The sequence below is a fragment of the Pelophylax lessonae genome (assembly GCF_965119305.1).
Source record: "Pelophylax lessonae genome assembly, chromosome: 4".
Taxonomy (NCBI): Eukaryota; Metazoa; Chordata; class Amphibia; order Anura; family Ranidae; genus Pelophylax; species Pelophylax lessonae.
In genome coordinates this window covers 639,965,308-640,037,396 of record NC_138771.1, presented here as the reverse complement: position 1 = coordinate 640,037,396, position 72,089 = coordinate 639,965,308, and the positions used below count along the sequence as shown (strand labels likewise).

The 72,089-nt window shown below is 42.3% G+C and overlaps 3 protein-coding genes across 3 annotated transcripts; 1 reads left to right on the top strand and 2 right to left on the bottom strand.

Moving 5' to 3' along the window:
* Nucleotides 1–14,453: 14,453 nt before the first annotated feature.
* LOC309552896 (olfactory receptor 10A3-like) lies at nucleotides 14,454–31,361 on the bottom strand (the record flags this gene model as incomplete). The annotated part of the gene is made up of 5 exons (XM_082253804.1): nucleotides 14,454–15,353; nucleotides 18,679–18,864; nucleotides 19,075–19,200; nucleotides 25,296–25,390; nucleotides 31,154–31,361. 5 exons carry the CDS (start codon nucleotides 31,359–31,361, stop codon nucleotides 14,454–14,456), a joined length of 1,515 nt encoding a protein of 504 aa, XP_082109930.1.
* A 6,121-nt stretch (nucleotides 31,362–37,482) lies between these two features.
* On the top strand, nucleotides 37,483–38,409 carry LOC309553208 (olfactory receptor 11A1-like; the record flags this gene model as incomplete). Its single annotated transcript, XM_082254160.1, has 1 exon — nucleotides 37,483–38,409. One exon carries the CDS (start codon nucleotides 37,483–37,485, stop codon nucleotides 38,407–38,409), a length of 927 nt encoding a protein of 308 aa, XP_082110286.1.
* Nucleotides 38,410–60,505: 22,096 nt separating this feature from the next.
* Nucleotides 60,506–61,129, bottom strand: LOC309552895 (olfactory receptor 5P76-like; the record flags this gene model as incomplete). The annotated part of the gene is made up of 1 exon (XM_082253803.1): nucleotides 60,506–61,129. The coding sequence occupies one exon, from the start codon at nucleotides 61,127–61,129 to the stop codon at nucleotides 60,506–60,508; it is 624 nt and encodes a 207-aa protein (XP_082109929.1).
* Between the last annotated feature and the right edge of the window lie 10,960 nt (nucleotides 61,130–72,089).

Below are 72,089 nucleotides of genomic sequence, written 5' to 3'. Positions count from 1 at the left end.
TCATCCCATCCGTAATGTCACTCCTTTCTAGCACCTTTATATTGTTCTTGACATAGAGACATACCCCTCCCCCTCTTTTACCAACCCTGTCCTTCCGGTACACCGAATACCCTTGGATATTGGCCAGCCAGTCATGTGAGGGGTCGAACCAAGTCTCCGTTATTCCCACAAGGTCTATGTCTTCCTCATGTACTAACATTTCCAACTCATCCATCTTATTAGCTAGGCTAATACATGGAAAATTGGATGTATTTTGAGGTCTATTGGCAATGTAAGCTGTACTGCAGCTTTTCCAATAAGTTTCTTGATTGGGAAAGGTCCCAAGAACAGAGGTCCAAGCTTTTTGCTAGGGATTTTCAGTCTTAAATTTTTTTGTTGAGAGCCAAACGAGGTCCCCGATAGCGTACTGAGGAGAAGGTCTTCTGCAAAGATCATAGTACTTCTTTTGTTGACTATGAGCGTGTGCAATGGTAGTATTAAGCAAACCCAGAGAGTCCTTTATTTGGGTAAGATAGTCTGAAGCTACTGGGTTATTTGAAGGAAGGATGCGTGGGACCCATAGTTCAAGTAGAATGGACTCTGCTTGGTCGTACTGTGGGTTGCATTGTTGTAGGCAAATTCTGCCAGAGGGAGAAGATCCACCCCATCATCCTGTTGGTAAGAAGTGTAACAACGTAAATATTGCTTGATGCATTGGTTGACTCTTTCAGTCTGTCCGTTGGTCTGCGGATGGTAAGGAGAAGTGAGCTTCCGCTCGATCCGTAATATGTGACATAGTTCTTGCCAGAACTTGGAAATAAATTGTGATCCACGGTCAGACAGAAGAGTTTTTGGGATACCATGTAACTTAAAGACATGTTTCATCAGGAGTTCTGCCGTTTGTTTGGACGAAGGTAGTCTGCGAATAGCAATGAAATGTGCCATTTTTGTCAGATGGTCCACTGACACTAAGATGGTATTAAATCCTTTGGAAGGAGGCAATTCCACTATAAAGTCCAAGGACACAACTTCCCATGGAGTTTGGGGTATTGGTAGACTGCATAGTAGACCGGATGGTCTCGTAGTGTCAATTTTGGACCTGGCACAGACATTGCATGAAGAGACAAATTTTTGTATAGATGTTTTCATGTCAGGCCACCAGAATTGCCTGGTAATCAGATTAAGAGTCTTTGTCATACCCATATGTCCTGCCATAGGCACATCATGCGATAATTCCAAGATCTTGGTGCGTATGGTAGGTGGTATGTAAAGTTTGTCGTTGTAGTAGAGGAAGCCTTCTGCATCAGTATTTAGTTGTGGTGGGGGTGAATCCAAACTTATACCATGCAAAACCTCTTCCTTCAAGGAACGGACAACTCCAATAATGCGTTTGTGAGGTATTATAGGAACAGAAGGGATTTCAAAGTAGTTTTCTTCAGTTAGTCGTGATAGTGCATCCGCCTTTTTGTTCTTATCTGCAGGTGTGTAGGTCACTAGGAAGTTAAACCTTAGAAAGAATAGTGACCATCGTACCTGTCGGTGCGAGAGAGTTTTGTTAGTCTGAAGATATTGGAGATTTTTATGGTCCGTGTATATAAGTATTGGTAATTGGGTGCCTTCGAGTAGATGTCGCCAATTCTCCAGAGCCAATTTTATAGCAAGCAGTTCCTTTTCACCCACGGGGTAATTTATCTCTGGACTGCTTAGGGATTTAGAAAAAAAGGCGACTGGATGAAGTGGTGAAGTGTGAGTTGGTCGTTGGGAGAGTATTGCTCCTACTGCCATGTTTGACGCATCTACTTCCAGAATGTATTGGAGGGATGGGTCTGGATGGCGTAATATGGGAGCAGAAGTAAACCTTGTCTTTAACAGGTGAAAAGCTTTATTTGCTTCATCTGACCATTTGAATGGTTTTTTAATGCTAGTGAGCTGTGTGAGGGGTCTCACAATGGCAGAGAAGTTTCTAATGAACTTCCTGTAGAAATTCGAAAATCCAAGGAATCGCTGTAGCGCCTTGCGTGTGGTTGGTGTAGGCCAATCCTGAATGCAGGATATCTTACTCATGTCCATCTCGATTCCTGTTTTGGATATGATGTAGCCTAGAAACAGTACCTCTTCTTTATGAAACAAGCATTTTTTCAGTTTCACATAAAGGTTGTGTGCAAGCAATCTCGATAATACTAGTCTTACATGTCTTATGTGTTCAGACAGGGATCGTGAATATATAAGTATATCGTCCAGATATACCACAACACAGACATCTAGTAAGTCTCTGAAAATATCGTTTATAAATCATTGAAAAACTGCAGGGGCGTTGCATAACCCGAATGGCATTACAAGATATTCGAACAATCCGTATCTGGTTCTGAATGCAGTCTTCCACTCGTGTCCATCACGGATTCGAATGAGATTGTATGCTCCTTTCAGGTCCAATTTTGAAAAATAGGTAGCTCCACGCACCTGCTCAATGAGCTCAGGGATAAGCGGTAGAGGATAGCGATCTTTTATTGTAATAGCATTCAATTGCCTATAGTCGATGATAGGCCTGAGACTTGAGTCCTTATTGCGGACAAAAAAGAGTCCTGCTGCTGTGGAAGAAGTGGAAGGTCTAATAAAACCTTTTTCCAAATTCTCATCCAAATAGTCTTTGAGATGGGAAAGTTCATCCTGTGAAAGAGGATAAACATGACCGAACGGCAATTTGCTATTTGGGAGTAGATCAATGCTACAATCATAGTCTCGATGGGGAGGTAGTGCTTGAGCATTTTTCTCAAGAAAAACCTCAGAGAGATCCTGATAACATAGTGGTGCAATCTCATCTGTCACCACAGACAGGGTCTTCCTGAAAGACGGGAGGTTACACGTACCCTCGCAATAGCAAGAGAGGAAGGTCAGGGTCCGTTCCTTCCAATCTATGGTTGGTTGATGTGTGTGCAACCAGGGAAGTCCCAAAACAATGGGAAAGTGGGGTGAAGGTATTAGATAGAAGGTAGTGGTCTCCATATGAGACCCGTTAGTAGTGACTAGGAGTGCCTGTGTCTGATCAGTGATCGGACCAGAGGATAAAGGAACACCGTTAATAAGACTCACTGAGACAGGTTTAAGTTTAGAAATAATAGGAACTTTATTTAAAGCAGCAAAACGTATGTCAATATAATTTCCACAAGATCCTGTGTCAATCATGGCCTTAGTAGTAATCCTGCTCTGGTCCCACTGTAATGTTAAGCAAACAGAAAGGTAAGGGTTAGTGATTGAAGTTGTCAATCCCCCTAGGAGGACATGTGAACACTCACCCTTCTTTTTGTAGACTGGGGGACAGACGTTTATCTTGTGATCCGGGGATGCACAGTACAAGCAGAGATTACCAGATCGTCTTCTGGCTCTTTCCATAGTTGATAGAGGTGGGCGTATGGTTCCTACCTCCATAGGAACGGGGTCAACGGCCGAAATCCGAGAAGAACTGGATAATGGCATTCCCATTTTCTCAGCCTTTCTTTCTCGTAGTCTTCTATCTATGGTGATACTGAGTTGTATCAATGCATCCAGGGTTTTTGGCAGATCCGCTCGGGTGAGCTCGTCTTTAACGGCCTCTGATAGGCCAAGCCTAAATTGGGATTTCAGAAATGCATCATTCCATTCTGAATCAAGGGTCCATCTCTTGAATTCTGCGACAAAGTCTTCTACAGGTCTCCCACCTTGTTTCAAGGATCTTAATTGAAGATCGGCAGTACTCTGTCTATTGGGATCATCATATAGGCTAGTGAGTTCTGCTAGGAACAAGGCATAGGAGTTGAGAAGCTGGTCGCTTTTCTCAAAAAGAGAGTCTGCCCAGGCCCGAGGATCGCCTGTTAGGTAAGAAATGATAGTACAAACCTTAATGTGATCAGTAAGGTAGGTACGGGGTTTTAGCAAGAAAAGTAACTCACATGCGTTTTTAAATTCGCGAAATTTTTTGCGATCGCCTTTAAATACCAAAGGAGGATTTATTTTGGGTTCAGGGGACTGAGCAGTGGTAAGTTGTGTCAGTCTAATTACCTGCTGCGACAGAGCCCGATTGTCTTCTTTTAATTCAGCAAGTGCGTGTATTAACGCAGGTACTTGCTGTTTTAATTGTGTCATCTGAGTGGTTATTTCTGCTGAATCCATTTGTGGTTCGTTCAATCTGTAACGCTCCTGCGTTTTACGTATGATGTGGATTTTCAGCTGCAGAAATATTCCACTTCAGTAGTCATGTAGAGAAACGCTGAGACACCATTCCCAACTCTCAATGACTCATCATGTGTGGATGATCTCAATTCAGCAAGTAAATACACACACTCAATAAGATGTTTCCTAGAGTGACTTATGTATATAGTAACACAGTGATGATAGGCTGAAGAGACAGGTTGGGTAGAGATGGTAGATGACAGACACTTAAAAGGAAATGTTCTTGAAAGTAAGATAGTAGCAGATGGGATGCAGATAGGTTTAGTAATCATGTATGGTAGTAGATGACAGAGTAGCAGGTGGACATACAAGAGAGATCAACCCAGTGCAAGAACAGGTGGTAGTAGGCTCAAGAGCTAGCAATCTTAGATAATGCAGATGTAGTAATAGTCCTTAGTATGCAGAGCTAGATAGTGTAAGCTTTAGTATAAAGGTTATAGAGGTTTCCCCTGTGGGGTACTTATCACTAATAGCAATGTAGCAGAGGAGAGGTTCGGCAAGAGCGGATGATCCGGTAGCGGGATACAGGGATCAGCGCAGCGTGGTTCCGACAGCGAGGTATGCTTGCAAGCATGTGAGCTTCAAGACAGGTTAGCATCAAGGCACAAAGCAGTTTGAACGAACACATGTGAGTGAGAGCCGGCGATCTAAATAGCCATCCAGTCCGGCGCTCAGTGATGACAGCATCAGTCTTAAAGGTGTATGCGCACCTTACCAAAAGAGAATGGTGGGGCGCATACACTTATGAAAGAGTAATTAGGGTACCCAAAGGTACCAGAACATTACAAGGATACACCTTCCACAGAGGACAGCTTTTCGTTGCCTCTGGGCAGCCTGGCACACATGAGCGATTACATGCTGCCGTGTCTCCGCAACGACAGCCGAGTTGCCCACATTGTAACTTGTGCTGATTACTGGGTGGCCACCCTGCTGGATACCCGTTACAAGGACAACGTACCGTCCTTAATTCCCTCACTGGAGCGTGATCAGAAGATGCACGAGTACAAGCGCACGCAGGTAGATGCGTAGCTGGTGGCATTCCCACCTGACAGTGGGGGCACAGTGGAAGCACAAGGCAAAGGCAGAGGAGGAGGAAGAGTTCGCCAATGCAGCCAGGGCACCGCCTGCACCTCAGAAGGCAGGGTTAGCATGGCCGAAATGTGCATAAACTTTGTCAACACGCCACAACAATCAGCAGCACCACCAGCTGATATGGAACTTCTTAGCAGGAGGCAGCATTTCACTAACATGGTGGAGCAGTATGTGTGCACACGCCTAGACATACTGAATGACGAGTCAGCCCCTTTCAACTTCTGGGTCTCCAAGTTGGGCACATGGCCTGAGCTTGCCCTTTACACCTTGGAGGTGCTGGCCTGCCCTGCAGCCAGTGTATTATCTGAATGTGTATTTAGCACGGCTGGGGGCGTTATCACAGACAAGCACAGCCGCCTGTCCAGAGCCAATGTGGACAAGCTCACGTTCATTAAAATGAACCAGGCATGGATCCCACAGGACTTGTCCGTACCTTGTGCAGAATAGACATGTATACCGGCCTTACCCAGCCATTGTTGGATTTGATCTTTCTTACTCTTTTGAGGTGTACCCTAATTTAAAAAAAATGTAATTAAAAACCAAATCCAGTGTTGGCTACCTTGTTCTCCTCCTCCACCGACGCTGCCGCTTCCACCTACACCGCCATATCCACCGCCACCTCAACCTCCTACTCCATATGGTCCTCGTCCTCCTCCTACATCATTCAAGATTATTATTTTTTATTTTTATGTTTTTTATATTATTTTAAGTTATTTCCCTATCCACATTTGTTTGAAGAGCACTTGCCTTGCTCTTATGATGATTTTGCTGCCATTTGCAGCCCTCTAGCCCTTTCCATGTTTGTTTTAGAGCCATTTTAGTGCTCAAAAGTTCGGGTCACCATTGACTTCAATGGGGTTCGGGATCGGGGTAAAGTTTGGATTAGGTCCGGGTCATGAACCCGGACTTTTTTTTCAAGTTCGGCCAGACCCACTGAACCCGGACATCCAGGTGTTCGATCAACTCTAGTCATAAAGGATACAGGCCAGTTGCAGGCAGTTTTGTTCTGCTGTAGTCTTTACACCAGTGGAAATTAAAGGGTTTAACATAATATTAGATTGTATAAAAATAATTAAGGCGAATGAGAGATCTCATATCAAGTATTAAACATGATGCTAGATTGCAATGCACAGTATCTCACAAAAGTGAGTACACCCCTCACATTTTTGTAAATATTTTAAATATTTTATTATATCTTTTCATGTGACAACACTGAAGGAATGACACTTTGCTACAATGTAAAGTATTGAGTGTAAAGCTTGTATAACAGTGTACATTTTCTGTTCCCTCAAAATAATTCAACACACAGCCATTAATGTCTAAACAGCTGGCAACAAAAGTGAGTACACCCCTAAGTGACAATGTCCAAATTGGGCCCAAAGTGTCAATATTTTGTGTGGCCACCATTTTTTCCAGCACTGCCTTAGCCCTCTTGAGCATGGAGTTCACCAGAGTTTCACAGGTTTCCACTGGAGTCCTCTTCCACTCCTCCATGATGACATCATGGAGCTGGTGGATGTTAGAGACCTTGCACTCCTTTACCTTCTATTTGAGGATGTCCCACAGATGCTCAATAGGGTTTAGGTCTGGAGACATGCTTGGCCTGTCCATCACCTTTACCCTCAGCTCCTTTAGCAAGGCAGTGGTCTTCTTGGAGGTGTGTTTGGGGTCATTATCATGTTGGAATACTGCCCTGCGGCCTAGTCTCCAAAGGGAGGGGATCATGCTCTGCTTCAGTATGTCGCAGTACATGTTGGAATTCATGGTTCCCTCAATGAACTGTAGCTCCCCATTGCCGGCAGCACTCATGCAGCCCCAGACCATGACACGCCCACCACCATGCCTGACTGTAGGCAAGACATGCTTGTCTTTGTACTCCTCACCTGGTTGCTGCCACACACATGTGACACCATCTGAACCAAATAAGTTTCTCTTGGTCTCATCAGACAACAGGACATGGCTCCAGTAATCCATGTCCTTAGTCTGCTTGTCTAAGCAAACTCTTTGCAGGATTTTTTGTGCATCATCTTTAGAAGAGGCTTCCTTCTGGGACAACAGCCACGCGGACCAATTTGATGCAGTGTGTGGTGTATAGTCTATGCACTGACAGGCTGACCCTCCACCACTTCAAACTCTGCAGCAATGCTGGCAGCACTCATACATCTATTTCCCAAAGACAACCTCTGGATATGACCCTGAGCACGTGCACTCAACTTCTTTGATCCACCATGGAGAGGCCTGTTCTGAGTGGAACCTATTGTGTTCAACCACTGTATGGTCCTGGCCACCGTGCTTCAGCTCAGTTTCAGGGTCTTGGAAATCTTCTTATAGCCTAGGCCATCTTTATGTAGAGCAACAATTCTTTTTTTCAGATCCCCAGAGAGTTCTTTGCCATGTAGTGCCTTGTTAAACTTATGAGAGAGTGAAAGCGATAACACCAACTTTAACACACTTGCTCCTATGACATTAATGGCTGTGTGTTGAGTTATTTTGAGGGGACAGCAAATTTACACTGTTATACAAGCTGTACACTCACTACTTTACATTGTAGCAAAGTGTAATTTATTCAGTGTTGTCACATAAAAAGATATAATAAAATATTTACAAAAATGTGAGGGGTGTACTCACTTTTGTGAGATACTGCATATATATATATATATATATATATATATATATATATATATATATATATATATGCTCACATTTTTGTAAATATTTTATTATATTTTTTCATGTGACAACACTAAGGGAATTACACTTTGCTACAATGTAAAGTAGTGAGTGTACAGCTTGTATAACAGTGTAAATTTGCTGTCCCCTCAAAATAACTCAACACACAGCCATTAATGTCTAAACTGTGGGCAACAAAAATGAGTACACCCCTAAGTGAAAATGTCCAAATTGGGCCCAACTAACCATTTTCCCTCCCCGGTGTCATGTGACTCAGTATTACAGGGTTTCAGGTGTGAATGGGAAGCAGGTGTGTTAAATTTGGTGTTATCTCTCTCACTCTCTCATACTGGTCTCTGGAAGTTCAACATGGCACCTTGTGGCAAAGAACTCTCTGAGGATCTGAAAAAAATAATTGTTGCTCTACATAAAGATGGCCTAGGCTATAAGAAGATTGTCAAGACCCTGAAACTGAGCTGCAGCACAGTGGCCAAGACCATACAGCAGTTTAACAGGACAGGTTGCACTCAGAACAGGCCTCGCCATGGTTGACCAAAGAAGTTGAGTGCACGTGCTCAGCGTCATAACCATTTGGAGAGGCTCCTTTACTTGAGGCAGTAATATTTATCAACAATATCCCTCAAGAAATCTATGAAGATAAATTATAAATTATTCCACCTTTTTTGGCTGCTGGAGTATTGTAGGAGTGTCTCATAGACTGTTGTAGACTTTTTGCTGGATAGTTTGAGGTGGGGTGGGGTTTTCTATGTGTTTTTATATGTTAAGTGTCTGTCTCCCATAAATAATTGGGCCACCTATCGTTTCTGTCTGTCTGTTAGTATTATGTCCACACCGCCTAGGTAGCAAAATATTGTGGGATGTTATATGTTTTTGTGGAATAGCCAGTGGTGGGATTCAGCCGGTTCGCACTGGTACCACAGAACCAGTTACTAACCATTTGGAAGTTCGCCGAACCCACCTAACTGTGACCATCTGTATCATCTGTTCTGACTCTCTCTGCCTCTGTCCCTGCCTGTGGCCATGGCGGCGGTGCTCTCTCTCTGCGGGGAGGCGGCCGGAGCCCACACACTGCACTGGTTGCTAGGCTAGAGCCACTTAGCGTCTAGCAACCAGTGACATCACCCCCTTTCTCCTCCAGGCCGCCGTGCCGCCGCCTCCCAGTCCCCGCCTATTACAATTTGGCAGAGCAGTGCGCCCCCCGAGCCCACCCATTGTGTGACAATAGCGAATGAAAATGTGCTTTTGTCACACGGATCCTGCTCCTGGCCAATCAGGAAGCGGGTCCGAGACCCACTTCCTGATTGGCCGAAAGGCAAACCCCATGCCATTGGCCAAGGAGGAGGTGGGAGGACTGAGGACTCGAGGAGACGCGGGGACTGAAGAGAAGCCGCCTCTACAGGTAAGTGCACTGGTCTCGGGGGGGGCTTGGCACGCTGTTCACTCTGCATTGAAAGGGGGCACGCTGGTCTCTTTGCATTGAAAGGGGGCATGCTGGTCTCTGCATTGAAAGGGGGCACGATGATCTCTGCATTGAAAGGGAGCACACTGGTCTCTGCATTGAAAGGGGGCACTCTGGTCTCTGCATTGAAGGGGGGCACGCTGGTCACTGCATTGAAGGGGGCACGCTGGTCACTGTTTTGAAGGGGGCACACTGGTCACTGTGCATTGAAAGGGGGCACGCTGGTCTCTGCATTGAAGGGGGCACGCTGGTCACTGCATTGAAGGGGGCACGCTGGTCACTGCATTGAAGGGGGCATGCTGGTCACTGTTTTGAAGGGGGCACGCTGGTCACTGTGCATTGAAAGGGGGCACGCTGGTCTCTGCATTGAAAGGGGGCACACTGGTCTCTGCATTGAAAGGAGGCATGCTGGTCTCTGCATTGAATGGGGCACACTGGTCACTGCTTTGAAGGGGGCACACTGGTCACTGTGCATTGAAAGGGGGCATGCTGGTCACTGTGCATTGAAAGGGGGCACACTGGTCACTGTGCATTGAAAGGGGGCACGCTGGTCATTCTGCATTGAAAGGGGGCACGCTGGTCATTCTGCATTGAAAGGGGGCACGCTGGTCACTGTGCGTTGAAAGTCGGAACTGGTTACTAAAATTTTTGAATCCCACCACTGGGAATAGCGTACGGGTAATGAAATCACTGTCAGCTATTAGTTGCCAGAGGGGGGGGGGGGGATTCCTCCAACGGTCCTTACTGCTGATAAGGCTGTCTACATGCCCAGTTACTGATTGAATTATTTGTTGAAAAGTTTGAATGTAGCTGAGTCTCATGTTACTAGATGTACAGTTTACCCCACCCTGTGTCATTATGCAAAGAAAGGGGGATTGTACAGAGTGTATATCTTTTACTCTCCCTTCCTACATTCAGGGATGCAGGAGGAAAATACAGCTGATTGTTTTATTAAATGTTGCCCCACTGCTCATCCTCTCCAGTTTCCACTTAATTATGCTGCCCGGGCACTACAAATCCTCTGTCCTGCTGACACCGTCCTCTGCTACGCTGACACTGTCCACTGCTCTGCGGACTGACACCATCCACTTCTCTGCTGACACCAACCTCTGCCCTGCTGACAAAGTCCACTGCCCTGCTGACTGACACCATCCACTGCCCTACTGACTGGCACCATCCTCTGCCCTACTGACACCGTTCACTGCTCTGCCGACTGACACCATCCACTGCCCTGCTGACAGCAACTTCTGCCTTACTGACACCGTCCATTGCTCTGCTGACTGACACCATCCACTGCCCTACTGACATCAACCTCTGCCCTACTGACACCGTCAACTGCTCTGCTGACTGACACCATCCATTGCTCTACTGACATCAACCTCTGCCCTACTGACACCGTCCACTGCTCTGCTGACTGATACCATCCACTGCCCTACTGACACCAACCTCTGCTGACTGACACCATCCACTGCCCTACTAACACCATCCACTGCTCTGCTGGCTGACACCATCCACTACCTTACTGACACCAACCTCTGCCCTACTGACACTGTCCACTGCTCTACTTTCTGACACCATCCTCTGTCCTCCTGACACTGCCCACTGCCCTACTGTCCTGACTGTCCATTTTTAAGGTAGGCTGAATTTATAGTTTTACAGTGTAATTTAATATGAGTACAAAAATACTTATGTTTTGTTTAAGCCCCTCCCACTTTTAAAGCATTTTGGCCATTACTACTCTTCTTGGGGCAACCACAGGTGTCCCAGATATTTTACAATTTTATGGTGTATATTACAAAAACAAAAAATTGTCTTGCACGCTAAAGTGTTTGGCTTGAAGAAAAGGTGGCAATCCTATCCACCATGCCAGATGAAAGCAGCTTTATGAGGTAATTTCAAGCCTCAACTTTGCGTCGGATTAGGAGGAGTGTCATCGGAATGAAAGAAGAGCCCATAGAAACAGGCCTTATTAAAAAACATGCCTCTTGGCTCACTTCTCCTTTTCAACGGCGTCCCTACTAATCCACTATGGAAGTGAGGCTTCCGTGGTAATTGTGTAGGCTTTCATGATACATGTGCAGTAAATCACTATTACCAAACTTTTGAAATGCTAAACTTAAATATTATTATTATTATCCTATGGCTTATATATGTGAGGGGATGGGGGTGTGAGGATGGAGAACTTCTCTTTTGGTTGGGGGGTTGGGGGCTGAACTGAGTCTTTGTCCTGGATGAAAGAATGTCTAGCTTCGGCACTGCCTGTATGCATGCTCACCACGCAAGACTCCATTGCTGAAAAAAAGCATGTTAAAGCTCGTATAAAGTTTAATGCACAACATTTAGACAAGCCTGTGAAATACTGGAAGAATATAGTCTGGCCAGATGAGACCACAATTGAACTCTTTGGATGCCATAATACACACCATGTTTGGAGGTCGAATGGCACATCACCCCAAAAACACCCCCAAACCAACAGTGAAGTTCGGAGGTGGGAACATCATGGTGTGGGGCTGTTTTGTAGCATACGGTACTGGCAAACTTCATGCCATTGAAGGAAGAATGAAAGGCAAAATATACCAAGACATTCTTGATAAAAATCTGCTGCTATCTACCAGGATGATGAAGATGAAACAAGGGTGGACATTTCAGCAAGACAATGATCCCAAACACAAAGCCAAGAAAACTCGCAATTGGTTTCAAAGAAGTAAATTAAAGGTGCTAGAATGGCCCAGCCAATCACCTGACTTGAATCCAAAAGAAAACCTATGGAAAGACCTAAAAATCAGAGTTCATAGAAGAGGCATACGAAACCTTCAAGATTCGAAGACTGTTTGTATGGAAGAATGGGCCAAAATCACACCTGAGCAATGCATGCAACTATTTTCTCCATACAGGAGGCGTCTCGAAGCTGTCATTACCAACAAAGAATTCTGTACCAATTATTAAATAAATTTCAGTTAGCGGGTTCAATACTTTTTCCCTGTGTCATTCCATTTTATTACACATAACTTTATTTCTGAACGCATTTGTTTAGGTTTCTTTGTATGTATGGATTGCATGGGTTGTGGTGACATTTTCATATCAATGGAACCTTTAGAAATATATTTTCCTAGAAAAATGGTGACGTGCTCAATACCTATTTTACCCACTGTATATATCTATATACATTTGCATGTTACTGTCTTACTGTGATTCACTACTCGCTACCTCTACTTAAAGTGGAGTTCCACCCATTTTCGAAACTTTAGATCTATGTAATCCCCTTTAAAACGACTTTTACCAATGGAAAATTTTTTTTTTTTTGCTAGTAAATACCTTCATTTCTGCTTTATTCCTCCTCTCCTCACTTCCGGGTCCGATCGGCGATGACGTCATTCGGCGATTCGCAGTGTGTGCTGGGATGTATTCCATTCCAGAAATCTCGCAGTATTACCCAGGAGCTGAGCTGTACTTCGTGTATTCAGGCCGTGACCTGCCCCGCCTCCACCCCGCCTCCGCCCCGCCTCCTCTCAGTGAGTTGTACTGTATGCAATGTATTCAGGACGTGCTCTACCCCGCCTCCGCCCCGCCTCCTCTCAGTGAGCTCAGTGAGGATATAATGCTTTCAGTCCTCGCTCACTGAGAGGAAGCGGGGCGGAGGCGGGGCAGAGAACGGCCTGAATACAATGCATACAGTACAACTCACTGAGAGGAGGCGGGGCAGGCACGGCTCAGTACAGCTCAGCTCCTGGGTAATACTGCAAGATTTCTGGAATGGAATACATCCCAGCACACACTGCGAATCGCCAAATGACGTCATCGCCGATCGGACCCGGAAGTGAGGAGAGGAGGAATAAAGCAGAAATTAAGGTATTTACTAGCAAAAAAAAAAAAAAAAAAGTTTCCATTGGTAAAAGCCATTTTAAAGGGGATTACAAACATCTATGTAATCCAACCTATTAAAAATGGGTGGAACTCCGCTTTAAAGTCTATTTCAAGTATCAGCTACTGTACTCTTTCAGCTTCCCATTCATATACCTACCTGACCTAGAAAAAAAAGTTTGAATTTTTTTCTTTTTTTTATCACCATCAGTTTGTCCACACAGCCAACAATTTTTTATAATCTTGATGCTGATGTTTAACAAGAATGAAAGAAAAAAGAATCCGCCAGAAAATGTTTAAGGCCCCTTTCACACTTGTGCGAACTCAAAGTCGCAGGACACTTTGAAGTGACTTTTATGCGACTTGGAGCAATTCCTGTGTAATCCTGAGGTCTATAGACCTCAAGTCGCATTAAAATCAAACTAAAGTAGTGCAGGGATTACTTTAAAGTCGCTGTGACTTGAAGTCGCACAGATATGAACTGTACTCATTGGAAAACATGGGTGTGACTTGTCATGGGTCTTTGCAGTCCTAAGTCCCAGGACAAGTCACACAAGTGGGAAAGGGGCCTAATTCAACTAACTTCCTGATATTTCCTATTAGCATTCCTTTCAGTACAAAAAAAAAAAAAGTGGCACATGTGAGGGGTAAGCCTATAAAATCCTATAACATGAAAATTAGTGATAAATGATAATGTGTCAATAAAGATGTGGATTACTAGGTTACATCGGGTAAATCTACATTGCCTCTGGCCAAATAACTTCCAAATTCTGACCAGCAATGCTTCCAAAGTTCTAAATAAACTGATTAGCTATTGCTACTAATACTGTTACTGAAAAATGAGATTTTACAGACTACATCTGTTACGTTTAGAATCACCTTAAATAATGATCTAGTCCAGGGATCCTCAAACTACGGCCCTCCAGCTGTTTTGGAACTACACATCCCATGAGGCATTGTAACACTCTGACATTCACAGACATGACTAGGCATGATGGGAACTGTAGTTCCTGAACAACTGGAGGGCCATGGTTTGAAGACCCCTGCTCTAGTCCATAAGGGATATACTTGCACAAAAGCTGAAGGGACCAACCTTCCCACATTCTTTATTTTGCTGTAAAGTACCAAAATGAATATATACAACTAAAATCACATAAGCAAAACATCAGCAAAAGGAATGCATATCGAATTGTGATACTCTTTTCAAAAATACATTCGCTGTTTTTCTGATTATCTGATTTCTCAAAGTGTATATAACTGGATTGAACAATGGCGTACCCAGCGTATATAAAAGAGATATGATCTTATTTGTATTGAGGGAGTTTCCTTTGGAAGGACTTAGATAAATGCTGATTAATGAACCATAAAACATACACACAACAGAAAGATGAGAGCTACAAGTAGAGAATGCTTTCTGCCTTCCGATGTTAGAGGTGATACCAAGAATGGTGGTGAAGATGTACACATAGGTCACAATGACAAACACGAAAGGAAAAATGACAATAATGGTGGTAAGAAGTGATGCCCCCATTTTAGCCAGAAATGTATCCGAACAGGAAAGTTCTAATATAGGACTGAGGTCACAATAAAAGTGATCTATAGTGTTGGGGCCACAAAAATTCAAACTGTAGATCATGAAGAGAGAAATTAAGGAAATAGAAAATGCAGCAAGCCAAGAGCTTGCAACAAGACAAAGGCAAGTATTGAAATTCATGATCAAGATATAACTCAGGGGTTGGCAGATGGCCACATAACGGTCATAGGACATTACCGTCAGGAGATAGCATTCTGTCGTGAGACAAGATCCAAAAATGTAAAATTGAATAAAACAGGCCAAGAAAGGTATACTGCTTCCCCCATGTATTATAACATTTAGGGTTTTGGGGATAATGCTTGAGCAGAGTATCAAATCACATAGAGACAAATGGCAAAGAAAGAAATACATGGGAGACTTGAGGAGATGACTGGTTGACACCAGCACAACAATGAGAAGATTCCCAACTATAGCCATGATGTACGTAATAAGAAGAAGAAGGAAGAGTGGGATTTTGAAGGAGTTAAGATTCTGAAACCCAACGAGGAAAAATTCAGTTAAAGAATAGTTGCTCTGTAACAATGACATTTTTGACAAGGTTAAGAATTAGAAGGTGGAGAATAATGGCATATCTATATATCAGTGATAGGTTCTCACTGATTTCTTTTATTAAAAATGTAAAATGTTGAAGTAGAAACTTTTATATGTACATGCAGTCTCTTCTTCATCAAACATACTTTATTCTATAATGCTGAATTAGATATTTTATACTTGTACTGAGGTCATATACAACCCTTGAGGAATTTAACTGCGCTAAAATCTTTAACAGCCCCTGTGGGAAATAACTGACTGCCTGAGGTTATTACTGTAATTAAAATTATTTATGATTTTATTATATAAAAAAATAATTATAATGAAAAAAAAAATTGTAGGCACATTCAATGTAAAACAAATAAAACATATTGATGTTGCTATAAAACTACAAACTCAGCAAAAACTTTAAATGCTTTAAAGTGGTTAATAAACCCAAAATCAAAAAATGTAATTTCCTGACAGGCTCCATAAATTTTGGCTCAGAGCCAGAGGCCACTTTTCTTTTCTTTTTTTTCCCCTCCTACTCCTCCTCCTCCTAGGACCCTGTGTGTTTTGAATCTTATTTTCGCTCAGGTGATAACGTCCGTGGCCAAGGCCCAGTGGCTCAGCGTGCAGGCCATATCCAGAAGATGGTGAGAAAATGCATTCCTTGTCAGTTCCGGCGATCCCCAGCTATCAGTTGGGTGGAAAAGGGCAGAAGAATGCGGTGCCGATGAAGAGCTAGGGCCCTGCCATTGGCGGGGAAGCAGAAGTTTGGCTAGATAGCTCTGCTATCACCGGGTGGCCATGTAATGCCCTGAATGCATGCAGCAGTCTCCTCACACCAGGCTGGTCCTGTAAGTGCCATCATCATTTTCCACTTTGCTCCATGGCAGCTGGTTTTGTCTGTATTCGTGTTCTTGCTTTTTTTTCTTCTCTTCCCTGGCTCTAGTGGTCTGTGGCCTCTCATGGCAGCTGGAGCACATCTATGTTCTAAGCCACCGCTCTCTGTCCCGGCCAGTGGCTCTGGCATACCACAAATGTGCAGACCTCGGGCGAGATCAAGGCTTAGTTTTGCACATGCACGTGGGCAGCTCCAGGGGCTTGGCGCATGCGCACTGCAGCACCAGTGGCGTCAGTACAGGTGGGGTTTAAACAGCTATCAAAGCCGTTTATATTGGGATTCCCTGTGGGCTATGTGCAGCAGCTTCCCCTGGCGCAGTGGTTCTCTGGCACAGGTATGTGCTTAGCATTAACCCCCTGTGTGCTGCCTGTTGTGTCCTGGTGCATCCTAATTGTGCTTCTGGCTCTCTTCCCCTGCAGCTTGGTTTGACTCTGTAATTGACTTCACTATGGAGGTATCACTGCCCCTCTGTGACCAGCCCTTCACGTAGCAGGTATGAAAGGGTGTTTTTAACCCTTTACTTTCCTTGATTGCCCATGCTCTTTTTCATAGGTCTTAACTCTTTCCTTTCTGCTCTGTTTGTTCCCACAAGTCCTTCCAGGTCTGATCAGCAACACGCAGCACAAGAATATCGAGATCTTACTACATCAGGCATCACATGGGAAGTTCCGAATCCTCCTCCAGGCACCACACTCACCGCCATGCCAGCCGCTCTGAACAAAGAGCCTGCTGAGGATGCGGGACTCAGAGTGCAAGTTGCTTTGTGAGCCATACTATGCCTGGGTGGTTAGGGAAAGAGAGAGCAACAACCAGAATTGGGTACTCGCCACATCCACAGCCCATCAGCCAGTTTGGCATGTTCCCCTCCAAAGGATGGCCATGTCCCAGCCAAGCCCCCCATCGGTGAGGATCTCAGATGGAACGGAAGAAGAGGATACCTATGTGGTCTTCAACTTTGCCCTGGTGCCACTTTTGGTCAAGGCGATTAAGGAGGCCTTGAATTGGGAGGAGCCAATAGAATCTCTCTAAACAGAGAAAATGATTTAAAAAAGAAAAAGAGGGTGACCTACTTTCCAGTTCCTGGAGGAACTAAGGGATATTATTACAGCTGAGTGGAGCAGGGTCTAGAGAAAGACCTTGTTACTCAGCAAGACGGCCAAGCTATATCCATTCAAGAATGAGGCGGTAAAGCATTTAGAGGCTGCCCCTCTAGTTGATGTAGTCTTACTGAGGCTATCAAAGCATGTCACTCTTCCTCTGGAAGATGCAGCATCCTTTAAGGATGGCCTTGACAGACAAAGTCCCAAGGCCCAAAGCTATGGAGATGTGGATGGATAATGTGGACGCAGTATTGAAGAGCGTCTCAGAAGAAGTGGCCAGAAGTTCGACCATTTAGGAGCTGAACCTGGCATTGGCTTTCCTGGGTGAGGCATCAGTTGATGTCATCGGCTTGGTGGTCGTGGGTTACGGCTAAGCGTGCACCATGGCTTCAGCCATGGCTTGCTGATCCCAACTCTAAGCAGGAATGGTGTAAGATCCCTTTTGAGGGACCTTCATTTTTTGGCAATAAACTGGACAGCACTATAGCCCAAGCAAAGAGTGGTTCCTGCCCCAGGACCAGCATCTGCTAGGCCAGAAGTCAAAGTTCAGAATGCACAAGAGACGCGCGCTTTTACAAACCAGGTCGGGAATTCAAGAGGAACTGGAGGAGAGGCCAGTCTTCTTTTCAGGAATCAACCTCAGGTAGCCAGGTGGCTATAAAGTTCTGTTGAGATTGGGCCCACTTAGGCAGGCCAGGTGGGGGCACATCTACTCCACTTTCAGCGGGTCTGGCGGCCTTAATCCCGGACTATTAGACCATCAAAATGGTCTTTTCAGGACACACTTAGTCCTTTAGAAGCCCTCCTCATTCCAGATTTGTTCCCACAGCTTTACCGCACCCTGTGGAAAAGAAGCAAATACTCCTATCTTTCCTAGAGTCGCTGGTAGCACAGGGTGTGGCTGTGCCAGTTCTGGTGTGCGAGAAATTTCAGAGCATGTATTCTCTCCTTTTCATGGTCCTGAAGGAAAAGGGCTCATAGAGGTCTGTCATGGACCTTACACACATGTTCATCAGAAAGGAAAAATTTGAGATAGATACACTGTTCCCAAACCAACAAGCAGTTCAGCCAGATGACTGCCTCGTGTCCATAGACTTGAAGGATGCCTGCTCCCATAGCGGAAGATTTTCAGAAGTTCCTTCAGTTTGCTATAGGTCAAGTTCATCTATAGTTCACCTGTCTCTCTTTTGGACTTTTGACATCGGCTTGCATGTTTTCAGAGGTCTTATTGGCTATAGTGGCCCTAATCAGAACAAGAGGCATTCCCCTGCACCATTACCTGGATGACCTTCGCCTTCTGTCCAAAGACAGAGAGCAGCTGCTGGAGCACAGAGCTCAGGTCATCTCGACGCTTCTCGAGTTCGGCTGGCTGTTGAATGTGTAAAAGAGCCACCTGGAGCACACTTAGTCTTTGGTGCACCTCGGGGCTCAATTCGACACAGTCAAGAGTACCATTTCCTTGTCCCTAGGGAAGATCCAGGTTATCCGAAGCAGGATACACCTGGCCCTGTCTTCCTCACACCTTCAAGCATCTCAGTGCTTGAAAAATCATAAGAACTTTGGTGGCCACAGCACTTAAGGTAAAATATAAAGTGGAGACTGCGACCCTTCCAGAAAGGTTTTCTCCAACAGTGGAGATTGGAAAACAGGGGCAAGGTCATCTACTGTACATAACCTCGACTATGACGGAGAGTCTTCTCTGTTGGCTACAACAGAAAATTTGCTCAATTGCCACTCCATTGCCCCCATTGTCTGGTACACAACCACGACTGATGCCAGTGATAGCTGGGGTGCTCATTGCCTGTCAGAAATAATTCAGGGCAGAAGATGTGAAAATATTGTCAGTAATTCCGTACTGGCCGAACAGGCCCTGGTTCCCTTTGCTGGTACAGCTAAGCTTTCAGTATCTGGTTCTTTTGCCTCTCAGGCTGGACCTTTTGTCCCAGGGTTCAGTTCTACATGCATACCCAGCTCAGCTACATCTGATGGTCTTGTTCCTGAGAGGGGGGAATTGGAGGCTCTCAGCTGTTCGGATTAGGTTGTCTGTACTACTAATGAATGCCAGGAGAATAAGCACAAATAAAGTTTGTGGGAGAATCTGGTCATAGTTCACGGAATACATGTCCACTACTGACGGCTCATTTAGTGACCCAAAAATTTCTGGATATCCTGGGTTTCCTTCAAACAGGCTTAGACCTTGCCCTATCAGTAAGCTCCCCCAGAGTGCATGTATCAGCCTTTATGTCCTTCACCAGTATATCCTAGGCCAGACATTGTGTTGTCTGTCAAATTTTTGGAGGAGCTGCTTGGCTTAGGCCTTAGACAGGGCCAAGTTTCCCCAGATGAGGCCTTCCTCTTCTCCTCAATTTCCTCTTGGAAGCTGTAACGGAGAATGCAAGGTCGATCTCTATTAAAGAGCCCTCCATCAAGTCTGCCTTTTTTGTGGTCATCACCTCAGCAAAAAGAGTCTCCAAAATTAGAGCCCTCGTTATAAAGAACCTTTCCCAACATTCTTCTCAGAACAAGTGATACTGATACCTATGGTATACTTGACTTAAATCCCAAGGTAACATCATTCTTTAATGAGAACCAAGAGATTGTTCTGCCAACTTTTAGAGGTCCTGAAAGTATCAATATACATCCCCTGGACATAGGAAAAGCTCTAAAGTTGTATCTGCAAGAAACAGCTCCCTTCCGACTTTAGGATTGTCTGTTTGTCTCTTTCAGAAGAACAAGGGAAATTGTGCCTTATCAAGAGCCACAGAGGTAAGGGCTTGGCTTCTCTGAAGGTGGTGACCGCACACTCAGCCAGGAGTGTGACTACATTGCGAGCATTTGGCCCCTGATGTGATCTGTAGAGCGGCTTTGTGGTCCTCTATCAATACTTCTATGGCTCATTATTGTGCAGAGTCTGCTTCTGTGTCTTCTTTTTTTTTTTTAGTTTGAGTCCTGATGGTTGCCAGTACAAATTAAAGAATTGTTCAGCATTTCTTGCCCACGGTGTGTATGGCAAGTTATTTCCCATATGTAGGCTGCCATGGAGTCTGTCAGGAAAACTGAGAATTTTATATCAAATACACACCATAATTTTCCTTTCCTGATGGACTCCTTCCATTGTCATAAGTAGGCTAGATACAGAACGTGGCCTCTGGCTCTGAGCCAAAATGTTGGGGGGTGTGGTCCTATAGGGTAGCAGAGGAGGCAGAGCTAAATTCATACGTATGCTGCCATGGAGTCCATCAGGAAAGGAAAATTACGTTCAGTATTTGATAGGATATTTTCAGTTGATTTGCTGCTTACTAACACAGGGTTAAAACTCCTGTAATTTTATTGTTTGGGTGTTGGTCCCAATGTAGGACTTTTACTCGTTTGGTGGGAGGCGAACATTATATATACGGTAGTAGCGATATTTCTACTGCCACTATACACGATTGCTTCTTTGCTGTCAATGGTTGGTAAGAAAGTGTAGATCCACACTTGAAAAAAGAGCGCGTGTGTCCTTACTGGCCTCGGTGACGTCACGCGGCGCACGTTGCGTTCCAGCCTGGTCCTCAGATACAGCCGAACCCGGAAGACGCCCAGCCAGCCTTACCGTCTCCCATTCCATCTCTTGGCTCCCACACCCCCGGACGCTGGATCAGTAAGCTTCTTCCCGCTGACCTGCAGACCCTCTTATCATTCAAGAGCCTATTTTTAATCAGCATATGTGAGTGTATTATCGCTGTGTGCAAATTGGATTATTAAACAATACTGCACTTAGAGGCGCTCTGCTTTTTCCTTTTTGTCAGTAGTAAATGGTTTGTCTCAAACCTGTAACTGCTACATTTTCAGAACAGCTTGTTGAAAAATAACAGGCTTACTGGCTGGATCACTAGGTGAAAATAAAAGAAAGAAAACCTAAAAAAGAAAACAAATGCAGCCCACCCATAAAAGCTAAGTCCACCTTTTGAAAAAAATAAATAATCAAAATAATAATAATAAATGCACCCACATTTGCAAAAAAAAAAAAAAAAAAGTGTACTTACGGTATTTATTTATTTTAAAATGAGCCTTTAAAGCAATGTCACCTCAAAAAGTGGATTGCCGATGCAATGCACAGGCTCCTACAGACTCCTCCAACTCCATGTCTGGATCTGCCACTTTCTTACCAACCATTGACAGCAAAGAAGAAATCGTGTATAGTGGCAGTAGAAATACCGCTACTATATAAAATGGTCGGCTCCCACCAAACGAGTAAAAGTCCTACATTGAGACCAACACCCAAACACCCAAATAATACAATTACAGGAGTATTAACCCTGCCTTACTTTGCCTTACTTTGCCTTACTTTGTCCAAAAACAAAAGTGTTTGCTTTACATACAGTAGATTTTGAATTTATATTTTCATTATTGGATCCCACAGCTCACAGAAATTAACAGAGATCCTAACTTTCAAGTCAAAAAATGCACCAAGTGCATAATAATAACAAAAGCTTGCCCTTTACAGGTCCTCAATCTACCCCAATTTTATGGAAGGACACAGTACTTAGGGGTCTATGTATTAAAGATTTCACCCAAGATTTACACATTTTTCTAATTGAATCTTGTGTAAAAAATGTGTGGATCTTGGGTTAAAATTGTGTGAATCTTGGCTGAAATTAACTTCGCATTAGAGGTCCCCCCCCCTACACTTCAGAGTCCCCTCTTCATAACAGGGGCCTCCCTCATCAAATCAGAGGTTCCCCTTCATATCAGAGTTCCCTCTTCACATCAAAAGTCCTCCATCTTGTCAAAGGACTGCCTTCCCTTCAGAGGTCCCCCCATCACACCAGAGTGCCCATCAGAGGTGCACAAAGCACATCAGAACCCCCTTTTCCTATCAGAGGCTTCCACTATATCAGAGGTCCTCCATCATGTCATAGGTCTCCCCATCACATCAGAGTACCACCTTTATGTCAGAGGCAACCAAGGGATGAGTTTCCCCATCACATGAGAGTTCCCCATCACAGAGCCCCCTAATTAAACAGTGCCCTCCTCACATCAGAGCCCTACCTTTTGGTTCCAGCAGCATGACAAAGGGCTGGAGGTGGAGGAGGTGAACCTCCATGTTTTAATGAATGGTGAATGCAACTGATGCCATGTGCCCTGGCCATAGAGCATCATTAGTTGTTATGGTGCTGGTAGATGGTCCGCCCACACCATGGCAAATCATGATGCCAAAGAATGAAAACTTTGTCCCGTGGCTCATGGTACCCTGGGAAACAAGATTCAAAAGGCCTTTTAGGCCAGGCTAAGAGTGCTCTAAAATGAGTATTAGTACATGTGGGAATGTGTATCATCTAGGAGCGTGTCCGGTTGGGCAGACCTATAGTATGGAACACTGGGAGAGACTAGTACACTAATGAGGGCACATTGTTTACACATTGGGTGATGGAAGTGGAATGCTCTGGACTTGGTATACATGAAGAAGTGGTCCTAACACTGTGGTGCTCCCAAGTAGATAGAAGATGCAAAAGGAAATATGGCCTACAAGTTATGTGCTGGGGTTCTGAGCCCAAATAACAGCTACAGACTGTTTGTTCCTGTGTATGGCATTCTAAGTCGAACAGTTCTCTCAGTATGTCTATTTATTGTCAGAAGTCAAGGTCATCTATGAAAGCTACAGAAAATTGTGTAAAAACATATTTCTTGTGTGGACATTCCTTTATTTTTAAATATTAAGACATATGGCAGGGATGTCGTGAGCTTGCCTAGGGTCAGGGGTTTGACATAAAAACGAATTGAAAAGGATTAAAAGAGGTGCATGGAAGCCAGCCAGCCCCCAGTCTGATGTACTCACCCTCCAGTCTGCCACCAACCAAGTAGACCTGTCTCATGATATAAATAAAGAACAGGGGTTTAGTTGACACGCATTTGCAAATGCATGTGTAAGCTGCAGAGCCACGACACGGCACCCTGTTTTATCTGCAGTCCTAACACTTTTAAATTTGAGTATCTCCACATGGCTGCTAATGGATGGATAGGAGGCAGGTGAGAGGGAGCAGCCCAAACTTCCCCCGACCCACCTCCATCCATGACTGGTCTAGTATCTCAAAACTCTAATAGGGGTTTGACATAATATGGCGAAGGGCTACAACTACTAGCAGGTGGGTAGCTGTCCTATCCAAGAAGAAGCAGGACGGGGACATGAGCAGTTGGCACCAACACACAGCCAATCTTAGTCCCCCTTACAAGCATGATTGAAATACTGTCATTGATCTATTTTAATGTATTCTCTTTTTTCACAAGATCTGCTTCCTGCTTTGCAGTGCTACATAACGGTACTACTACATTACTTCTCATTCTTGTGATACAAATTTACAAGTACAGAAATTAAAGACCTGCTGTATGCCAAAAATATCAGCATTTAATAAACACGTTACTGTTTCAGAGACATTGACATCAAACCCCTGTCTGACAGAAGGGAAAGAGACAGAATAGAAGGAAAAACAGAAGGAAAGAGGAAGAAAAAAGTACTTCTATTGGTGGCAAATTGTCTTCCATGTATGCCACTTTATATATAGGATGGTGAGAGAAGTGCCATATCTTTAGATATGGTAATCACCTTTAGTTCCTAAATAAAGTTATACACTGATGACTTTTTTGTCGATCGGCACATATCAAGAGTGGATTTTTTAGGATACTTTAACACTAATCAATGTCAATTTAAATTCACTTTTGAAAAAAAAAGAATGTGCATATTAAACATTTGGATGTGACATTAAGTGGCTCTTGTAGAGATAGCAGGACGCATGTACTGTTTTATTGCAATCCCATCTCTAATACTTTCATTGTGCACCTGGACTTTTTTTTTAGGGACTTACAGAGGGGAATGTGGATGAGGTCCATCCATGTCTAAACCCCATCAGTCTGAGATCAGAGCCATTGGAAAGGCTTGAGGGCTGTGACCTATTGCTTTACAATTTACAAGTTGGAAGACTCATTTAAAACTATGTGTGGCTAATTTCCTATCCTACACTGGTCAAGCAGAGAGGTAGAATGTCAGATCTTTACTGGAACATTCACATTTATACAGCAGTAAGTTACACCTGGTGAGCTGCTATCCATTTGAACATCACTTTAGCACATCTTGGTAGTGCACCACAATGCACAGACGTTAAAACTAATACATCTGTTTTTCTGTGCATTAAGGGGTGCCACCAGCCTGATCTATAGGGCCACATGGAAGAGCTTTGCATGCAGCAAACAAAAGATATTGTATTTTCTAGCACATTTAACAGCTAGTGGTTGCTGTTTTTATTTAGCTCACTGGATATAGTGTCCCTGCACCTTTAGGGAGAAATGGACTTCCTCCTGGCACACCTGCCTTTTAAATTATCCATATGCTCCAACATGGAGGCTCTCATAAACTACAGTTAGTACTGCACCATACATAGGGGCTTTAACGAGACAATGCAGCTTCCACATACATTATATCTGCAAATGTTGCCCCCTGCTGGTGCTCTTGGCTCCTCCTGTTTTCAGTGTGCCACTATAGGAAGTCCCTTCTACGGTGGCACACCTGCATGTTGGATCTTGAGCCGCACTGCCTGTGTCTATTGGCAAACACAGCATGGATCAGCCTGTCCTCGTTCCTCATCACAGCATCTGACTGACAGCAGCCGGAACCAATGGCTCCTACAGGTCTCAATAAAGCCAGAGAGAGCAGGGAGAAGAGTAGCAATGAGAAGAAGTACACAAAAGATGACCTCAACCTTGAGATTCACTCAACACTCCTCGCTAGCCCATGAAAATCTAGGTTGTCAATTTCAACTACAGCTTTTTGACATTCTTTCCATCGATAATAAAAGTATCATTTTGCTTTCCTTTGCAGTGGTATTTCACATTTAGGAAGCCACAATGTTGCTTTGTACTTACCAGATCTAGAAAAAATATTACGATTTTTCTTTCTTTATCATCATCGGTTTGCCCACCCAGTCCAAATGGTTTATGATCTTGATGATGATTTTTAACTGAAATGAAAAAGAGAATCAGCCAAAAAAAAAAATGAGTTCAACAAACTTTATGATATTTTCACTAGCATACCCTTCTAGATGTGTATTTAGTAGAAAAAAGTGACATAAGCCTATAAAATCCCAGACCATGAAAACCAGTGATGAATGATAGTGTTGTTTCAACTAAGAAGCAGATTTATAAGGAACAATGAGTGAAACATTACCTCTGACCATAAAACTTTCAAATTACCAAAAAATGCATACAAAATTCTAAATACCCTGACTGGCAATTCCTACAAACCAATGTCACAGAGAAAGGGAATTTTACATACTACCAGTAGTGAGTACAAGCAATGTGAAAATGCAGTGTGAATCCAATGATGAGATTTACATACGTATATTTAAATGTTATCTTAATCCAAGAAAAAATTGTAATATACAGCAGTATACTGGTCCTCAGATGTGGTGACTGCATTAGTTCTCTTTTTTCCAGGCTAAGGACATTTTCTGTGAAATACTAAACCTAAGGTTGCACCAAAAATTGATCCACTAACACCACATCCCAGAGAAGAACATACACAAACATAACAGCTATTCAATAGGGTAGCTGAGCAGGTTGAGTGGGACTTTAATTGGTGGGTTGTCTCTTAACCACTTCTGGACCGGAAGGATTTGCCCCCTTAATGAACAGGCCATATTTTGCGATTCGGCACTGCGTTACTTTAACGGACAATTGCGCGGTCGTGCGTTGCTGTACCTAAATAAAATTTATGTCCTTTTTTTCCCACAAACAGAGCTTTCTTTTGGTGGTAATTGATCACCTATGCAATTTTTATTTTTTGCGCTATATACAAAAAAAGCAACAATTCTGGAAAAAAAAAACAATATTTTTCACATTCTGCTATATAACATTCCCCAAAAAAAAAAAAAAAAAAGTAAAAATCTAAATTTTATTAACATTTTAGGCCAATTTGTTTTCTGCTACATATTTTTGGTAAAAAACAATCGCAATATGCGTATGATTGGTTTGCGCAAAAGATATCGCGTCTACTAACTACGGGAAAGATTTGTCATTTTTATTGTTTGTTTTTATTTTACTAGTAATGGCGGCAATCTGCGATTTTTAGCGGACAGATTGGACCCCTAACTGATATTTTTGACACTTTTGGGGGGACCAGTGACATTACTACAGTAATCAGTGCTAAAAATATGCACTGTTACTGTAATAATGACACTGGCAGGGAAGGGGTTAACACAGTAAGTGATCAAGGGGTTAAATGTGTACCTAGGGGCGTGTTTCTAACTGTGGGGGGCGTGGCTTGTGAAATGATCATAGAGACCTGTGATCCTATATAGTCGGCTGTGTTTACAAAAACTGCCCGTCCTTCTTTTTCAGCGGGGAAGGATCGCTGATGTCAAGTGGCAATCGGAGCCGCCTGCCCCGTGCATGGGGATCCCCGCTAACGAGCGGGAGAGGGAGCACGCTGCCGCCATCACGTGCTCGCCCCCTAGCTGCACGCGACCGGTTTGCGCAGGAGCGGCTGCCTGCCGCAGTATAACTGTGGGAGGTGGTCGTTAAGCGGTTAAAGAAAAAAGCCAAACAAAACTTATAAATGTAGGATAAAAAACATCTTTATTAGTATCACCCAACCTTACATAAATAGATTGGTGGTTAGATACCCATGTAAAAAAAAAAAAAAAAAACATTTATAAACTTGCATGCATCATGATAAATGGAAGATTTAACCCCATGATTTTTTGCTATCCCACCCACAGCCTGGATACAAGAAACAGGAAGCTGCTCTGAAATAAGGATAAAAACATTGGATGTATACCATTTACATACAGTTCATATACATATTACACTTTCAATCAAGAAGAGTTGTGGTGGGGTGGCGATGTCTAAGCATGTTTCGCAATATTGTTTCATCAGAAGGAGTATTCAATAACTATATCCCATTAGGCTCCAGGCCACCAAATGGCTCCCATCATAGTCCAGGGCAAAGAAAAAAAAAGGCCAAACAATGACATCAAATTCCTAAACTGACCCACTGGACCCAAGAAAAAGCCAAATTAGTTCCAAGCACCAGTATATGTAGGAACCTCGACCCTCCACGGGAAAGCAAGGTGCACAAAATAATCACCTATAAAACCAGTGGTGAGATGGATAGCGTGTAGTTTGTCAGAACCTTAGTTAAGGGATTTGATGTCATCCTTTGGTTTTACCAGTTCTGTTTTGTGAACTACAAAATCACTTCCTAATGTGTAATGTAGATAAGGAGAAAACATGGAGGTGTCTGTAGTCTGATTTAGGAGAGCAGCCTAGGGTTAAAAGCTAATACAGGAAGTGTGTTAACGGCAGGATTGCTGGCAAATTTGCACATAAATTTGCAAGTACCACAAATTTGAAACCCACAGGACTCTCCATAAATTCATGGTCACAGTGATTCAAAGCCGCAACCCATACTTTAAACTAACACTTACTAGACTAGAAAGTCCATTTTTTTTCCTTATTTTTCTTTTGCCTATATATTTGAGAAAACAAATTAAACTTTTCCAGCACAGTATTGGCAAAAGGAAGCCTTGTTTGTCTCAAAAAATAATACATGGATTAGTTCATGAATTAGAACATGGGGTTGTACATGGGGTTAAATGTATTAGTTAAATAATACATGTATTAGTTAAAGAGAACATTTCAAATAATCTTAATAGCCCCACGTGTCTCTGCAAAAGGTGACAATTAGGGATGATCGAACTTTTGAAAAGTTTGGTTCGACCAGAACACCCGAACTTCCCGAAAGTTCGGCCCGGATTTCAGAACCCCATTAAAAACAATGGGCCCCGAACTTCGGTAATCAAAAAACACCATTTTGAAGCCCTAAAACCCAATAAATGCCCATAAAAAGTGCCTAGGGTTATGGGTCATGCCACAGGGACTATTAATCACACAAAAAAAAGTTCTTAAAAATTGTAATTTTTGATAGAGAGCCAATTGTTGAAAAAATTATTGAAAAAAAAAATGAGATTTCTTTGGATTTAGTGTCTGGGGGGTCTAATAATTGTACCTGTGAAGTTTCAACTCTGTAGCATGTCCAGAACCAGAAAAAAAAAGTTTGTTTGTATTAGAATAGCAGTAGAGCAGGATAGTGGCTTCACACCAGGCTTTTTGTTGCAGGCGTTTATAGGGCTTTTTTGTGGATATGTTTGGAGGCAGGCATAACATCTGAACTTCTGTATAGGGGTATATATACACACACATATATGTATTTATACACATACACACATATAGGTGTGATAGGAGCAAAGTCCTATGCCTGTTAATTATTTCATTAGCGCAGGCATAGGGTTCTGCTACTTTCACACCTATATGTGTGTATGTGTATTTATACATACATGTGTGTGTGTGTATATACCCCTACACAGAAGTTCAGATGTCATGCCTGCCTCCAAAGACGTCCACAAAAAAGCCCAATAAAACGCTTGCTACAAAAACGGCCAGGTGTGAAAGTAGCGAAGCCACTATCCTGTTCTACTGCAATTCTAATAGAAATGATCTTTTTTCTATGGCGGTCACCCTGACATGGAAGGGTTTGGTCACCCTGCCATAGCAGTCAGAGTCAGTTAACCCTACACTACAATACAGTCACCCTGACACTTAATACTTTCACTACAGAAACTATATTTTTGAATCTAACTATAGTGGAAAATAGTACCCAAAATACACTAGATATCCCTTTCCTCACACTAATAATTGCTAAATGACACTTTTGAAGCAGGAGTAACAGAACTGCTTCCACTCTCTTCCACGTCCCTGTATTACAATGCTAGAGATTTGGCGGGGCTATGTTACATACTGGGGGGCGTATTCACTACTGATTGGCCTCTGGAACCCCCAGGTCACTCCAATTACATTCCTAGCATCCTCCTGCCCCCTCAATTGGCTTTTACTGATGGTTCTGGTCCAATCATGGACTTTTAAAGCCCAGTTCCTGTCCCATTGCATTTTGGTCGGTTCTGGTTGCCGAATTCCGAACTTTTTCAGCAAAAAGTTTGAAATTCGGCCGAATTTCGAACAGTCAATGTTCGGGTCGAACCGATGGTCGACCCGAAGCGTTCGATCATCCATAGTGACAATATAAAATATAAAATTGATAGAGTTCATCAGTCCATCCCATGCTGATATTCTCCAAATTAATGTGCCATCACCACACCATGTGTGCTCCACTTCCCAATAAAGATTGCACTCACCAGATAACTGGTTAATAAAGCCTCATATCAACCACTTCTCATTCTTAGGGAACACTCAGGACATCACAAACTAACTTTGCATTGGGGATATTGCCTTATGTTGACACTTCTTCAATTGGATATAGATAGGCGCAGAGCAATGTAGGACTCACGTTATAGGGAAAGAAAAAAGGTGCTACATAGGGTAATACTGTTAAATAATTTTAATACTATTAAACATTTTAATAATGAAACCTCCCCTCTTAGTTAGCACTCAGAATGGATAAAAGATTCACAGGATAACAGATAAAGCACAATAAGTCAAACAAATCTATCAACAGTAGTGAGTACCCTGCTCCTTCCGTTCAGTCTCTGTCACCTGTCCTCAAACAGCAAGAGCGGTGATCCCCGGTGAAGATAAAGCAGGGTGTCGCATGGTCACGCCCAGACGCGTGTCGTCATTATGACTTTTTCAGCAGGCATGGCCACACGACGCAAACACCCTTACTTGTAAGAAACTCAAACCAAGGACAACCAAACTATCTACGGTCAGACACATTAACCTCATGTCTACCCATATGGGTAGTTAACTTGTGGGACTGACACAGGATAAGAACGGTCGTCATACGGAACCCTATAGTTTCCAAATATGACCCATAAAACCTTTTAACAGGTCTAAAAGCATCTAACCCTCGTTCTATATAACGTTAAATCACATTACATGCATCATAGTTGGAATCACGGTATATATACATCATGTTGTTATCAAGTATTCTATACATGTTCCACAAGGCTCAATGAGCCAACACATTCACCAAACTTTAAAATGACAAAAATTGGTAAAAAAAATATATGTTAACAATATATATAAAAATTATGTGTAAAAACCAAAATAAAATCTAATAATCACTAATAAAACAATTTAGATCCAGCTCTACGTTCAACCCATTCGGACTTAAAGTATTGGTGAGATATATCCACTTAGTCTCACATTTTTATAGTACTCTCACCCTATTTATCCATCTTCACACTGAATGGGTTTTATTGATCCCCCAAAACTTAAGTCCTGATGAATCTCTCTTATGTTTTATACAAATATTGTATTTATGTTCCGTCACCCATTTACCAAGTGTCCTCTTTGTGCGGCCAATATACATCAGCCCACAAGGGCATTGTAAGGCATATACAACATGTGTGGAATTACATGAAAAAAAATTAATGTATCTCAAATTTTTTATTGTTAGCTGTTGACCTAAAATTAGTAAGTCCTCTAATGTGGGTCTTTACTTGCCGACAGGCTTTGCACTTTCTGCAGGAATAAAGGCCTGCTCTATCCCAGAACATCTGCGGTTTAACTGGTAAGTCCAATACTTTTTTCACTACCATATCTCCAAATAATGGGGCTTTCCTATAGATGAAAATTGGATCTCTAGGAAGAGACTTATGTAAACCCTTATCCATACTTATTACATTCTAGTGTTTTTTTTTTTTTTTGTTTTTTTTTTAAATAGCCTCCACTTCCCTGTATTGGGAGTAGAAATTACTAAAAAAAACCCCACTCATGTTTATCATCTTTAGATTTTTCCTTATCCACCAAAATCATCTTCTGAGATGATTGTCCTACTTCCTGAATTACCTCCTCTAAAGCAATTGCCTTATACCCCTTTTCTACAAATCTTTGTTTAATTATTTGGGACTGTATTCTATAATCCGCATCCAAGGTTTCATTTCTCCTAATCCTCGTAAACTGCCCTTTTGACATGTTCCTAAGCCATAGTGGATGATGTGCGCTATATATAGGGAGGTAACTATTTTGATCGGTTGATTTAAAAAACACTTTAGTGGTTAATAGATTATTCTGCTTCATAATGGTAACATTAACACTCTTATTCAGGTGGTCCACGACAGAGGGTAAGAGGCTTGGAATGACGTCATATTGGTGGAGGACATCTTCTTATCACCCTTTGTGCTATTAGTGCACTTGCGGTGCGTCTACAAAGTTCTCAATGTTATTATGGGACTTTGATGGACTTTTTGTTCATTGTGTGAAAGCGCTACCGTATTTTCCGGCGTATAAGACGACTGGGCGTATAAGATGACCCCCCCTAATTTTCATCTACCGGTAATACTTATACTTAGGTTACCTTGGAGATATTATACTCGGCGTATAAGACGACCCCCCATTTTTGGGGGATTTTTTTGAGGTTCAAAAGTAGTCTTATACGCCAGAAAATACAGTATATACATATATATATATATATATATATATATTTTATTTTTTTTTTTCTGGCGTATAAGACTACTTTTGAACCTCAAAAAAAATCGCCCAAAAATGGGGGGTCGTCTTATACGCCGAGTATAATATCTCCAAGGTAACCTAAGTATAAGTATTACTGGTAGATGAAAATTAGGGGGGTCGTCTTATACGCCCAGTCGTCTTATACGCTGGAAAATACGGTATATATATATATATATATATATATATATATATATATATATATATATATATTGTTCGCTTCTATTTTTTTTATCAGGCAATTGGGCTCATCTTATGATCTTTACTCACAGGCCCACTAATTTCATAAAACCCCCCTGTCTCCAACCAATGATAATGTTCACCATCATTATCCCATTTAATTCATTATAATAATAGTAAGAAATGACACATAGAAAAAAAGAAAACTGAGCAGATAATTAACCTATCTACCGAATGGCTATTAATAGTTTAATTGACTCTCGAGGGCTAATTAGAGAAAGGTTACACTGCAGAAAAGTATATAAATGAGGAATAAATAATGCACAACAAGCTATTCCCATCACAGTGTTTCTACATTTATGAACATCGAATCTATCATTTATTTTCATACCATCCTATATACAATTATTTTTTTAAGTATTCTATTTGAATAGATATTTTATAGGACATCTGGAAATGTCCTGGTATTGGGTGCATTTTAAATTCTTTACTGAGCATAAGACAAACAATGACCTATTATAATTTCCACTGGTACAAGAGTGGGTTTACACGTTGAAAAGTATTCTATAAAGAAACATCTATGGTTGCTTATTGTATATCAATCAGTCTTGTCTGCAATACATCGGTAATAACACAAGGATTTTGACTGATTACTATGGTCAACAGTTTTCATGCATAAGTTCCATACTATTCACTCAATTTTATACAAGCCATCTTCTGTGAAGGGGGTTTTTATATTATATGTTGAAGAAAAGCCTCCTTTCCCATTTTGTCACCGACAAAGAAACGGTAAATTGCATTAACAGTTTCCAGTTGTGAACACTTTGGTAAACACAAGGACAACTGCTAGGATTACCCTTTCAATAGCCTGCTGTTTATTTTGTACATTAATGATAGGCCAGGTGTATCTACCACTGGAACACTTTCTGATGCAAAAGGTGAACCCAGCTATGGGAAGAAAAAGTTAATAGCATTCTCTTCTATGAACAATTCTATATTGTATTCAGAAGCAAATTTACAATTAGGCACACTACAACTTGGCAGCAGCAAAGATGTAGCTTTTTCTTCTAATGGTCAAACATTTTTATTTTTCAAATGACAAATAGTAATTTCATATAACACATAATCACAAAATTCTAAGCCAGGTTTGAACAGCAGGACAAGGAAATTGGGGTGCCAAAAGTTACAGACTTAGGTGATGAAAATCATTAAAGCCTGCAGACTTAGGTGATGGGAATCTAGCCCCTAATTTTAATCAATAATAATCACCGAAATTTATTAAAAGTGGACCTCAACATAAAAAGTGAATTTTTGCTATGTTATAGGAGCCAATTCTGACACTTCTCTTCTACATGTAATAATCATCATTTTTTTCCTAGAAAATTGCTGAGGACCCCCAAACATTATATATATATAGATATATCTATATATATATATATAGATATATCGATTTATATATATATATATATCTATATATATATATATAGATATAGATATACAGTAGATATATATATATATATATATATATATATATATATATATATATATATATATATATATAGATATATATGTAGATATATATATCTATATATATGTAGATATATATATCTATATATAGATATATAGATATATATATATCTATATATATATATTTAGCAGAGACCCTAGGGAATAAAATGGTGGTTGTTGCAACTTTTTTTGTCACACGGTATTTGCACGTCAATTTTTTAACGTGATTTTCTTTTTGGAAAAAAAAACACTTTCATGAATTAATAGAAAACAAAACACAAAAGTTAACCCGATTTCTTTTTTTAATTCGAAAGATGATGCTACACTGAGTAAATAGATACCAAACATGTCACGCTTTAAAATTGCACCCAAACTTCAGTGCCTAAAAATCTCCATGGGCTACACTTTTACATTTCTTACAGGTAACCAGTTTAGAGTTACTGAGGAGTTCTTGTACAAAAAATATTACTCTCATTCTAACTTTCCTGGGGATACCTCACATGTGTGGTTTGAATGTCTTTTATATATGCGGTCATGACCTATGTATGCTTTTGCTTCTGTGTGCGAGCACGCAGTGACGGGGGCACTTTACATTTTTTTTTTAATTGTTTATTTTATTTTTATTTTTATGTTTACACTTTCTCTTGAATTTTTTACTTTTTGATCACTTTTATTGCTATTACAAGGGATGTAAACATCCATTGTAATAGGGATAGGGCATGGCAGTCCTCTTCATGGAGAGATGGGGGGTTTTTCAGACCCCAAATCTCTCTTCTAGGCTGGAAAGCCTGAGATAAAAAAAATAAATTGATCTCAGGTTTTCCAAAAACAAACAGCAGTGTTTACATCTGCCGGCACTGGAAGTGAGGTCATGACGTCGATTCCGGCTTCCGAGAGTCATAGAAATGACCAGGGACCATCTAGTTCTCGGTCAGCTCTATGGTAAACTTCCACCACCAACGAGTTCATTCTCCGGCTCGCCTATCGCACGGGCAGGACCGGAGAAGTACCAGAGGGCAACGGGAAGAGGGGGACATCCTCTCCAGCCACCTGCAAAAACAAACAGCCACTATGAATGTTTTTACTGTGCAGGAAATTGCTGGCTGAAAATAATGATATCTGGATGATGCCTTCAGTGGCAGGCATCTTTCAGATATTGCCACTTCAAGTCCCTGACGTCATATGACGTGAACCCGGGTGAAGTGGTTGAACAGTAGTCTGAAAAAGGTATCTTCTGTGTGGAATTCTTCCCGAAAAGTAAAAGTGCAAGTCCTGGTAAGTGAGCATGCCTACAGCTTCCTAGCTGTATATTTGCAGTGGGAGAGGTCATCACTGAGCTGCTTAGAGTAATGTGTACTGCATGTATCTCCCTTCATTCATTCTGTGGACCTGTGCTTCTAGCACATCTTTGGCTTCTTCTTGATCATTGCTTAACAAGTCATCAGATCACAAGTCATCAGTGGGGAAGCAAAACCCTGCCTCTACCAAGATGGCCACCTCCACACAGAGATATAGTGCAGAGAAGGATGCGGTAAGTGATTAATAAAAAAAGATCAGCTGCAGAGAGAGTCCTTTGCCCTACGCTTACCTTTTTTGGCCACAGGTTCCAGAGTTCAGGTCCATTTTAAGATCTGGGCCCATATACCATCCATATTCCCCAAAACTACCCCAAATTGTAATAGTGATTGGACTCTCCAACAGACCTTGCAAAGCTGTCATCTAAGTTACACTTGTGTAGCTAGGTTTTAAACCAAAAACTTTGGGTCGGTCCCCACAAATGGGACCAGTCACCCATGCTGTAAAGGTGAAACCACACAAGGAAATATCTGTTGACCTTGCACAGTGATTTCACAGATCACATGACTCATCGCTCAGAACATATAGGTCACAACAGCTTCCTTGAAAAGTCTTCTTTTTACAACATGTTGCCACCCAGCTTGCTTTGCTTAATAGTGATTGCTACTTAAAGAGGAACTTGAGGCCAGAATAAAAGATGGACGAGAAGGCAGGAATTTTAGTGCAGAAGAGACATGCTCTTCTTCAATAAAGTTACTTACCCACCACTCTACCCTTGCCAAATCTGACTCTCTACCTGGCCAATGACAGCAGCTGATGATTGAGACCCAGAAACCGGCCATCTGAAGATGTCAGCGGCTGGGCGGGAGCTCATAGATGGTGCATTGCTGAAGCCGAGGTGAGTATAGTTCCACCTAAAAGTAGATATAACCCCAATCATTTAGTCTACCTTTGTAAATTAAAGAGCCTTTATTCTCTGTTAGTGTGGTTGCCCCTTCATGATTGGGGTTATATCTACTTTTAGGTGGAACTATACTCACCTCGGCTTCAGGAATGCACCATCCATGAGCATCACGCCCAGCCGCTGACATCTTCGCATCTTCGGATGGCCGGTTTTCGGGTCTCAATCGTCAGCTGCTGTCATTGGCCAGGTAGAGATGAGGTGCATGCACAGGAGCTCAGTCAGATTTGGCAAGGGTAGAGTGGTGGGTAAGTAACTTTAATGAAGAAGAGCATGTCTCTTCTGCACTAAAATTCCTGCCTGCTCGTCCATCTTTTATTCTGGCCTCCAGTTCCTCTTTAAGTAGCAATCACTATTAAGCAAAGCAAACTGGGTGGCAAAATGTTGTAAAAAGAAGACCTTTCAAGGAAGCTGTTGTGACCTATATGTTCTGAGCGATGAGTCATGTGATCTGTGAAATCACTGTGCAAGGTCAACAGATATTTCCCTGTGTGGTTTCACCTTTACAACCTTCCTGTAAAAGTAGGCAACAGAAAACATGTGTTTGACCTGTGCTTCATGGGTTACTGCAGCAAGGATCACATCAATCTGGTAAAGGAGCTTGTAGATCATGAGGCACCTAAAGTAGACTTGGTTGGACAATGCTGTGCAGTGATAAAAGATAAAACAGGGCGCAGCAATCTCATGCATTAATTTTACCAACCATCTCCAGCAGCCCTCCATGAACCCTGAAAAGGTTACTTATGTGAGCTGGAAACTGGATGCAAGCAAAGAATGGACCAGTTGAGCAGTGGAAGGTATCTAGGCAACATTTCTAGGTTGGGTTCCTTCCTATGGCAATGCATTTCAGGTAATTCCTCCCCTTTTTGAAGCCTAGTGTGTGGACAAAGAAGGCATTCCTAAATATCAAAGGCAAACCACAAGAGCCTAGCAATGCTTTGGGTGCGGGCCCTGGATACTCAGAATTAGGGGTGGGCTCGAGTGTGTTCAAATGCTCATCCGAACCAACATGGCCAAGCCCAGCAAAGAGTTGTCATCTGTAAAGGTCCAATCTTCTGAAAAGGGGTGAAAGGGGAGAATGCATCTGCTACAGATCATTGTCCCATTACAAGTGAAAACTTTCTTCTGGACTGGGCCACATAGGTTTGAAAAAGTATCCAAACACATCTGAGCTCCTTACTCCGTAACATAAAATCAAAATGTGTAAAAACAATTTTATAAATTCATTTAAAAAAAAATAGCATAGTTAAATGATTTATTATTCATTTTATTATACTCTCCATCTCATTAACTATTGTATATGATACACAGGGGTTAATTTACAAAAAATATAGAGTGCAATATGTGGTGCAGCTTTGCATAGAAACCAATCAGCTTCAAGGTTTGCTGTCAAAGCTTACCTGAACAAGCTGAAGTTAGAAGCTGATTGGCTACCAAGTACTACTGCACCAGATTTTTCACTCTCCAGTTTTAGTAAATCAACTCCATAGTGTTAATGAGATGGAGAGTTTAATATGATACTATGTTGCAGTTTCTGATGTTTTTCCTTTTTACTTTTCTAGGCAAGTAATCTAATACTAAATCCAAAGTTCTGCATGGTCCATAAATAATTAGTCCTGTGTTATTTGACTTCTTCTTTAAATGAGTTGGAAAAACGAAACGGCGGTCAGAGAATTTTGGCTTCTTGGCTTTCAGAATTTTCATAACCTTAAAATTCCCCTTTTCACCCTTTTCCTAGCAACCTACGTTTCCATATTGTCCGGCAACCTGTTGATCATAGCCTTAGTGTTGGTGTCCAGAAACCTGAACTTTCCTATGTACTTTTTTTTATCTAACCTGTCATCGTCAGATATCATTCTCACTACTGTTGTCTTTCCAACCATTTTATCGGTCTTGTTGAAAAATGGGGAATCTATTACTCTTTCCGGCTGCCTCACTCAACTTTACCTGTTTGGTTCTTCTGCTATTACTGAGTGCTTTCTACTCACTGTGATGTCCTATGACCGATACCTTGCCATCTGTAATCCTCTTCGCTACCTTCTCATAATGGACCAGAGGCTCCAGGTTCTACTGGTAGCTTGGTCCTGGGTGTTTGCTTTTCTTCTGACCATGATAACAGTCAGCCAGATATGCCAACTCCAATTCTGTGGTCCCAATGTCATTGACCATTTCTTCTGTGATCCCACTCCACTGCTGGAACTTTCTTGCTCAGATACCTCAGTGATTAAACTTCTGAACCTAATCTTGGGTCTACCGGTTACACTTATTCCTCTTGGCTTCATAACTGTGACCTACGCCTATATACTTATTACCATCCTGAAAATCACATCTTCTGCAGGTAGAAAAAAGGCCTTCTCCACCTGTAGTTCCCATCTGGCAGTGGTTTGCATCTATTATGGAACTTTAATAATGCTTTATGTTATTCCATCTAAAGGTCTGTCAGTTAATCTGACCAAAGTACAGTCCCTTCTGTATACTGTGGTGACCCCACTTTTCAATCCCATAATATATAGTTTAAGAAATCATGAGATTAAAACAGTGATTAAACGGATGATATACAATACATAAGGTAATTATGTTAATTTTAGGTTCCTGTATTATGATTTTATTGTTTATACACTACAAATAAAGTTTCAATATAGTTTGATTTTTAAGGAAAAGCTGAACCCCTGGTCCCAGTAGCCAGTTGGATCATAAGATAATGGGACTTTATAGGATAGGCTATAGGGCAAAGTTCTACATATATTCATCTATGTATCATTTTATGTAATGTCCTTGTGCCAGACTATGCAAATTGGTGTTGGTTGTTATGGAATTTTGTAATAAACAATTTGATGTTTTTACATTATATGCTTACCTCCCTACTTTGTAACCTATCCTATAAAGTCCCATTATCTTATGATCCAACTGGCTACTGGGACCAGGGGTTCAGCTTTTCCTTATACTGTATGTTCTTTAAGGGATGTGGAACGGTTACATTGGACAGCACTAATCAATTATTCGTTCTCTATAGTTTGATTTTTATCAAAAAACTTTTGAATGGTCACTGATGGGTTTTCACAAGGGACGAGTAAAATTAAGATTATTCATTTCCCCAAAATTTATGCAAAAAATTTGGAAATATAGGCAACATTTTGGCATTTTAAGAAAAATGCATTGCTATCAGTACGGTAAATAAAATTAAAAGTGTATTGTCTGTGCCCAGCTACGAAGATTTCCTTTATCTCCCGGTCTAATAGATACGACAGGAATCCCCCTAATCTAAAGGGAATTTCTGTGTTAGACATTGGGCGATTAACCCTTTTCTTTTAGTAACAGCTGAAAATGTTAAAGTACCCTTTACTTATACTCTTGGTGACTTTCTAAGCAGCATAATCAGCAAGAAAAACTTGGCATTGGTTCTAAACCTTCCACCTTTTATTAAAAACTAAAAAAGTTCAGCTTTTTATTTGCTTTAAACTGCAAGGCCTGCTTAATACATCAGATCTCCTCCTCTGTCTCATATAGCAGCTGGACAGTTAAAACAAAACTGTAGGGAAAGAAAGATGAGTACATATTCATGCCTTTTTCCTGGCTTCCAAACTTCGGGGGTTGATGTCATGCTTCAACCAGCAAGAATGCTAAATACCCAAAATCTCATGATACGATGCTGCACAATAGTGCAGAATAATGATCTTGTGAGATCTTGGATACTCAGCATACCCCAGGATCTCGTCAGAAGGAGGATGATGTCACCCTTACCCAAGCACCGTGTGTTGAAACCAGGGATAAGGTAAGTATATTGATTATCTAATTTTCACGACAGTTCCTTTTTTACTGAAAGCTGTATTTTCTGGTAAGAGAGGGGGTCCTAATACTTTGAGTGGGACTTGCATTTTTACTGCAAGGTCCACTTTAAGACAGTTTTTAAATTTCAACTTCATGATGGAACTAATTTTGCCTAAATTATTTTTAATATTCTGAAAAAAAACATGAACACACATGTTTACTTTGAGCATGTACACTATATTACCAAAAGTATTGGGACACCTGCCTTTACACACACATGAACTTTAAGGGCATCCCAGTCTTAGTCCATAGTGTTCAATAGTAAGTTGCCCCCCCCCCCCCTTTGCAGCTATAACAGCTTCAACTCTGGGAAGGCTGTCCACAAGGTTTAATAGTGAGTCTATGGGAATGTTTAACTATTCTTCCAGAAGCACATTTGTGAGGTCAGGCACTGATGTTGGAATAGACGGCCTTGCTCGCAGTCTCCGCTCTAATTTATCCCAAAGGTGTTCTATTGGGTTGAGATCTCTGTGCAGGGCCAGTCAAGTACCTCCACCTCAAACTCACTCATCCATGTCTTTAAGGACCTTGCTTTGTGCACTGGTACGCACTTGACTGGCCTGCACAGAGTCCTGACCTCAACCCGACAGAGCACCTTTGGGATGAATTAGAGCGGAGACTGCGAGCCAGGCTTTATTGTCAAACATCAGTGCTTGACCTCACAAATGTGCTTCTGGAAGAATGGTCAAACATTCCCATAGACACACTCCTAAACCTTGTGGACAGCCTTCCCAGAAGAGTTGAAGCTGTTATAGCTGCAAAGGGTGGGCCAACTCAACATTGAACGCTACGGACTAAGACTGGGAGGCCATTAAAGTTCATGTGTGTGTAAAGACAGGCGTCCCAATACTTTTGGTACTATAATGTATGTTCTGGAAGCCTCTGCAGGTCACTGGACCTTTATTCTTGATAGGTGTGTAAAATTCCATAGTTAGTGCACATGCTGTGAGTTCTGTTTAAATCACAGGTATTAAATTCACAAGCTCAAATGCTTAAAGACAACTTGCTCCCAAGCAAATTACACTGCACAATCAACCCTTGTAATTTTTAATTAATGTGTAAGAACAAGTAGAATAAAACAAAGAAAAACATATCATTGGGAGTTTGGAGGCACATCATGTTTACATAAAATATTATTTTTTCGAAAAATGTATAAAATAGTATATATTTTTTACATTTGTTGAAATATCAAATACAAACATTAAAATCAATTGCTATACAAAGTTGCATATAGTTACATAGTTAGTCAGGTTGAAAAAAAGACACTTTTTTCAACCTATCTAGTTCAACCGATTAAAAAAAATCATACAATCCGTTATACACAATCCTATTCCCACAGTTGATTCAAAGGAAGGCGAAAAACCTTAGCAAAGCATGATCCAGCATGGGACAAAACTTCCCAAACGGCAATCGGATTTTCCCTGGATCAACTTTACCTATAAATGTTAGTACCCAGTTATGGTTTGTACATTTAGGAAAGAATCCAGGCCTTTTTTAAAGCAATCTACTTAGCTGAATACAACCACCTCTGGAGGGAGTCTATTCCACAAGGTGGTACATTCAAATAACAAGATGTAAATTTACAATGGCTCAACACTAGTGTTGAGCGAACACGGACTGTATTATTCGTGTTCGTACCGAATAATTGGATTTTTTGTACCCGAACACGGACACGGACACTTTACTGTATGTTCGGGTAAAAATCCGTGTTCGGTCGTTTTATTTCCGGGTTTTGCATGCTTTGGCGCTCTTTTCATGGCGGGCTTTCAACAGCCAATCAACAATCGTTTAACTGGTGTGCCTTAAGCCATCCCAGCCATGCCTGCAAATGTCTCAGTAGCTGTGATTGGCCGTCTGAAGCATGTGACCAAGTCTTTATAAGTTCGAGGCAGCCGCAGCGGCGTCATTATGCTGCTTAGATTCAGGGACAGAGCACACATCAACGTGCTGGCTGCTGATTAGGGAAAGATAGGCAGGAAAAAACCATTTGTGTCCGGATAGAATTGAGGGACAGGTCGGAGTGTTTAGGCAGGGCGAGTTGTAGGCATTTTAGGGATAGAGTCTGCTGAATTATAGGGTCAGTGTCTTCTACAAACTACAATCGATATTGCTGTGTGGGGGGTGGGGTCTGCACTCAATCCTGATCTACGATCTCTTCTCAATCCTGTTAGGGACAGAGTCTGCTGAATTTTAGGGAAACTGTGTTCTACAAACTACAATCGATATTGCTGTGTGGTGTGGGATTGGAGATAGGCAGGTGTCAGTGATCCACATCCATTTTTCTGTGTGTGAGCTGCAGTGAACACAATCTTTTTGGGCTGCAGTGAACACAATCTTTTTGGGCTGCAGTGAACACAATCTTTTTGGGGTGCAGTGAACAAAATCTTTTTGGGGTGCAGTGAACACAATCCTTTTTGGTGTGCAGTGAACACAATCTTTGTGGGGTGCAGTGAACAAAATCCTTTGTGGGGTGCAGTGAACACAATCTTTTTGGGGTGCAGTGAACAAAATCCTTTTTGGGGTGCAGTGAACAACATCCTTTTTGGGGTGCAGTGAACACAATCTTTTTGGGGTGCAGTGAACAAAATCCTTTGTGGGGTGCAGTGAACACAATCTTTTTGGGGTGCAGTGAACACAATCTTTTTGGGGTGGAGTGAACAACATCCTTTTTGGGGTGCAGTGAACAAAATCCTTTTTGGGGTGCAGTGAACAAAATCATTTTTGGGGTGCAGTGAACACAATCTTTTTGGGGTGCAGTGAACACAATCTTTGTGGGGTGCAGTGAACACAATCTTTTTGGGGTGGAGTGAACAACATCCTTTTTGGGGTGCAGTGAACAACATCCTTTTTGGGGTGCAGTGAACACAATCTTTTTGGGGTGCAGTGAACACAATCTTTGTGGGGTACAGTGAACAGAATCTTTGTGGGGTGCAGTGAACACAATCTTTGGGGGGTACAGTGAACACAATCTTTGTGAGGTGCAGTGAACACAATCTTTGTGGGGTGCAGTGAACACAATCATTGTGGGGTGCAGTGAACTCAATCTTTGTGGGGTACAGTGAACACAATCTCATACTTCTGAAGGTTTGAGGGTGCTGCCTGTTCCATACTCCCCCTACTCCTCATCTAGCCTTTTAGGGGTACAAACAATAGTAATTGGGGCCTAGTGTGGTTGTGTACGTGTGATATACATACACTTTTTTGGGATCATATTTTCTATTCCGCTATTTAATCAAAAACCTTTGGGGATCAGTTAAATTGGGGGATAGTCTGTGTTGGTACGTGTGAGAGAGATCCACCTTTCCAAGTTGTTGGGGTTCATCTCATACTTCTGAAGGTTTGAGGGTGCTGCCTGTTCCATACTCCCCCTACTCCTAGCCTTTTAGGGGTACAAACAATAGTAATTGGGGCCTAGTGTGGTTGTGTACGTGTGATATACATACACTTTTTTGGGATCATATTTTCTATTCCGCTATTTAATCAAAAACCTTTGGGGATCAGTTAAATTGGGGGATAGTCTGTGTTGGTACGTGTGAGAGAGATCCACCTTTCCAAGTTGTTGGGGTTCATCTCATACTTCTGAAGGTTTGAGGGTGCTGCCTGTTCCATACTCCCCCTACTCCTAGCCTTTTAGGGGTACAAACAATAGTAATTGGGGCCTAGTGTGGTTGTGTACGTGTGATATACATACACTTTTTTGGGATCATATTTTCTATTCCGCTATTTAATCAAAAACCTTTGGGGATCAGTTAAATTGGGGGATAGTCTGTGTTGGTACGTGTGAGAGAGATCCACCTTTCCAAGTTGTTGGGGTTCATCTCATACTTCTGAAGGTTTGAGGGTGCTGCCTGTTCCATACTCCCCCTACTCCTAGCCTTTTAGGGGTACAAACAATAGTAATTGGGGCCTAGTGTGGTTGTGTACGTGTGATATACATACACTTTTTTGGGATCATATTTTCTATTCCGCTATTTAATCAAAAACCTTTGGGGATCAGTTAAATTGGGGGATAGTCTGTGTTGGTACGTGTGAGAGAGATCCACCTTTCCAAGTTGTTGGGGTTCATCTCATACTTCTGAAGGTTTGAGGGTGCTGCCTGTTCCATACTCCCCCTACTCCTAGCCTTTTAGGGGTACAAACAATAGTAATTGGGGCCTAGTGTGGTTGTGTACGTGTGATATACATACACTTTTTTGGGATCATATTTTCTATTCCGCTATTTAATCAAAAACCTTTGGGGATCAGTTAAATTGGGGGATAGTCTGTGTTGGTACGTGTGAGAGAGATCCACCTTTCCAAGTTGTTGGGGTTCATCTCATACTTCTGAAGGTTTGAGGGTGCTGCCTGTTCCATACTCCCCCTACTCCTAGCCTTTTAGGGGTACAAACAATAGTAATTGGGGCCTAGTGTGGTTGTGTACGTGTGATATACATACACTTTTTTGGGATCATATTTTCTATTCCGCTATTTAATCAAAAACCTTTGGGGATCAGTTAAATTGGGGGATAGTCTGTGTTGGTACGTGTGAGAGAGATCCACCTTTCCAAGTTGTTGGGGTTCATCTCATACTTCTGAAGGTTTGAGGGTGCTGCCTGTTCCATACTCCCCCTACTCCTAGCCTTTTAGGGGTACAAACAATAGTAATTGGGGCCTAGTGTGGTTGTGTACGTGTGATATACATACACTTTTTTGGGATCATATTTTCTATTCCGCTATTTAATCAAAAACCTTTGGGGATCAGTTAAATTGGGGGATAGTCTGTGTTGGTACGTGTGAGAGAGATCCACCTTTCCAAGTTGTTGGGGTTCATCTCATACTTCTGAAGGTTTGAGGGTGCTGCCTGTTCCATACTCCCCCTACTCCTAGCCTTTTAGGGGTACAAACAATAGTAATTGGGGCCTAGTGTGGTTGTGTACGTGTGATATACATACACTTTTTTGGGATCATATTTTCTATTCCGCTATTTAATCAAAAACCTTTGGGGATCAGTTAAATTGGGGGATAGTCTGTGTTGGTACGTGTGAGAGAGATCCACCTTTCCAAGTTGTTGGGGTTCATCTCATACTTCTGAAGGTTTGAGGGTGCTGCCTGTTCCATACTCCCCCTACTCCTAGCCTTTTAGGGGTACAAACAATAGTAATTGGGGCCTAGTGTGGTTGTGTACGTGTGATATACATACACTTTTTTGGGATCATATTTTCTATTCCGCTATTTAATCAAAAACCTTTGGGGATCAGTTAAATTGGGGGATAGTCTGTGTTGGTACGTGTGAGAGAGATCCACCTTTCCAAGTTGTTGGGGTTCATCTCATACTTCTGAAGGTTTGAGGGTGCTGCCTGTTCCATACTCCCCCTACTCCTAGCCTTTTAGGGGTACAAACAATAGTAATTGGGGCCTAGTGTGGTTGTGTACGTGTGATATACATACACTTTTTTGGGATCATATTTTCTATTCCGCTATTTAATCAAAAACCTTTGGGGATCAGTTAAATTGGGGGATAGTCTGTGTTGGTACGTGTGAGAGAGATCCACCTTTCCAAGTTGTTGGGGTTCATCTCATACTTCTGAAGGTTTGAGGGTGCTGCCTGTTCCATACTCCCCCTACTCCTAGCCTTTTAGGGGTACAAACAATAGTAATTGGGGCCTAGTGTGGTTGTGTACGTGTGATATACATACACTTTTTTGGGATCATATTTTCTATTCCGCTATTTAATCAAAAACCTTTGGGGATCAGTTAAATTGGGGGATAGTCTGTGTTGGTACGTGTGAGAGAGATCCACCTTTCCAAGTTGTTGGGGTTCATCTCATACTTCTGAAGGTTTGAGGGTGCTGCCTGTTCCATACCCCCCCTACTCCTCATCTAGCCTTTTAGGGGTACAAACAATAGTAATTGGGGCCTAGTGTGGTTGTGTACGTGCGAGATACATACACTTTTTTTGATCATATTTCCTATTCCGCTATTCAATAAAAACCTTTGAGGATCAATTGAATTGCGGGATAGTCTGTGTCGGTACGTGTGAGAGAGATCCACCTTTCCAAGTTGTTGGGGTTCATCTCATACTTCTGAAGGTTTGAGGGTGCTGCCTGTTCCATACCCCCCCTACTCCTCATCTAGCCTTTTAGGGGTACAAACAATAGTAATTGGGGCCTAGTGTGGTTGTGTACGTGCGAGATACATACACTTTTTTTGATCATATTTCCTATTCCGCTATTCAATAAAAACCTTTGAGGATCAATTGAATTGCGGGATAGTCTGTGTCGGTACGTGTGAGAGAGATCCACCTTTCCAAGTTGTTGGGGTTCATCTCATACTTCTGAAGGTTTGAGGGTGCTGCCTGTTCCATACTCCCCCTACTCCTAGCCTTTTAGGGGTACAAACAATAGTAATTGGGGCCTAGTGTGGTTGTGTACGTGTGATATACATACACTTTTTTGGGATCATATTTTCTATTCCGCTATTTAATCAAAAACCTTTGGGGATCAGTTAAATTGGGGGATAGTCTGTGTTGGTACGTGTGAGAGAGATCCACCTTTCCAAGTTGTTGGGGTTCATCTCATACTTCTGAAGGTTTGAGGGTGCTGCCTGTTCCATACCCCCCCTACTCCTCATCTAGCCTTTTAGGGGTACAAACAATAGTAATTGGGGCCTAGTGTGGTTGTGTACGTGCGAGATACATACACTTTTTTTGATCATATTTCCTATTCCGCTATTCAATAAAAACCTTTGAGGATCAATTGAATTGCGGGATAGTCTGTGTCGGTACGTGTGAGAGAGATCCACCTTTCCAAGTTGTTGGGGTTCATCTCATACTTCTGAAGGTTTGAGGGTGCTGCCTGTTCCATACTCCCCCTACTCCTCATCTAGCCTTTTAGGGGTACAAACAATAGTAATTGGGGCCTAGTGTGGTTGTGTACGTGCGAGATACATACACTTTTTTTGGATCATATTTTCTATTCCGCTATTCAATAAAAACCTTTCTAGGGCAAGATCTTAAATTACAGAAATATGAGGAGACCGTCAAATAAGGGCCGTGGCCTGGGTCGTGGTGCTGCTGGTAGAGCTCCTGTTGCAAGGAGAGGACATGGTCGATCTGTGCCAGCTACACGCACAAGTGAAACACCTTCCTCAAGTGTAAGTAGGCGACAGAACCTGCATCAGTATTTGGTAGGGCATCAAACGCCCCTAGAAGTGATGAGGCCAGAACAAGTTGAGGCGATAGTAGATTGGTTTGCTGCTGACAGTGCCTCCAGTTCCTTCACATTGTCTCCCACCCAGTCTACTGCAGAAAGGTCAGAGTTGGCACCTGCAGCCAATGTCCAACCGTCTTTCACCTCACCCCCTTGCAAATCAGGCCAGCAGTCTGAGCCCCAAGCCATACAGCAGTCTCTTATTCTTTTTGAGGACTCTGTCAGCAGGGTTTCCCAGGGCCATCCACCTAGCCCTGCCCCAGAAGTGGAAGAGATTGAGTGCAGCGATGCCCAACCACTTATTTCTCAAGATGAGTACATGCAAGGATCATCGCAGCACGTCTCCGATGATGACGAAACGCAGGTGCCAACTGCTGCGGCGTTCAGCATTGTGGAGACCGACAAGGAGGGCAGGGGTGAAGACTGGGTGGAAGATGATGTGGAGGACGATGAGGTCCTCGACCCCACATGGAATGAACGTCATGCAGGTGACCTGAGTAGTTTGGAGGAAGAGGCGGTGGTCGCACAGAGCCACCAGCACAGCAGAAGAGGGAGCAGGGTGCAGAAGCGGAGCGGCCGTGCCCTAGACACTACGCCCGCTACTGCCCAACGCAGCAAGGGAACGAGCGCACCAAAGTCAGCTCAAAGGAGTTCTCTAGCGTGGAAGTTCTTTAGAAAATGTGCTGATGACAGGACACGAGTGGTTTGCACCCTGTGCAATCAGAGCTTGAAGCGAGGCATGAACCTTCTCAACCTGAGCACAACCTGCATGATCAGGCATCTAAGTGCAAAGCACGAGCTGCAGTGGAGTACACACCTTCAAAACCAAGAAACGTCTCTGGCTCATCCTGCTTCCTCTTCTGCTGCAGTCTCGGCCGCTCCAGCCACATCTGTAGTGATACCGGCACCTGCCACCCCGCAAACAGACGATCTGTCAGCAACACCACCACCTGGGTCACCAACAACCATCTCCACAATGTCCCGTGGAAGCGTTCAGCTTTCCATCTCCCAAACACTTGAGAGGAAGAGGAAGTACCCCCCTACCCACCCGCGATCCCTGGCCCTGAATGCCAGCATTTCAAAATTATTGGCCTTTGAAATGCTGTCATTCCGTCTGGTGGAGACGCACAGTTTTAAAAACCTTATGTCGGTGGCTGTCCCACAGTACGTCGTGCCCAGCCGCCACTACTTTTCCAGGCAAGCCATCCCTTCCCTGCACAACCAAGTGGGGGAAAATATCAGGTGTGCACTGCGCAACGCCATCTGTGCCAAGGTCCACCTAACTACGGATACGTGGACCAGTAAGCACGGTCAGGGGCGTTATATCTCCCTAACGGCACACTGGGTAAATGCAGTGGCGGATGGGCCTGAGGCGGATAGCAATTTGGCGCATGTCCTTCCACCACCGAGGATTGCAGGGCGCTTCAGTTTGCCTCCTGTTCGTAACTCCTCCTACTCCGCTTCCTCATCCTCTACCGCCTCCTCATCCGGACAGCGTAACACCTTCACCACCAACTTCAGCACGGCCAGGGGTAAACGACAGCAGGCAGTTTTACAACTTGCCTGTTTGGGGGACAAACCACACACCGCGCAGGAGTTGTGGAGGAGCATGGAACAGCAGACAAATGAGTGGTTGCTGCCAGCGAGCCTCAAGCCCGGCCTGGTGGTGTGTGATAGCGGGCGAAATCTCATAGCAGCTCTGGGCCTAGCCGGTTTGACGCACATCCCTTGCCTGGCGCATGTGCTGAATTTGGTGGTGCAGAGGTTCCTTAAAAACTACCCCGATATGTCAGAGCTGCTGCAGAAAGTGCGGGCCGTTTGTGCGCACTTTCGGCGTTCTCACCCTGCTGCTGCTCGCCTGGCAGCGCTGCAGCGTAACTTCGGCCTTCCCGCTCACCGCCTCATATGTGACGTGCCCACAAGGTGGAACTCCACCTTGCACATGCTGGAAAGACTGTGCGAGCAGCAGCAGGCCATAGTGGAGTTTCAGCTGCAGCACGCACGCGTGAGTCGCTCTGCGGAACAGCACCACTTCACCACCAATAACTGGGCCTCCATGCGAGACCTGTGCGCCTTGTTGCGCTGTTTTGAGTACTCCACCAACATGGCCAGTGGCAATGACGCCGTTCTCAGCTTAACTATCCCACTTCTATGCCTCCTTGAAAAAACAATTCGGGCGATGATGGAAGAGGATGTGGCACAGGATGAGGAGGAGGAGGAGGATGAAGAGGTAACATTTCCAAGGCTTTCAGGGCAGTCATTCGCAAGGGGCTCCGAGGGTGGGTTCCTGCACACGCAAACGCCAGGGACGCAATTGTCCAGCAGGGGCACAGTTCTGGAGGATGAGGAGGATGAGGAGGAGGAGGAGCTGGAGGAGGAGATGGAACCATGTTCACAGCAGGGTGGCACCCAGGCCAGCTCATGGCCATCACTGGTGCGTGGCTGGGGGGATACAGAGGACACGGACGATACACCTCCCACAGAGGACAGCCTTTCGTCGCCTCTGGGCAGCCTGGCACACATGAGCGATTACATGCTGCAGTGTCTCCACAACGACCGCCGAGTTGCCCACATTCTAACTTGTGCTGATTACTGGGTGGCCACGCTGCTGGATCCCCGTTACAAGGACAACGTACCGTCCTTAATTCACTCACTGGAGCGCGATCGCAAGATGCGCGAGTACAAGCGCACGCTGGTAGACGCCATGCTGCTGGCATTCCCATCTGACAGCGGGGCCACAGTGGAAGCACAAGGCAGAGGAGGAGGAGGAGGAGGTCGCCAACGCAACCAGGGCACCGCCAGCACCTCAGAAGGCAGGGTTAGCATGGCCGAAATGTGGAAAAGCTTTGTCAGCACGCCACAACAAACAGCAGCACCAGCAGCTCAGATGGAACGTCTTAGCAGGAGGCAGCATTTTACCAACATGGTGGAGCAGTATGTGTGCACACGCCTACATGTAGTGAATGACGGGTCTGCCCCCTTCAACTTCTGGGTCTCCAAATTGGGCACATGGCCTGAGCTTGCCCTTTACGCCTTGGAGGTGCTGGCGTGCCCTGCAGCCAGTGTATTATCTGAACGGGTATTTAGCACGGCTGGGGGCGTTATAACAGACAAGCGCAGCCGCCTGTCCAGAGACAATGTGGACAAGCTCACGTTCATTAAAATGAACCAGGCATGGATCCCACGGGACTTTTCCGTACCTTATGCAGAATAGCAATGGATACCGACCTTACCCACCCATTGTTCCATTTTTGCTCTTTCTCACTCTTTTGGGGTGTACCCTCATTTAAAATTTTTGAAAAGAAGCAGTGTTGGCTACCTCGTCCTCCTCCTCAGGGCCAGATTAATGTAGGGGCTATTGGAGCTGCAGCTCCAGGCCCCTACCTTTTATATAGGCCCCGGGTTGGCCATATTCACTGTTACCGCTCTTCTGTCACTTGTAAACACAGAAGTCTGGCTTCTATGCTCGCTTCCCCAGGCAGCACCCTCAGAACCTCCCCACACAGCGTGAAGGCCGGACAAGGAGGGACAGTTGGCGATGCATGGATGTGTTTATGGGCTTCAGAGACAGCATCCCATGTTGAATTAGGCATGCATGGCTGCACCCTTCCTCCTCTGGGTGCATGGCAAGGCACGGCCCTTAAGGCCCTTCAAAATCCTCAGCACCAAGCCCATGATGCTGTTAATCCGGCCCTGGTCCTCCTCCACCGCCGCTTCCACCTACACCGCCCATAGGTGTGCGCAGCCTATTGCATTAAGGTGTGCACCCCAAAGTTGAAATACACATGCATGTGTTTGCCAGCAGGGAGAGTAATGTATCGGGGCCATGTACCTGTAGGCAAGGAGAAATAGAGCAGAGCAGGTCCCAGGGAGATCTTTCCCATCTCCTCACTGGCAATGCTATGTGCCCTAGGTGATTAGGGTGTGCCCAGGCACACCCAGCACACCCTGTGCGCACGCCTATGTCACCGCCACATCCACCACCACCTCAACCTCCCTCCTACTCCATATGGGCCTCGTCCTTCAGAGATGAAGAAGAACATTGTTTTATTTTTCTGTTTTTTTTTTGTTGTTTTAAGTTATTTCCCTATCCACATTTGTTTGCAGAGCACTTGCCATGCTCTTAATTACGTTTTGCTGCCATTTGCAGCACTCTAGCCCTTTCCTTTGGTGTTTTAGAGCCATTTTAGTGCCTTAAAGTTCGGGTCCCCATTGACTTCAATGGGGTTCGGTGTCCGGGAAAAGTTCGGTAAAAGTCCGGGACACGGACCCGGACTTTTTTTTAAAGTTCGGCCGAACCCGTCGAACACGGACATCTAGGTGTTCGCTCAACCCTACTCAACACGTTTCATGTAGGACTAATAGAAAAAACCATGTAAGCAGAACACATTTCATGGACATTATTCACTTCCTCAGGAGCCAGCGATGTGTAGGACTAATAGAAAAAACATCTAAACAGAAAAAAAAAACATCCCTTTCTGTACAGATGCCACCATAAATTCTCCTTTTCTCTCTGCCCAAATCTTCCATCCACAGGTACTCTCATTGCCTCTGAAATGCGAAATACACACTGTAAGGTTTTCTTTTTATACAACCCAGTGGGCTGAACAAAAGGAAACTTATAGATCACTGTACTAACACAAGTGATGTTAGTGTTGCGATCTCCTCTCCTGAGCTATTGTATTCTGACAGGGGGATTTCCCCCCCCTCCAGAACACACTGGTCAGATGCTGGTTTTCCAGCATGCCCATTTGACAGAAGCCAGTCATAAAACCGACTTCTGTCAGACAGTGAGCTGCACACACAGGCCGTAAGCCGGCCGTTTCCTGGCGAAACTACAGTTTTTGGAGGATTTTTAGGTTGTGTACCCAACCTAACTTTTCTCTACTTCTACGATCCTTCTGTATGAAGGATATGCATGTATACTCTACACCCTGACTATTCTCCTTTACCTCCATCCTTCCTACTTTCCTCTCTTCTTCATTTTCCTTCACTTCTGTCCACAGCCCTTTTCCTCCCTGGTCATCACAAGAAGGAGCCCAGGGGAAGCTTTCCTGGCTCTGTACGATCAGTGTAACAAGTGAGAAGAGTTTCAAACCGCCTTACTCCAAGAAAGCTCAAGTGCGACCCAACATTACTACTCCATCTATGGGAGATGCAACCCTTAAAGAGGAACTTTACCAGCCTACAAGTGGAGGTGTTGATCAGAGGAATGGATTGCCAACACTTTTGAGGGTTGAATTGAAAACATACGGTCAGGTCCATAAATATTGGGACATCAACACAATTCTAATCTTTTGGGCTTTATACACCACCACAATGGATTTAAAATGAAACAAACAAGATGCAATTTAACTGCAGACTTTCAGCTTTAATTTGAGGGTATTTACATCCAAATCAGGTGAAAGGTGTAGGAATTACAACAGTTTGTATATGTGCCTCCCACTTTTTAAGGGACCAAAAGTAATGGGACAATTGGCTGCTCAGCTATTTCATGGCCAGGTGTGTGTTATTACCTCATTACCCCAGTTACAAGGGGCAGATAAAAGGTCCAGAGTTCATTTCAAGTGTGCTATTTGCATTTGCAATCTGTTGCTGTCAACTCTCAATATGAGATCCAAAGAGCTGTCACTATCAGTGAAGCAAGCCATCATTAGGCTGAAAAAACAAAACAAACCCATCAGAGAGATAGCAAAAACATTAGGTGTGGCCAAATCAACTGTTTGAAACATCTTTAAAAAGAAAGAACGCACCGGTGAGCTCAGCAACACCAAAAGACCCGGAAGATCACGGAAAACAACTGTGGTGGATGACCGAAGAATTCTTTCCCTGGGGAAGAAAACACCCTTCACAACAGTTGGCCAGATCAAGAACACTCTCCAGAAGGTAGGTGTATGTGTGTGAAAGTCAACAATCAAGAGAAGACTTCACCAGAGTGAATACAGAGGGTTCACCACAAGATCTAAACCATTGGTGAGCCTCAAAAACAGGAAGGCCAGATTAGAGTTTGCCAAATAACATCTAAAAAAGCCTTCACAGTTCTGGAACAATATCCTATGGACAGATGAGACCAAGATCAACTTGTACCAGAGTAATGGGAAGAGAAGAGTATGGAGAAGGAAAGGAACTGCTCATCAGTGAAGCATGGTGGTGGTAGTGTCATGGCGTGGGCATGTATGGCTGCCAATGGAACTGGTTCTCTTGTATTTATTGATGATGTGACTGCTGACAAAAGCAGCAGGATGAATTCTGAAGTGTTTCGGGCAATATTATCTGCTCATATTCAGCCAAATGCTTCAGAACTCATTGGACGGCGCTTCACAGTGCAGATGGACAATGACCCGAAGCATACTGCAAAAGCAACCAACAAGTTTTTTAAGGGAAAGGAGTGGAATGTTATGCAATGGCCAAGTCAATCACCTGACCTGAATCCGATTGAGCATGCATTTCACTTGCTGAAGACAAAACTGAAGGGAAAATGCCCCAAGAACAAGCAGGAACTGAAGACAGTTGCAGTAGAGGCCTGGCAGAGCATCACCAGGGATCTGGTGATGTCTATGCATTCCAGACTTCAGGCTGTAATTGACTGCAAAGGATTTGCAACCAAGTTTTAAAAAGTGAAAGTTTGATTTATGATTGGTAATCTGTCCCATTACTTTTGGTCCCTTAAAAAGTGGGAGGCACATATACAAACTGTTGTAATTCCTACACCGTTCACCTGATTTGGATGTAAATACCCTCAAATTAAAGAAAGTAAAATGAAAGTATGCAGTTAAAGCACATCTTGTTTGTTTCATTTCAAATCCATTGTGGTGGTGTATAGAGCCAAAAAGATTAGTATTGTGTTCGATGTCCCAATATTTATGGACCTGACTGTATACTGCTGTTCACCCATTTCATTTTGTTTCATGCAAAACTCAATAAAAATGATTGAAATGAAAACATATACTGCATGTATTTTTAAGCGGTACCTACTACCTAGTTGTTTGTCTGGAAACTCACTTTAATTAATTAGAGATGTGTGTCTCAGTTACATAGTCAAATTGAAAAAAGACATGACTGTTGAGTTGAAATGACAAAGAATGAAATGAAAACTCCCAACTACAGAATCTCAAACTCACATTTGATCCACAGGAAGGAAAAAAAAAAATGCCTAAAATATATGGTCCAATAGGCAAAATAGGGAAACATTTTTTCCTGATCTTATGTTTGTTATTTGACTATGTATGGCTATGCTGGACAACTTTTGGTAATAATTCTCTTCTTGGGTCAACAAAAATCTTCCTATTTGGGTTCTCAAATTAAAACGTTTAACCACCATAAGGCAATTGGACACACCCTGGATCAACAATATAAAGTGTTTAGTATAGTCAGCTACAGTATATTCTGTGCATTTAGACACACTTCCAGCCCTCCTTTCCACAGTTTATTTTAAGGTGGAGGTAAATCACTTGCTATCTTAAGGGATGCTGTGTATGTGTGGGGCAGGAGGGGGGACACAGGTGACATTGATGTGGTGCTCAATGTGATCTGAAAGTTAAGGTTTGGATAAGGCACCTGTAAGCCACTTCCAGGAGTCACTATCCTGACAACTATGTCAAATATGTAAGCAATAGTGACTTCACTAAAGAGCACTTTAGGGACATTTCCTTAACTATAGAGCCAAGACACTTCTCATCACTTGGATCTTCCAGGGCCACACACCATAGTGTGCCCAAGCTCATATGCAATACTCAGGGTCAGAGGAAAAACTAGAACCTTCAGGGCCCCTGTGCAAGAAAAAATGAACAGCCTCCCTGACCCACCGGTCCCAGGGCCCTTTCTATCAGTCCCAGGGCCCTTTCCTCTGGTCCCCGGCAGCCATCTGAAGTTTAATATGGTGTTCCCATTCATCAAAGCAACCTATAGATCCTTTATATAATGATTAAAATAAATGGGATCCTTGGTTTTGCATGTGTATGGAATGCAGCAACCTGTAGCTCCCGTGCCCAATCATTGACAAGTCATATTCTGACCTGAGGCTACTATATAAGTATATGTCGGCAACCTTTGGGAATATATATTCCACCATCAATCTACACCGGAAGGATCTCTTTTAGAGGATACAATTTTCCTCCTGGTTGTATATGTGCAATTTTATACTGTTATGTTATCCTTGATATAATTTCTGTTTGTTGTAGAATTGCCTTTTTTCTTTTGTATGTAATCAAGTTTTGATATATTTTTATACATATGCCTCACGGTCTGACTATCTGTGTGGGAACAGTACCACGAAAATCCCCTTCAGTTTGCCCCTAGCTTATATTGGATCTCTATACATTATTTTGGGATGCAGGTACTTTTATCTTGTTCTTAATATTTATGCCTGATATTCTCTTTTTTTCTAAGCTTGTGAATGCAGCATTGACACACAGGTAGCCCTTTGAATGGAGGTATACCCTCCACCCCGAAACTGACAGACACCTGAGTACTTGTGGACAGTCCCCTGATAAGGCCACAGGCAGCAGGTCTGGCGATGCAGGAAAACATGGCGGATGATGGACACATACACACAGCTTTTCAGTGACTCCAACGACCTCCAGCAGCAGAGACAGAGCCAATGCAAGGGGGTGAGGATCGGTGCAGTGGGGGGCAATTACAAAAACCATTGTCCTGAATGACTCTCCATGCAGCAGCTAAATGACGCAGGAGGGAGAGGATGAAAAGCAACTTTTAGATGCTGCATGGGAAGCCATTCAGGGCATCAGTTCTTGTAATTGCCCATTGCCAAACCGATCACCTCCTCCTGTCTACAGATTGCCCCCCCCCCCCCCCCCCGGAGCATGTGCCAGGTCACAATTGCAACCTTTGTGACCCTGGGTCTCTCTGAGTGAGGGTCCTAAAAAGGGAATTAGTTCTGTTATTAGCACATACTCCCTCCTTAAACAAATTTGCTGGAAATACTTTTTTATTACTGTATCCGGGTTGCATGGCTGGTATTGTTCACATTGTTATTATTATTGAAGTTCTGCAAGACAGTGACTTTTGCATTATGGGAGATGTAGTCTGGGAGGAGCCAGGATCATAGACTGCTGAGACGGAGGGACCCTTCTCCCAAGGAGCAACAGGACGCGCGGAGCTTGCTGGGGGTGGTTATATAAAGGGAGGCGGGACTTTTCTTCCCTCTCTAGCCTCGAGGACAGCGCACTGGAAAGAAGGGGAAGAGCGGCTGTGGATCGCAGGAACTGAGGCCGAGGCCTAGTGGTGGACACCAGAGTAAAGCCGGCAGTGTGGGTGTGCGGAGGAGTCTCGGTGGGGCGTGGCCGAGCGGAAGGTCGCTGACAGGCAGGCGGAGACACTGATGAGAGCGGGGCCTGGTCACAGAGGGAAACGGATCTCCCGGTCTGGGTGAGAGACATCCAGTATCTACATCTCTACTAGAATACAGATTTAGACTGATTCTGGGAAAGGCAAACAGATTGAGTACTTTTATAAGGCTCTTCTGACACTCAGTCAAACCACTGGACACTGCAGATACAAATATAGTGTGAAGTGGGTGAATCAGGCCTTAAGCCCTCAATCCAGTTCCAGGCGGTCAATCTGTTGTGACTCATAGGATAAACTGCATTTGCCTCTCTGTGGATTACAACTGCTGTTGCGTTGGGGAACATAGTTCAACCTCCTTTCCTTTGTTGGATTGTGGGATTCCTTGCCGGTGAAGATAAGTGAGGCCTCACTCTCCAAGAGACGCTTGCGATTCATCCTAAAGGGGGCCCCCGTTGACATACAGAGTGCACTCTGCTAGTTAAGGCAGTACACTGTTTACTTTGCATCTTAGTCATTGAGTATAGTAACTTTATCTGCGGTCACTCTCTAACCACATTTGTTAGTTAACCGGTTGCCGACCGCCGCACGACGATATACGTCGGCAGTCAGCCCCGACCAGGCAAAGTGACGTACCGGTACGTCACTAGCCTGTCACTTGCTTGGGAGCCAAAAGCGGGCGAGCGCACGCCCGCGGAGGCGCGCTCCCGCCCCTGCTCGTTCCCCAGCAAGTCCGTGCATGTGACCGGCGGACCCGATGTGCGCTGGTCACTCGCCGATCGTCGGTGCAGAGGGAGAAAGGCAGGCGGCTAATGTAAACAAGACGCCTGTCATTCTCCCCTGTGTAGAAACAGTGATCATACGGTTCTACTATGTAGGACCGTTGATCATTGTTCCTACACTTCAAGCCACAGCCAATCACAGTCACGCCCCTAGGGACACACACCACCCCTCCCTCTCAAATAAAGTTAACCCCTTCACTACCAGTGTCATTTTACAGTAACAGTGCATATGTATAGCACTGATTACTGCAGTAATGTCACTGGTAACCCCAAAAGTGTCAGTCAAGGGTTCGATCTGTCCGCCGCAATGTCGCAGTACCGCAAAAAAAATGGCAGATCGCCGCCATTACGCGTAAAAAAAAACACCAAAAATGACAGAAATCTTTCCCTTAGTTAGTAAACGCAATTACTTTTGCGCAAACCAATCAAAATACGCTTTTTGTGATTTTCTTAACAAACATATGTAGCAGAAAACAAATTGGCCAAAAATGTTAAAAAAATTTGATTTTTATATTTTTTTGGGGGGGAATTTCATATAAAAAAATGTGAAAAATATTGTTGTTTTTGCCAAATTTATGCTCTTTTTTTGTTTATAGCGCAAAAAGTAAAAATCGCACAGGTGATCAAATACCACCAAAAGAAAGCTCTGTTTGTGAGAAAAAAAGCACGTCAAATTCGTTTAGGTACAGCGTCTCACTACCGCGCAATAGTCCGTTAAAATCACGCAGTACAAAATCGCAAAAAAAACCCTGGTCAGGAAGGGGGTAAAATCTTCCGGGGCTTAAGTGATTAAAGCATTGTTTACTGTTGTGGAACACCATCCTCTTATCATACATACACATTTGTTTGTGTATGAATGTGTGGCTGGTGTTTTAGATCCTGAGTGCTGAGCTATAAGGCATAAATCCTTGGTTGAGAACTCAGGATCCTTTCTCCTTTGTCATTGTTGTGTCATTCCTGATTTTTGTTTGACTACTTTGATTCTACTTCAGTACTCTAAAAGAGCAGTAAATTGTTTATTCACTGCAACCTTTGTGGTTTTGATTATTCACCATGACAGAACTGATAGTGTCAGATGGGTTGGAGCAGGTTCAGGGTGTAAGAGGTGAAGAGGACACCCATTCAACAGGCCACCCCCAAGGGGGCAGGGCTACATTACTTTAATTTTTTACTATTTTTGTAATCTATGTTTTTTTGGCCCCAACCCTGCTACTATTAGGGCCTTTTCCAAAATAAAGTGTACCTGGTCCTGCAGCCTTGTGGAATACTTACATAGCATCTCCCAGGACACTAGAGGATTGGCACAAAGAACGGCCAGAGGGCATGCTGGGTGGCAGGTCTGGCGTGTTATCATAGTTGGCTGCTTGTACCCACAAAAGGCAATCGGCTGAAAAAGGACAATCGGCTGAAAAAGGCAATCGGCTGAAAAAGATGGATGTGAGGGGCCCACTGAACAGCAGATCACAGTGGGACAATGTTGGATTTTCTGTTCAGGACGGTATGTGTTTTAAAGAGAATGCACCACCACAGGTAAGGAGGGAAAAACATTTGTGAGGGAGTTGAGTACCACTAAGTACTACCGAGAAGGCTGAGACACTAATTGTGTGGCTTAAGGTATTAGTATGGATTCCTGAGAGCCCATTCACAGTGTCTGTTATACATGCTTTGGGGTCATTTATCAAGAATGCCATCCCAATGGACATGCGCTGCAACACACCTCAGTATAGAGCAACAGTCCTGCTCATTGTGGTGCACTAAGATAAAAATGGAGCCTATGCCAATTTCTCATCCATTGAGGTGTGCGTCACTCCATTCAGCGACCCACAGCACTGTCTTCTGGTGTAAATGGAATCTGAGTGTAATTCTTTAATCCTCCAAATGCATGTTGGGGATCATGAATAAACAAAAGAATAGAAAGCTATAGTGCAGTCATTTTTATTGCAATAGTAAAAATAAAAACGCATCCACTCTCGTTAAAATTACAAATGCCAGCATTCAATATGGTCACTCTACCACATGGATCCAAGGTGGCCACCATTGACCCAACTTCTCATTCACTTCCTTTGAAATGATCCACAGACTGGAAGTGATGTAGGTGGAAATTACCTTACAATGCAATTGCAATATAAAATTACTGAACTATGGATTTCTATTCTGTTGTTTATTCATGATGGGCAAAATGCATTTTCAGGATTAAAGAGTTCATTGATCAGAAGCTGGAAGGAGGTGATTTGGAATGCTGGAACACTGCCTGCTAGCACAGTGTAAATCTAAGCTACTGTGGGCCCACCTATGAAGTTAAGAGGGTCATGGAGCTCTACTGAATACACAATTTTGAGTGTGAGCATCAAGAGAGCACGGGATTTATGTTTTGGGAAAGAGGTATGTGACGGTACTCACCGTCACTATGAGTGAAAGACAGATAAGTAATGGTTTGGATTGCTTCAATATTTGTCAGCAAAATCTTCATATAGAAATATGAATATTTAATACCACCTTACACAGTGTATTCCATGCTTGGCTGTGAGAGAGACACAAAGACTGTCATTCGCAGACTTCCCTATTGTTTATGTATTGGGAGGGAATGTGTATTGTGATAAAGTTTACCTGTCTGTTCCATTGTTAAATGTTAATGACCTCACATCGTTCTGTCCAGATGGCTAGATAATTAGTTTAGTTCCTGTATACATTTTCATCTGTATATGCTACTGTAATCAGCCAGAGGGGAGGGATTGTGTACACTGTATGAGAGTGTAAAACTCTGTTCCTATTGGATTGTGAATGTTACGTCCAGTCTTCAACAAGGTCCACCTGGGTGGTAACCTTGTGGGTGAAAACTATATATAAGTCTGTTTCTTGTTCAATAAAGCTGTTCTAGAGTTACTTCACCCTCAATCTAGAGTTCTGTCTCTTATTGGGGGAATATGCTGCAAGGGATTGCTATGGTCTTCCATACTCCCTTGGATAATCACTAAGCTCTTGTAAGAGCTTGTGTAAGAGCTTGTTCCTGCTGCACTCTCTGGGGAAAGAGAGGTTCACCCACGGGAACCCGGAGCCTTGTCATAGGTCCAGGGTGGGTAGGAGACGGTGAGACTCTAACCAAGCTGTGGGGGTTCGTGGGGGTCTGAAGTGGTTACGGTGTCTGGTGAAGTGCTTAGAGCCGTCGGAAAGCACTAGGAGCATCTGTCAACGGAGGTACCCAGTCAGGGGTGACCTGTTTTGTTACAAGGTGTTTCATAGTCCACCATGCACAGTTTGTTGGGGTATAGATTGAGATTTGGATGAAGAAGCATTGGATTCTTTTAGATACATTTATTTGTGGTTATAAAATGTATTTAAGTATAAAGGACTCGTTGGATGGGCTTTGAATTCACTTTATGTTTTTTTATTTGAAACTTACCACTTCAACTTCCTGCTGACTGCTCACAGAGATATATACTGCGAGCAGGCAGCAAGTGCAGGCTCGACAATGTACATGTATGACATGACCATTTCACTGTCTAGAGTCACATTTACTTAGTTCTTCTCTTCACGACCTTTATTATTTTTCTATAAATTCCGTGGTTATAAATGCTTTAAATATTTGGTTCTCCAAAGGAAAATAGTCTTCAGAGCCAGCATGATCTCTCTGTTCTTCAAACTGTAAATAATCGGATTGAACATGGGAGTAAACACTGTGTAAATTAAAGCGATAATCTTGTTAGCGTTTACAGAATGTCCTTTTGATGGCACCATATATAGTCCTAGCTGTGTCCCGTAATATGAAGAAACAACCGACAAGTGGGAGCTGCAAGTGGAGAAGGCCTTCTGCCTTCCGATAGTGGAAGAGATGGAGAGAATGCTGTGGAGAATACAAATATATGTGGCAACAATGAACAAGAGTGGTAGAAGAGCTACTGGTATGGAAACCAGAAGAATTTCCATTTTAACAAAAGAGGTCTCTGAGCAAGAAAGCTCAATAAGGGGAAGTATGTCACAGAAGAAATGATTGATGGTATTAGGCCCACAGAAATATAGATTGAACACAATAATTGCTGTGCTGGAAACCAGGACTAAACCAAGCAACCAGGATGACAAAACTAGGTAGAAGCACAGCTGAAGGTTCATGATAGAACTGTAATGCAATGGGTTGCATATGGCCACATACCGGTCATAAGACATGGCAGTAAGGAGGAAGCACTCAGCCATACCTGACAAACCAAAGAGGCAAAACTGGATGACACAACCACCATAAGACACATTGCCTCCTGCTGACAGCAACAAATGCAGCATGTTTGGAAGAACATTTGTAATGATCAATATATCAGAAAAGGAAAGGAAGCTGAGAAAAACATACATAGGAGAATGAAGCTTATGATCAACCGCAACTGTCATGATCAAAAAAATGTTTCCAAACAATGTGGTTAAGTAGATGATAAGAAAGAAAAAAAATAAAATAAACTTGATGCTATGGAGCTCCCCAAATCCTAGAAGGTGAAATTCTGTAACCGCGGTCTGGTTCTTCTCACTCATGGAAATGTAATGGGAGTGCCTTCTTCTGGAGAAGAACCTTGACACAAGGTACAAAATAAAGGTACAGGTATAAGCACATCAAAGTATCCAACATATTCACAGTACATGAGAATTTGTAATGTATATATATATATATATATATATATATATATATATATATTGTAAGGGGTTAGCTTGGTAGCGGGTGTGGGTGACCCCCTGGGTGGGCGCGCTACACAGAAAGACAGCCGAGGAGTGGTTGAAAACAACGGTCTATGGTTTATTCTTCCAGTTTGCTGGAAACAAGTGCAAGCATCCAAACAGCATAAATTAAACAAAACATAATATAAACCCTGGCCACTTGGGGCGTCTAAATTCACAACACAGGAACTTACCTATGGAGTCTGTCCCAACCTACTGCTGGGCAGACACTGCTGGTCATACAGCAGAAAACCAATAGTCCATTTGTTTTCCTTTCACACAGAAAAAGTCAACACCACCTCACCTTCAGAAGTCTCTCTCAGCTCACTGCTCTCCTTAACGCAAAAAGCCTCACGAGGCAGCAATCAGTAGTCATCCTCTGGATAACTTATAGAGGCCTTAATTGCCTCATTCTGAAAAGCTGAAGCTTTCCAACGTCCTTAAACATTTCTGGCTACCTCCGCAGCCGACACCTGATAGTAATTGGTGAATTGTCTAAACAAGGCAGAAATGTATCTCCCGTCTGTGACAACACCCACAGATTTACCTGACGTCCTGTCACAATATATATATATATATATATATATATATATATATATATATATACAGTATACCAAATGACAACGTAGGTGGTGAATATTTATTTCAATCTACTAACGATCTACTAACGGCCAAAACCAATGGACACTATTCTGTACTCCTACTTCTGGACCTTTCTGCTGCCTTTGATACGGTTGACCATCCTCTCCTCCTAAAAAAACTCCATGCCTTTGGTCTCTGTGACTGTACTCTTCACTGGTTATCTTCCTACTTATCCAACTGCACCTTTAGCATTATGTACAATTCTACCTCCTCCTCTCCTCTTCCCTTCTCTGTTGGGGTCCCCCAAGGCTCTGTTCTTGGACCCCTCCTATTTTCAATCTACACCTCCTCTCTGGGTCAGTTGATAGCCTCCCACGGCTTCCAATACCATATCTACGCTGATGATACCCAAATCTATCTATCCACCCCTCAGCTTTCTCCCTCAGTCTCCTCACGTATCACAAATTTACTATCATATATATTGGTCTGGATGTCTCAACACTTCCTCAAACTCAATCCATCCAAAACCGAGCTTATAATTTATATTTCCTCCACCACGTGCCCCCTCCCCTGATTTCTCTGTCAATATCGATGGCATTACTATCAGCCTATCCCCGCATGCCAAGGTCTTAGGTGTTGTCCTGGACTCTGAACTCTCCTTCAAACCCCACATCCAATCGCTGTCCAAATCTTGCCGCCTCAGCCTCCGCAACATCTCCAAAATATGCCCCTTTCTAACCAAAGACACAACAAAGCTCCTAGTTCACTCCCTGGTCATCTCACGCCTCGACTACTGCAATTCCCTTCTCGTTGGCTTACTTCTACACAGGCTATCCCCCCTTCAATCCATCATGAATGCTGCCACCAGACTCATCCACCTTACCAATCGCTCAGTGTCCGCCGCTCCTCTCTGTCAAGCCATCCACTGGCTTCTGCTCACCCAACAAATCCACAGCTTAGCCCCTAGCTACATCACCAGCCTCGTCTCAAAATACCAACCTAATCGCTCTCTTCGTTCCTCTCAAAACCTCCTGCTCTCTAGCCCCCTCGTCACCTCCTCCCATGCTCGCCTCCAGGACTTTTCCAGAGCCTCTCCAAACCTATGGAACTCCTCACCCTTATCTGTCCAATTATCTCCTACATAATTAGCTTTTAGGCAATCTCTGAAAACCCTCCTTTTCAGAGAAGTCTATCCTACCAACACCTAACAAAGGTACCTCTATTTTGTCCATCAACCCATCCCCCACGGTTATTGCCTTTTGTTTCACTTGACCCTCCCTTCTAGATTGTAAGCTTTAACGAGCAGGGCCCTCTACTTCCTCCTGTTTTGAACTGTATTGTAACTGTATTGTATTCCCTCACATTGTAAAGCGCTGCGCAAACTATTGGCGCTATATAAATCCTGTATAATAATAATAATAATAATAATATATATATATATATACAGTATACCAAATTACAACATAAGTGGTGAACATTTATTTCGAAGGGGGTTCTATGTGATCTAGATAATGGCAGAGAACTGGTGACTGTTAACCACTTGCCGACCACCGCACGACTATTATAACAATAAATATTGTTATTTTTTCAAAATTGTCGCTCTTTGTTTATAGCGCAAAAAATAAAAATCGCACAGGTGATCAAATGCCACCAAAAGAAAGCTCTGTTTGTGGGAAAAAAAGGATGTCAATTTAATTTGGGTACAGCGTCGCACGACCGCGCAATTGTCCGTTAAAGTCACGCAGTGCTGAATTACTAAATAGTAATTCTTTAAGCAGCCAAATCCTCCAGGGCTTATGTGGTTAAGGCAAAGTACCCCTATCAAGCTTTAAAGTGGTTGTAAACCCTTACACTTACCCAGTGAAGTGGCTAGCCTCAGGTGATACACAGAGATAAAACAAATTCTCCTACATAAGTTGTACCGGTTTATCTTCTCTTCTCTACATCCGTTCAAAAAGCCGAATTTATAAAGCTCGTCTGAGCTATCAGAAAAAAAGGGGGTGGAGAGCTGAGGTTACACACTGCAGAGCTCAGTGAGGAAAGCTCCAAAAGCTTATTACAGCGGAGACTGCGAGTCAGGCCTTCTAGTCCACATCAGTGCCTGAGCTCACAAATGCGCTTCTGGAAGAATGGTCAAACATTCCCATAGACACACTCCTAAACCTTATGGAAAGCCTTCCCAGAAGAGTTGAAGCTGTTATAGCTGCAAAGGGTGGGCCAACTCAATATTGAACCCTACGGACTAAGACTAGGATGCCATTAAAGTTTATTTGCGTGTAAAGGCAGGCGTCCCAATACTTTTGGTAATATAGTGTATGTGCTGTGTACATTGTTGGTACTATATTAGCACTTGTCATAAATAATACTAACCTTATTTTACTGAAAGAGTAGTTGGCATTTGGTGCAGACCTTGAGGTAGAGAGTTAGTTAGCAGTAAGAGAATTTATACATGTTTGAGACAAACTTAGATCTACCCATGCAAGGGCCAGTATGAAGTCAATAACAATTCAAATTTCATTAAATAAACTTTTAATTAAAAATGAAAAACAAAAAAAATATTCTTCCCTTCTGAAGTGAAAAAAACATTTTAGTAAATAGCTAAAAAGAAACTGAAAACACATATAACAGCTTTCAGTAATGTTTACACCAAAAAGAAACTGTTAATTAAAAAAATGTAAAAAAAAAAATACACTTCCCTTTCGTAGCAACAAAACCTTTTAATAAACAGCTCAAAATTAACTAATAACACGTATAAAATTTCCAGTAACTTTTACAATGAGAGGATCTTGCTCATGCAAGGACGGGTAGAAGTCAATTACAATCCAATTTGCGTAAAAGAAAAATTTTATGAAAGAAAATTAAAAAGAAAAAAATATTCTTCCCTTTCCAAGTAACAAAGTAGTAAATAGCTAAAAATATACTTTAACAGCTTCCAGTAACGTTTACACCAAAATAAATATTCTTCCCTTCTGAAGTGAAATTTTTTTTTTAGTAAATAGCTAAAAAGAAACAGAAAATACATAAAACAGCTTCCAGTAATGTTTACACCAAAAAGATCTTGCCCATGCAAGGACTAGTATGAAGTCAATCACAAATCAATTTTCATTAAATAAACTTATAATTCAAAAAATGTAAAACAAATACTCTTCCTTTTCGTAGCAACAAAACCTTTTAGGAAATATATAAAAATGAACTGAAAACACGTATAACAGTTTCCAGTAACTTTTACAATGAGAAGATCTTACCCATGCAAGGACCAGTAGAAGTTAATTACAATCCAATTTTTGTTAAAAAAACATTTTATGAAATATAAAAAAAAAAAAAAAAAAAAATATTCTTCCCTTTCCAAGTAACAAGACCTTTTAGTAAATAGCTAAAAAGAAACTGAAAACACATATAACAGCTTCCAGTAACGTTTACACCAAAAAGATCTTGCCCATGCAAGGACTAGTATGAAGTCAATCATATTTTAATTTTCATTAAAGAAACTTTTAATTAAAAAATATGTAGAAAAATACTCTTCCCTTTCATAGTAACAAAACCTTTTAGTAAATAGCTAAAAAAAACGAACTGAACTGAAAACACGTATAACAGTTTCCAGTAACTTTTACAATGAGAAGATCTTACCCATGCAAGGACCAGTAGAAGTCAATTACAATCCAATTTTCATTAAAAAAAACATTATATGAAAGAAATTAAAAAGAAAAAAATATTCTTCCCTTACCAAGAAACAAAATCTTTTTAGTAAATAGCTATAAAGAAAATGAAAACACATATACCAGCTTCCAATAACTTTAAAAAAAAAAAGAAGAAGATTTTGCCCATGCAAGGACCAGTATGAAGTAAATTACAATTACATTTTCAATCAACAATAAATTAAAGAAAATAAAAAAAGATATATTCTTCCCTTTCCAAGTAACAAGATCTTTTAGTAAATAGCTAAAAAGAAACTGAAAACACATATAACAGCTTCCAGTAACGTTTAAACCAAAAAGATCTTGCCCAAGAAAGCACTAGTATAAAGTCAATCATAATTAAATTTTCATTAAAGAAACTTTTAATTAAAAAAATTAAAAAAAATACTCTTCCCCTTTGTAGTAACAAAAATATTTTAGAAAATAGCTAAAAAGGAACTGAACTGATAACAGGTATAACAGTTTCCAGTAACTTTTACAATGAGAAGATCTTACCCATGCAAGGACCGGTAGAAGTCAATTACAACATTTTATGAAAAAAAAATTAAAAAGAAAAAAATATTCTTCCCTTTCCAAGTAACAACATCTTTTTAGTAAATAGATAAAAAGAAAAAATAGATAAAAAGAAAATGAAGACACATATAACAGCTTCCAATAACTTTTAAAAAAAGAAAAAGATCTTGCCCATGCAAGGACCGATATGAAGTCAATCACAATTAAGTTTTCATTAAAGAAACTTTTAATTAAAAAAAAATGTAAAAAAATACTCTTCCCTTTTGTAGTAACAAAACCTTTTAGTAAATAGCTAAAAATTAACTGAAAACAGGTATAACAGTTTCCAGTAACTTTTACAATGAGAAGATCTTGCCCATGCAAGGATCGGTAGAAGTCAATTACAATCCAATTTTCGTTAAAAAAACATTTTATGAAAGAAATTAAAAAGAAAAAAATATTCTTCCCTTACCAAGTAACAAAATCTTTTTAGGCAATAGCTAAAAAGAAACTGAAAACACATATAACAGCTTCCAGTAATGTTTAGACCAAAAAGATCTTGCCAAAGTCCATCATAATTAAATTTTCATTAAAGAAACTTTTAATTAAAAAAATGTAAAAAAAATACTCTTCCCCTTCGTAGTAACTAAAAAATTTTAGTAAAGGACCGATATGAAGTCAATCACAATTTAATTTTCATTAAAGAAAGTTTTAATTGAAAAAAAAAAATGTTAAAAAATACTCTTCCCTTTCGTAGTAACAAAACCTTTGAGTAAATAGCTAAAGATGAACTGAACTGAAAACAGGTATAACAGTTTCCAGTAACTTATACAATGAGAAGATCTTACCCATGCAAGGACTGGTAGAAGTCAATTACAACATTTTATGGAAAAAAATAAAAAATAAAAAAATATTCTTCCCTTTCCAAGTAACAAAATCTTTTTAGTAAATAGATAAAAATAAAAAATAGATAAAAAGAAAATGAAGACACATATAACAGCTTACAATAACTTTTAAAAAAAATAAGATCTTGCCCATCCAAGGACCGATATGAAGTCAATCACAATTTAATTTTCACTAAAGAAACTTTTAATTATAAAAAAAATGTAAAAATATACTCTTCCCTTTCGTAGTAACAAAACCTTTTAATAAATAGCTAAAAAGGAACTGAACTGAAAACACATATAACAGTTTCCAGTAACTTTTACAATGAGAAGATCTTACCCATGCAAGGACCGGTAGAAGTCAATTACAACTCAATTTTCATTAAAAAAACATTTTATGAAAAAAAATTAAAAAGAAAAAAAAATTCTTCCCTTACCAAGTAACAAAATCTTTTTAGTCAATAGCTAAAAAGAAAATGAAAACACATATACCAGCTTCCAATAACTTTTAAAAAAAGAAGATCTTGCCCATGCAGGGACCGTTATGAAGTCAATCACAAATACATTTTCAATACATTAAAGAAAAATAAAAAAAATAGATGTTCACCCCTTTCCAAGTAACAAAACCTTTTAGTAAATATCTAAAAATAAAATTATGATATTTCTTTCCCCTCCAGATTGGTCAATCAGAGTCTTAAATACAGTGTTAAATAAATACTGTAACATTGGAATATAGATTTGTCTTCCTCATTAATATATATTTTTTTCTTTTACTGTTGATACCTCATTGCAACCATTTTATAGTGTAGGGTTGTTTTGTCTGTAGACACATCATCCCTGGGGGGATAATTAGGAAAAGGGATTAATTAATACCACATGGGATTTATTTATTTCTTTTTTTAGCTAAAGAAGAAATTACGTCTCTAAATTCTAGTGTCTAAACACTCTGTCTATCTACACTTTATGGTCAACAGTTTGTAGACACTTGACCATCACACCTAAACTCTATAGGCAAAATATGTGAACAAACCTCCCAATGACTGAATTTGGGTGTTTCCAGTAAAATGTACTATTAATGCCACAGCTAAAAAGATTGTGGACATCTAACCATCACACCTACATGAGCTTACTAGACATTTCCAAAACCAGGTGCATAAAGAACAAGGCTAAGCAAGCACTATTGTGATCGGCCCATACAGACATTTTAGACAATTGTGTTCTTCCAACCTTGTGGTAACAGTTTGGTGAAGGCCTTTTCTGTTTCATCATGACTGTGCCCCTGTCTACCAAGCCAGCTCCAAGACATGGGTTGACGAGTTTGGTGTGGAGGATTGACGGCGGGAAAGTGGTTGCATTATCCTGACCGGACGTCATATGATTGGACGTCATAACGCCCCCGGGAGCGCGCAGAGCTGCGATCGGTGATGCGGCGTGTCACTCTGACACACCGCATCTCCGATCTCGGTAAAGAGCCTACTGACGTAGGCTCTTTACCATGTGACCAGCTGTGTCCTATCACAGCTGGTCAAATAGTACACAGGAAGAGCCGTTGATCGGTTTCCTTAGTTCGTGCCTGACAGGCACAAGTATAGGAGAGCCGATCTGCAGCTCTCCTGACAGGGCGGGGTCTGCACTGGTAATCAGAGCATCAATTACCAGTGCAGACCATTAGGGGGGGTGCCACTAGAACCACCAGGGATGCCAACCCATGACCCCAGGGGTGCCCACCCATGACCCCAGGGATGCCCACCGTGGCCACCAGGGATGGCAATAAGGACTCAGGGAGCCTGCCATGCCCTCCCCATCAGTGCTGCCCGCCAGTGCCCTCCCATCAGTGATGCCCACCAGTTCCCATCATTGCCATCTATCAGTGCCCCCCACCAGTGCACATTATTGCCCACCAGTGCTGCCTATCAGTGCCCATTAGTGCCCATCAGTGCCGCCTATCAGTGCCCATCAGTGGCACCTATCAGTGCCCATCAGTGCCGCCTATCAGTGCCCATCAATGCCACCTATCAGTGCACATCAATGCCGTCTATCAGTGCCTAGCAGTGCTGCCTATCAGTGCCCACCAATGCTGCATATCAGTGCTACCTATCAGTGCCACATATCAGTGCCCATCAGTGCTGCCTATCAATGCCGCATATTCATGCCACCCCATCAGTGCCACCCCATCAGTACCTCCTCATCAGTGCCTGTCAGTGCGGCCTCATCAGTGCAGGAAAAAACATATCTATTTACAAAATTGTATAACATAAACAAAAAAACTTTTTTTTTTCAAACTTTTCGGTCTTTTTTTATTTGTTTAGCAAAAAAATAAAAAACCTTGCGGTGATCAAATACCACCAAAAGAAATCTCTATTTGTTGAAGTGGTTAACCCTACTGAATACCTTTTGGAGGAATTGGAATACCAAATACAAGCCAGATCTTCTCATCTAACATCAGTACCTGACCTCACAAATATTTTTTTGGTTGAATGGGCACAACAGACACACTCCAATATCTTGTAGAAAGACTTCCCAGAAGAGTGGAAGATGTTGTAGGAACAAAAAAAGGGCCAACTTCATAATAATGACCATAATTTTGAAATGCGATATCCAACAATTACATAAAAATCATTATTTCAATAATTCTTATTTTTTGGAAGGTGGGCTGTAGTCTTTTGCATGGGCTTTCTGTACATTGTTGTGGGCAGTGCATTGGTAAGGAGTCAACGTGTTTGCTTACCAGTTCAAAAATATGAGTGGATCTGTACATTAGTTGATTGTTCCATACCTACTTACTATTGATTGGTCAGGAACACGAAAGCACAGACTGGTTCACCTTATTTCCTATTTAATGTCACCTGGCTTCTAAGTATTGTGTAAACAGCGCTCCTTTTGTGTTACCTGAGTTTAGTAAAAAAAAAAACGCATGCCCCCCAAAATCCATACAAGACTCTTATCGGAGCATACAGCCTGGCAGGTCAGAAAAGGGGGAGGGGCGAGTGAGCGCCCCCCCCCTCCTGAACCATGCCAGGCCACATACACTCAACATGAGGGGGAAGGTGCTTTGGGCCCCCCCCACCCTAGAGCACCTTGTCCCCATGTTGATGGGGACAGGGGTCTCTTCCCCACAACCCTGGGCTGTGGTTGTGGGGGGTCTGTGGGCAGGGGGCTTAACAGAATCTGGAAGCCCCTTTAATAAAGGGGCCCCCAGATTCTGACCCCCCACCTATGTGAATGTGTATAGGGTACATAGTATCCTTACTCATTCACCAAAAAAGTGTCAAAAAGTAATTAAAAATGCAGAGACAGTTTTTGACAATTCCTTTATTAGAAAATAAAAAAACAGTGTTCGCCCATGTAAATCAATCATCAATAACGCCGCTCGCCGCACCTAAAAAAAAAACTCGGCAGTCTGTCGTCAATGAGTGCAGAGCAATTTTTTTTTTTTTTGGTGCAGCGGGCGACGTGATTGCCGATGGATTTTCAAATCAGGGGAGGTTGTTTTTTAATTTTTTAAAAAAGATATTTTCAAAAAATATCTCTGTGTTTTTATTACTTTTTGACACTTTTTTGGTGAATGGGTAGGGGTACTATATACCCCATACTCATTCACAAGGGGGGCAGGATCTTGGGCCCCTTGTTAAAGGGGGCTTCCAGATCCTGATAAGCCCCCTGCCTGCATACCCCCCAACCACAGCCCAGGGTTGTCGGGAAGAGACCCTTGTCCTTATCAACATGGGGACAACGTGCTTTAGGGTGAGGGGACCCCACGCCATTGTTTTTTTTACTATTTTTTTTTTTTTTTCGATAGCTGGGTGCTGGCAATTGTAACTGCGAGTCAATTTAAATGTGATTTGACTAGTTTTATTGTTTTTTTTCTTTAGAAATGTCATTTTTGCTGCAGCATGTTCTATATATGCTACAGATGTGTCACTTTACAGGCAGCCTAAGGGGACCCCACAGGCATTATATTTAAATGAATTTTTCATTTTTATTGTTGCTTTAACCATTATTAAAATCACTGCTCCTGAAAAATAATCTTTTTTAAAATATTTTTTGTAATAATACATGTTCTCTTACCCCTTTTATGGCCAATTATTTGCATATAAGCCTTCAACATGGGATTTGCTGCAAACCGAACGGGGGATTTAGCTCATCTCTATCCTAAAGCTTCGTACTGAGAGTGGGGCAACACAATTCAATAATAAAGTTTATATTTCACATACCCAATAAAAGATAGATGATGAGATCTTACAGAACCACCCCAATATGGTTACAGTCAGTATAATACATAACATATTAAAAACATCTTATGTAAATAGGTGACATAATAGATACTGATAAATCCTGCTAGTCTATTTCCGACACATTTCACAATCAACACTCTCTGCTGCTGTAAGATGTCACACTGAACTAGTGGTCTTTTGATGGCTTGGCTGGTCGTGACCCCTGTCCCCCCTTCGGGTGGTCCAGTGCCAATGACGCTGCCCTCTGCATATTTGTTGGGGGGCGGCTAATAGGCCTTGTGTGTGAAGTCCCCATGAAGTATAGCGGTTGGTGCACGCCTGATATACATTGTGATGCTTCTGTAGTATCCCTGATGAGGCAGCTGTTGAATACAAAACGGGTCAGACCAGACTGGCAGGACTTATCAGCATCTATTTTGTCACCTATTTACATAGGATGTTTTTAATGCTATGTATTATACTGACAGTAACCATATTGGGGGGGGGGGTTCTGTAAGACCCCATTATCTATCTTTTACTGTGTTTATTAAATACATTTTTTTGCTCCACTCTTAGTTTGAAGCCTTTA